This window comes from Lycium ferocissimum, chromosome 1, assembly GCF_029784015.1.
Source record: "Lycium ferocissimum isolate CSIRO_LF1 chromosome 1, AGI_CSIRO_Lferr_CH_V1, whole genome shotgun sequence".
Taxonomy (NCBI): Eukaryota; Viridiplantae; Streptophyta; class Magnoliopsida; order Solanales; family Solanaceae; genus Lycium; species Lycium ferocissimum.
The window spans coordinates 17,300,205-17,354,962 of record NC_081342.1 but is presented as its reverse complement, the minus strand read 5'-3'; the positions used below and the strand labels follow the sequence as shown (position 1 = coordinate 17,354,962).

The 54,758-nt window shown below is 35.1% G+C and overlaps 6 protein-coding genes and 1 long non-coding RNA gene across 8 annotated transcripts; 3 read left to right on the top strand and 4 right to left on the bottom strand.

The window, feature by feature from the left end:
• Window positions 1-7,542: 7,542 nt before the first annotated feature.
• On the top strand, window positions 7,543-10,244 carry LOC132050753 (11S globulin seed storage protein Jug r 4-like). The gene is given in 6 exon segments (XM_059442120.1): window positions 7,543-7,666; window positions 7,669-7,845; window positions 8,303-8,562; window positions 8,846-9,031; window positions 9,034-9,318; window positions 9,700-10,244. Coding segments are annotated over 6 exon segments (1,419 nt in total). The 5' UTR covers window positions 7,543-7,557; the 3' UTR covers window positions 10,102-10,244.
• Window positions 10,245-14,188: 3,944 nt separating this feature from the next.
• Window positions 14,189-17,000, top strand: LOC132050742 (11S globulin seed storage protein Jug r 4-like). The gene is made up of 4 exons (XM_059442110.1): window positions 14,189-14,556; window positions 15,035-15,294; window positions 15,578-16,048; window positions 16,412-17,000. Exons 1-4 carry the CDS (start codon window positions 14,268-14,270, stop codon window positions 16,811-16,813), a joined length of 1,422 nt encoding a protein of 473 aa, XP_059298093.1. The 5' UTR covers window positions 14,189-14,267; the 3' UTR covers window positions 16,814-17,000.
• Window positions 17,001-23,462: 6,462 nt separating this feature from the next.
• LOC132062709 (uncharacterized) lies at window positions 23,463-24,089 on the bottom strand. Its single transcript, XM_059455233.1, has one exon. The coding sequence runs from the start codon at window positions 24,087-24,089 to the stop codon at window positions 23,463-23,465; it is 627 nt and encodes a 208-aa protein (XP_059311216.1).
• Window positions 24,090-25,249: 1,160 nt separating this feature from the next.
• Window positions 25,250-27,419, bottom strand: LOC132050716 (11S globulin seed storage protein 2-like). Its single transcript, XM_059442090.1, has 3 exons — window positions 26,758-27,419; window positions 25,871-26,341; window positions 25,250-25,765 (listed from the first exon to the last, which is right to left on the bottom strand). The coding sequence occupies exons 1-3, from the start codon at window positions 27,364-27,366 to the stop codon at window positions 25,385-25,387; spliced, it is 1,461 nt and encodes a 486-aa protein (XP_059298073.1). The 5' UTR covers window positions 27,367-27,419; the 3' UTR covers window positions 25,250-25,384.
• Window positions 27,420-28,733: 1,314 nt separating this feature from the next.
• Window positions 28,734-31,949, bottom strand: LOC132050725 (patellin-4-like). 2 transcript variants are annotated; one of them, XM_059442098.1, is made up of 4 exons: window positions 30,959-31,947; window positions 30,181-30,305; window positions 29,951-30,092; window positions 28,734-29,153 (listed from the first exon to the last, which is right to left on the bottom strand). In XM_059442098.1, the coding sequence occupies exons 1-4, from the start codon at window positions 31,775-31,777 to the stop codon at window positions 28,890-28,892; spliced, it is 1,350 nt and encodes a 449-aa protein (XP_059298081.1). In that variant the 5' UTR covers window positions 31,778-31,947; the 3' UTR covers window positions 28,734-28,889. The 2 variants fall into 2 exon arrangements, with proteins under 2 accessions (XP_059298081.1, XP_059298084.1); XM_059442101.1 differs by lacking the exon at window positions 28,734-29,153 and adding an exon at window positions 29,189-29,800 and having other exon boundaries at window positions 29,929-30,092; window positions 30,959-31,949.
• A 1,652-nt stretch (window positions 31,950-33,601) lies between these two features.
• Window positions 33,602-41,629, bottom strand: LOC132050705 (TOM1-like protein 2). The gene is made up of 3 exons (XM_059442081.1): window positions 40,992-41,629; window positions 36,619-36,843; window positions 33,602-34,251 (listed from the first exon to the last, which is right to left on the bottom strand). The coding sequence occupies exons 1-3, from the start codon at window positions 41,493-41,495 to the stop codon at window positions 33,820-33,822; spliced, it is 1,161 nt and encodes a 386-aa protein (XP_059298064.1). The 5' UTR covers window positions 41,496-41,629; the 3' UTR covers window positions 33,602-33,819.
• A 6,848-nt stretch (window positions 41,630-48,477) lies between these two features.
• Window positions 48,478-51,505, top strand: LOC132050702 (uncharacterized). Its single transcript, XR_009413500.1, has 6 exons — window positions 48,478-48,716; window positions 48,784-48,888; window positions 49,041-49,237; window positions 49,346-49,440; window positions 50,557-50,650; window positions 51,453-51,505. It is a non-coding gene; the product is annotated as an uncharacterized LOC132050702 (long non-coding RNA).
• The last annotated feature ends 3,253 nt before the right edge of the window (window positions 51,506-54,758 follow it).

Genomic DNA, 54,758 nt, shown 5'->3' with positions numbered 1-54,758 from the left:
ACGAACAACGTGACTTGCTCGAGTTCTTCAACGGACTGGTGGCGTCAGAATCATTGGGCACCACAAAGGTTCTCGGTATTTCGAATTTTAACTTTTTGTCTAGCGTGTCTCCGTTCCGATCTTCCGAAGATTTCGGGATCTGCGATTGTTATTTGGCATTCTTCCTTTCACTCCAATCTGGCGCCTTTATAGTTTTAATAGATTCTTCAACCGTAAACATTTTTTTTGTGGCCTGCTGTTCACCACGGACGATTTTGATACTTTCTGGAGTCGGGAATTTCAATACCTGATGCATAGTCGAGGGAACCACTCTTACAAGGTGAATCCACGGTCTGCCCAAAGAATGCATTGTATCCCATATCTCCTTCTTTCACATAAAATTTCGTCTGCTGCATAGTTCCTGCCATACTGATCGGTATAGTGATCTCACCCTTAGTCGTTTCGCATGCCATGTTGAATCCATTGAGGACCCGTATGGCCAGCACGATCTGATCTAGTAGTCCCAGCTGTTCGATGACTCTCCATCGGATGATATTAGCCGAGCTACCCGGATCAATCAAAGACACATTTAATTCTAAAATTATTGACAAGGACAAATATTACCAACGGCGTCATTACGCGGCCGGGCGATGCCTTCCATGTCCTCGTCATCGAACGTGACGAGGCCATCGGTCATCGTTTTCGGATACGCTTTCCCTCGTTATGAAAATTTTCGTGCGCTTCATAACTGGTCTCATGGGAACGTCATTTCCTCCCATGATCATGTGCATCACCTGATGGGGCTCTTCCGGCCTATCCTGTTTGTTGGAATTCAGGTTTTTAAAATGGGTTTTTTGCTCGTTCACTTAGGAATTCTCGAAGATGCCCCAAATTGAACAGACGGGCGACCTCCTCTCTCAGCTATCGACAATCCTCGATTCGATGGCCGTGAGTATGATGATACTTACAAATAAGACTTTTGTCCCGTTTCTCCGGGTTGGCCTCGGATGCCTTATTTCTTTGTTTCGGATAACGGCTGCCGCTAAAGTTGCTACATCGACGCAAAAGTTGTATTCGGATAACCTTGGAGTTTCTCTGTTTTCCAGAGCTCTATCGACAACATTTCTGTTTACCAAACCACGGTTATTTTGACCTTGATCATTCCTTCGATCGTTTCTCCTATCATTCTTCCCCGATTCGCTGTTACGCCCATTCCCCCTTCGATCGAGCGGGTACAGCTGGTATCTGTCATATGACGATCTGGAATCTCGATCTATCACTCTCCTTAAGCGATCACCTCCTTTACCGGAATGCCATGACACTGAAGCGGCCCTCAGAATCTTATCGTCTTCGACCCTGATTTTCGACTGATATTTGTTGTGCACATCAGCCTAGGCAATTGCCGGGTATTCTATCAAGTTTTGTTGTAGTTCCATAGATGTGATCGAGCTCCTCGAGCCGAGCCCCGGATGAAAGCCTCGAACGGCCCAATCGCCAAGAATCGGGAGTAAGTCCATGCGCTCCATTTGAAATCGAGCCACAAACTCGCGATGGTCTCGTCATCTCGTTGCTTAACGTTGAATAAATTCGATTTTCGAGTTTCGACCTTGATGCCCCGCACGGGCCTTAACGAAAGCATCGCCGAGCATGGCAAATGAATCAATCGAGTGCTCCCGGGCAAGTTATGATACCAAATCATAGCTCCTTCAATAGAGTTTCCCGAATTTCTTAAGTAAGACCGATTCCCTTTCGTCATCGGCGAGGTCGTTGCTTTGATAGCGCACGTATACGCAGTCACATGCTCATTTGGGTCCGTTGTCCCATTGTACTTCGGGATATCGGGCATGGCAAATCTCTTGGGGATTTTCATCGGTGCCGCACTTGGCGGAAACGGCATTTGAACAAACTTTTTTGAATCCGGTCCCTTCAACACTGGCGGAGCCCCCGGGATTTAATTGACCCTCGAGTTGTAGTTCTCCACGTTCTTATCGTTCGCCTCTATCTTCTTTTCACCGGATTCGACCCGTTTGGTCAATTCTTCGAGCATTCTTATCAATTCGGTACTTTGTTCGGGGTATCCCTCGTTACCCCAAGAGGCATGTCTTTCCTCCGTATCTTGGGTCTGTTCCGATAGGGCAACGTCGGGTGCCTGACCCCGATTTTGCAATTGCGCTATGATCTCTTGTTGGGCCTGCAACTGAGCCATGGCCATGTCCAATCGGTTTGAGTCAGCTGCAAGATGGCCCCACTGTTTCACCGACCGGTACGTTGCCCACCGATGACCCGACTTGAGCAGATTAACGGGGCGCGTTGTTGTTTGGTACGTCCCCGTTGTCATTAGCGCTCATGATGGCTTGGTTCCACTCGAAGTCGATGTAACGGGAATCCGACATTTCCTGTATACCTGAAATCAAACCCTAAAGAACAAGTATAAAATATCGAGTGTGACCAGAATGTTGTATTGAACCGCCACTACTATCTAAGGCCCCACGGTGGGCGCCAAACTATTTAACCTTAAAACGTAAAATGCTTAAATTTGTTCGTGATGCCAAAGATATGTACTAAATTCAATTAAAGATTAAATAGCGAGATATGTCAAGAAAGTGGACAAAGAAGCGTATCTAACCAAATGCTAAATACGTATGGCTCCTGCATAGAAATCGAGGTCGATACACTTTTGTTACAAGCTCTCACGAGGTACAATAAAAATGAACTTAAGAATAGATTGGAACTGATTTAATAAGATTCTTATGATTATTGATGTAAACTATTTATCTCCTTGCTATTGCCAACCCCTTTCATGAATGATGACCTCCTCTTTATATAGTAGAGGAGTTTCAACCCTAGTACAATTCTAAATAAAGCAAGTAAATCCGGGGGACACCGTATTGAGCCGAGATCGATGCCGAAATATCCGAGTGAGGACGGATATTTCGGTCTCCCACTAATGGCGCAATCCCTTCCTTTATCGCCTCATCCCCGGCCCGGCTCGAAGCCCCGTCTGTGTGAGACGGTCGTATTGTGTCCGAGCATAACCATGACGACGGGAAACCGAGTGTGCCTGTGTCCTCGGTTTTACCCGTATACATCTATATTATGACTAAGCAAGATGGTTAGGCATATTCATGTCCTAAAGTACAACTTTCAACGAACTCCCATACCTTAGAACTAAAAAAAATTAGCCACTCGTTATTATAAAATTTACAAAGAAAAGAGAAGGGAAGAGAACCTCGATGAATCTTGCTCCTAAAATTCTCTCATTAAAAAATTAGGTTCAAAACATTTTATATGCGGTAGAAAATTCTTGGACAATAATGCTCTTGTCCCATAAAAATTGGAATTCAAAATTTGAGTGCCCGGGCCACTGAGACGCACCCCCTAACGCGATGAAGGATTAGCCTTTGGATGTAGGCATTGTCGCGCCTCTTGGCGTTGTGCCAAATATTTCTACGCTGTTTCCAACGCCATAGGCACAGCATAGCAGTAGTTTGGTCGGTAAATTTCGCTACTTCTCGATCTTCTTCATTTTTTGCTCTTTTTGCGCACTTTCGCTCCTTTTCACTTTTTACGGCTTCCTACACATATATGAACACAATTAAGCCCAAAATATCACAATAAATGTTATAATCAATGTAACATAGTGAAATGGGTTTCTACTAAAATATAGGCGATTGGCGATATGCATACGTTTAGTCGAATATCACCATCTCACACTTAAAACATGATCAACCCAAATGTACTCTAACGAGCATCCATATCCCAAGATTGCAAGCTTTAGCTGAACATTTATCAATTAAGCACAATAATACATGTGACTATAGTTGACAGAGGCAAATCTAAGATTTCATGAGGATGGGTTCACTATTGCTTTAAGATAAGATATAAAATTTTATAGTGACATCGACTTCTCGTTGTAGATTATCCCATGGAGTCTTTTTTTGATTTCTTTTTTTTTTTTTTTTTTTTTTTTTGCTTTTTGGGACTTGGTATAATTAGAAATAAAGGAAAGAAAAGTCATCTAATGCAATATAAAATAAAAACACGTTTTTTACTTGGTTAATAATATAAAAAGCAAGGTCAAAGGCAGCTTTAGAAAATAATAGCAAAAACATGCATGCAGGAGCTGGGGATTAAACCCGTGACCTTGAGGATGTAAACATAGCCATACGCCTGCTCCACTCAAATTTATATTTTGACCACGTGTCTTTTTAATATTAGATATATTTTCAGAATTATACACATAAAATATCAAGTTTAGTCGAGTGACCATGTGTTCACGTGACCCAAAATCTATGCATAAATTCGCCCCTGATGGTCGATAACAACAATTAACCTTTGGATATGCATTCTTTCACGCATTTCTCAATGTTCATTACGCAGAGCACAAATAAACAGTTCAGAATGTCCAAACATCCTGTTTATAATATGCTAAACCTCAAATACTGACTCTACAACTTAACTCGCCCCTCCAGTTTGTTTACATACTTTGTCAGAGAAGCAAATAACTTCACCTATCCACCCTGGAATCATGTGCCTCACCACACAGAGAGAAGATAGCCCGCACATTATACAAGCATTCGAATGCAATATAAGGACTCAAACATCAAAATAATTATTTATTGCTCATAAAAAAAAGTTCTCATGCATGCTGCATGCACATAGTACCACCAAGCTCACCCATTATGTAACTCTCGGCTACTTGTAAGCCTACTTAGTAGATCATTAAATATGATTTTATCAAGGTTGAATGTTGGGTGCAGAACAGGTAGGACAAATATAGATAAGAGTGACTACACTTCCCTAAACTCTTACAATTTGATGTTTCAACCTAATTCGCCCCAATTCTATGGTATATTAATTAGGTTAACTTCTTTTCTTTTCCATCAAGAAACAGATTTCCTAAGTCCTTATTTTTATTTGGTCACCACATGCACCACATAATTATAAAAGGAATTTCTATTACGGAAGTAATTCCTTTCAAACTGAATTTTTTTTCGCAATAAATTATGAATTATTTCACTAATTTCGTATTTGAACTCCTCCATAAATTTCGAATTTAATCATTAAATACATATTTAATTTTTCATGTGAAGGTGACAAATACCGATTAAATTAAACGGAACCGGCTCCCCTCTAATGCATTTCCCCTCCAGTTCCTCAAGTCCCCTCTTCAATTTGTAACATGTGTCAATTAATACATTTAATTTAATGGCTCAGATTCTTTCTCCCAAATTTTAATTCTAAGCACACCTTTCAGAGAAATAAATCATCCACTTGAATCACTCTTCCTCCATACACCTATAGTCCCACGCAATTCAAGTTTATGGTAAATTTACAATAAAATATGCCCAACACTAAAAGATCATGGATCATTTTTAAATTTGTCTTCTGCTTCTTGGTGTGATATTTAAAATTTTAGATATAACTCGCTGTAGTTTTTATTTAATTTATTATTGATGTGCCAAATCTTGGTGTAATACTTTAAACTTCAAACAAATTCGGTGTAGTTTTTATTTATTATTAATGTGTCAAATCTTGGTGTAATACTTTAAAGGCATAACACATAAATGTGCCCCTAAACTGTTGCCTCAGTGATAAGATATTTCCAACTTTAATAAAATAAATAAGCACCTCGACTTGTATAAAGTTGAACACGTAAACACAAATAATGACGTGTCATTGATGTGGCCCTCCAAAATTTATGTGCCATGTTAGCATTTGTGTTTACGTGTTTAACTTTATACAGGTTGAGGTGCCTACTTGTTCACATCCAAAGTTAGAGGGCATACTTACCAGCTAAGGGTAAGTTTAAGTGTCTGTTTATGTATTATGCCTACTTTAAACTTTAAATAAACATGCATGGTATAGTTTTTAACTATTTTTGATGTGTCAAATATTAATTACTAAGCCCTTAGCATTCAGAAACCATGGCAGTAGCTGAATGTCAGAACAAATACATATAGGAGTACTAATTTCACATGGAGTTGAACAGAATAGTTAGCACTCTACAAAAGCAGAACGAAAAAATGAAGGAAACTCGCAGAAGAAAAGAAATAGATTTTTTTGGTGTTGTGCGATATATTGTACACTGCAATGATTTGAGCCATTAAATGTATTAAATGACACATGTCACAAATCAAGGAGGGGATTGGAGGAACTCGAGGTGAAAGTGCACTGAAGGGGAGCCGGTTCCAAATTAAACTAATGATAATTTAATTAACCGATCAATATATGATCCTTTAGACTCAACTTATTTCATGTATCAGATTTAAAATTTACTTGCAGGTTTTACGGGATAAAATTTATGAGCTTCTCTAAAAGAGGTATCATTAATATCTAAACATTCCGTCAATAACTTACAATCTACAAATGCATATTGTTGTCATCCAATACATTAGACTTATTAATCCACAATGAAGCTCACCCATAATAAATTGAAACAATAAACAATATACATTTTTCATAACTATATCAGATTAAGAGTATATTTAATGACTAGAGAATTTATTTTATATAGTTAGGCTTAAAACACTTCTTTTCATTTGATCTTATTCAATATGTTATACTATTTTCATTATCAAGATAAATCATATTTAATTTTATGTTATAATACCGATAAAGTGCCCGACCTTCATGAATTCAAACTTTATAATTTATAAGAACTGATGATACAATTTTTTGTGTATAAATTAAACTCTACATATTAAATCGTCTTCTATATCCTGGGACATCCAAGACAAACAACAATGATCTATTTTTAATACAAAATTTTATTCCCCTATTTCAATTTATGTGAACCTATTATTATTTGGGGAGTCTATGAGGTGGTTCTTTGATCACGTTTTCCTTACATTTTTCTAATCTTTTGAATTATAAATTATCACGACTTATAATACTTTTTATGTAGTTTCTAAATATGTATAAATTTTATTTTTACAAACTTAGAAATTTTTTATGTCAAAGTTATAAAGCAGGATCCTCGTTTCAATTTATGAACCTTTTCGGAGTACTAGCAAACTTTATAACTTTAATCGTAAATTACTTTAGAATAGATTCTATATCTAAATTTATGGTTCAGGAACTGCATACATCCCAAAATTCAGTTCTATTCAATTTACAAAGGTTAAGTATTAGCTGGTTAAATCACTTCTATCCTTGTCCTATGAATAAAAGTCAAAAAATGAGAAACAGAAAAGAAAATCTAGCTGGAAACAATGTGCATGGTACACTATCAAACACAGAGGTCACAACTCATAGGTGAAAAAAATCAAGAATACCTCGTAAATGGAAAACTCTGATCAGATTAGAACAAAACCCCTTTTGTATTATTCTCAGAAGTATGAAGCCACCTAAACTCTCTATGCATGAGCAATAGTACTTATTAGGTGTAACTCAGCATGCTTTGGTAGCCATGCAAAGCGCAAGATGGCATAGCCTTTCTTGCTATGTGTCAATCTCTTGCTTACCTTTCCTTCCCATAAATTCCATCAATTCCTACTCGCCACTTCCCATCAGCTACAAGTTTAATTATATATCTCCTCTTTTTCTTCCTTGTTATAGCGAAAAATAATCAAAATCATGGGTTCTAGTTGGCTTTGTTTCTCTTTAAGTTTGCTTCTGGTTTTGCATGGTACCTTTGCTCAGCAAAGATACCAACAACAGCAAGGCGAGTGTCAACTCAATAGACTTAACCTCAAGAACCCAATGTTCGCATTCAAGCTGAAGCTGGTGTAACTGAGATATTCGACCCAAATAGCCAGCAGTTCCAATGTGCTGGCGTATCCCTTATTCGCCACGTCATCCAGTCTAGAGGCATGCTGTTGCCTTCTTACCTTAACACTCCTCTGCTTGCCTATGTTGAACGAGGTATATACATTTTTTTTTTCAATTTCTCATTCATTTAGCTATCGTTTGGCCATAGATTTTTTGAATTAGATTTTGATTCAAAATCTTCAAATATCTGTTTGATCATGAAATTTGATTAAATTTTAAAAATTTATCTTCAAAAATTTTAAAGTTCCAAAAACTGGTTGGAACTCGCTCAACCAGTTTCTTAGAGAAATTTCACTTTGAATCACATATTTTATTTCAAATTCTTTTCAAGTAAAATGAATGTACAGACACAGCTTTAAGTTCCAAAAACTCATTTCAAGTTTCAACTTTAAAATCTATGGCCAGAGCTCTTAGAAAAAACAACCTCTCTTGTAGGTAAAAGTAAGGTCTGCGTACATCCTATCCTCCCCGAACTTCACTTGTGAAATTACACTAGGTTATGTTAATTGTTGATTGTAACATTTTTGTGGGTGATTAATTGATGTTTCAGGTAGGGGATTTTATGGTATCTTGAATTCTGGATGCCCGGAAACATTCCAGTCATCACAGCAATTTCAGCAAGGTGAAAGGGGTGCAGGTTCAAGATTCCAAGATCGACACCAGAGGATTGGACAGTTCAGACAGGGTGACATTGTTGCCTTCCCTGCTGGAGCTGCTCACTGGGCTTATAATGAAGGAAATGAGGAGCTTGTTCTTGTTGTTTTCGAGGACAGCGGTAACAATGCCAACCAGCTCGATCAAACTTCAAGGGTACGTTACATAAAGTTCACAACATACAAAAAAAAAAATTCCTATTTTAGTGTTGGTTAATAAGCTAGAGTTTGGACATAGAAACTTGAAAAGCAAAATTGAAAATGGGATGAAAAATGATTTTTGGAAGTCGAAATTGTGTTTCGATATGCAAGAAAAAGATTTCTGAGTAGAAAAACTTAGAATAACTAGTCTAAACCACTTTTTGAAATTTGAAAAATATTTTTGAAAAGAAGTTATGGCCAAACGGGAGCTAAATATATTTGGTTTACATTATTTGCAGAGATTCTTCATAGCTGGAAACCCACAACAAGGAGAACAGCAACAGGGACAAGGAGGTGGTCGCAGCTTGCGCAGGCAACAATTCCAATCTGGAAATGTCTTCAGTGGCTTTGAAGATGAGTTGCTGGCTGAGGCATTCGGCGTAGACAGGGAAACAGCAAGGAAGCTTAAGGGACAGGATGACCAGAGAGAGGCCACATTGTTAACATTGAACAAGGTCTTAGAGTTGTGAGGCCACCATTCTCACAAGAACAAGAGGAGCGCGAGGAGAGACAAGAACAAGGACAGTATGGTCCTCGCATGAACGGAATTGAGGAAACCATCTGTTCCGCTAAAGTCAGGCAGAACATCGACAACCCTGCTCGTGCTGATATCTACAGCCCACAGGCTGGACGCTTCACCACTGCCAACAGCCTCACTCTTCCCATTCTCAACTTCCTCAGACTCAGCGCCGCTAGAGGAGTTCTCTACAGAGTAAGTCACAGATTGCTAGAGTTGATTTCTCATATGGTCACTCAACTAATAGGAGTAGCTATTATCTCAGAAAGTCACTTAAATTCGAATCATTTCTAATATAATAACTATAGTTGATTGACTGTGAAATCTAACCCCAAACTGCTACTAAGCACTTAACAAATCAATTATGAAAATTGGGGGTCCTCTCCTATGAGACAAAGTTATTGGGGGTCCTCTCCTATGAGACAAAGTTAACTTTTAAAATTAAATACTAATATAATACGCGATAGGTAAGTGGCATAGTGGCCCTGTTATCATGACTAACTTAGATACAGCCCTTTGTCACTCCAATTTAAATACTACGGCAGTATATATGACTGATTACTGTTTAATGGGCAGAACTCAATCATGGCACCACACTGGGTGACGAACGCACACAGCGTAATCTACATAACAAGGGGAGAAGCAAGGATCCAGATAGTTGATCACAGAGGACAAGCAGTGCTAGATGACAGAGTTCGACAGGGGCAGGTTGTGGTAGTACCACAGAACTACGCCGTGGTGAAACACGCCGAAAACGAAGGTGTTGAGTGGGTAGAATTCAACACCAACTCCAATGCCATGATCAACACATTGAGTGGACGCACTTCAGCTATTCGAGGATTGCCTGTCGATGTGATCGCTAATTCTTACCAGATTTCGAGGGACGAGGCAAGGAGGCTGAAGTTCAACAGGGAGGAAACTCTAATTTTCCGTGCTTCAGGAAGGTCTCGCTCATCAGAGAGAGTTGCTGTTGCTTAATTAGAATGTTTTGGTTTTTTTATGTATGTACTAAGCTAAGCTAAGCTAAGTGCATCTTTAATAAATCAGAGGACCTTATGGGGTCATCTTACTATGATGTAATGGCAACTGTTATGTAAATGTAAAAGCGGCAAGTTCTTGTACTTTGGGAAATAAAAGGAGAACTACGTAGCTTTAGCCTTTTTTGAACTAACTATGCTGCGATAATTTGGACTGCCTGTCTTTTTTCGAGTGCCTTACTTTGTTTTGCTTTAATAGGTTTGGGGCAGTATAATTAGTGGCGGAATCAGAAATTCAAATAAGGTGATTCAAGACAAAGATTGAGGAAATTAGATCTCTCGTCCTCTTACAATTTGAATAAAAGAAAATGATTTTTTCATATCTCTTATGTGTTTTTTTCAGATCTCTTATGTGTAAAAAATGAAGATCTCTTGTTAGAAAAAAATGTGAGCTTCACCAAATGACCGAGTATGACCCCATTCAACGTGTGTATGAAGTTAAGACAGGTTGTTACAACGGTAAGGGTGAAAACGTGCATACCGTTTATGAGGCAACAAGAACATGCACTTGTGGTAAGTGGCAAACATACCACATGTCGTGTTCTTATGCTGTAAAGTGCTTTGAGAGAATGAAAAAAACGGTAACAAATTATGTGGCGTGGGAATATAAGGTCCACAGTTACCTTAGAGCATATTTCGGCTAATTCCACCCACTTGGTAATGAAGCTTATTGGCCGAACGAGCCGTTTTCGATGGTTGCTAACAAGGATTACATCAGAAAATTGGGCATTAACTCACGGAGTCGTAGACCCAATCAAATGGATGTTAGTGAAAGAACTTACTCTCGCAAGTGCTCTACATGTAAGCAATATGGCCATAATATGTATTCGTGTGGGCAACAAAGCCGTGGTGGTACAAGCACGTCTCGAAGTAATCGTGCCTCTAGAACTTGAAGATTGTATTGTTACTGTAATTTAGTATTGTATTGCTTTGAATTAGTATTGTAATTTAATGGAATGAATTATTTTTGAATAAGTATAAACCTCTCGTATTGGATGAATTATTATTAAATAAAATATTTTTATTTGTACATTCGATTTGACTAAATAATAAAATACTTAGATCAAAACCCTATAAAATATGACACTTAAACTTAAGGAAGACAAGTTTCCAAACAAAAAAAACTTAATTCGGGGCACTTTAGAACCCTTAAAACGACGATCCAAACATTTAGTGATACTTGATGTAATGAGCCGACATTATTGTACGCAAAAAAAGTATAAAATATTGATATTTCGGGGCTTTGAAACATGACTAATCTTTGCCCAAAGTATGGAAAAAACGTGATTTTGATAGGTTTTAAAAAAAAAAAAAAAAAAAAAAAAAAAAGTAGTCTTTCACGCACAGAATTTGTGCGTGAAAGGACCAAAATAAAAAAGTTACAGTTTGGTCCTTTCACGCACGGATTCTGTGCGTGAAACCTAGTTATGTATTTTTTTTTTTTTTTTTGTTAGTTTGGTTTTTTTTTTTTTCAATACTAAAAAAGTCGCGGGTTCGAGATGTGCCTATCAGTGATTAAGCATCTACTACTAGACACGTGAGAGATAGTTTGGAAGGCTTCCGAACAAGTTTTGTAAATTAAAGTTGATGTTGCCACACTATGATTGAAACAAATATCTTATGATTTTTTTTTTTTAGCTATCCACTTTGCAGGTTGTGTCATGTAGTCGAAGTACAAAATGACTTGTAGGTAATATGAGCATTTAGAAATTGGAATGGAAACGGTAACTTGTCAATTGATATTAAGATTATATGTTTTTCTAACTGTTACATCCTTAGATGTCGAATAAATAATTTTAAAAATATGTCGTGATAATTATGTAGTACTGTAAATTTGAGGAACATGTGATTCTTTCTTTGGTGTTAAAATGATTTATGACTTATGAATGAATAGCCTATTTTCTAATGTTTTTTGCATTGATTGTTTGGACTTTACTATATTTCGTCTTCTTGAAATTATAAAGTATCATATAAACACAAAATACTATAGAAAGACATTATACATAATATAAAACTAGGCATTAAATGATGTGGCACATCTCATAGGCCAAGAAAGGTATTTATCTTTTTTTTCTCCTTTTTTTTGTTTTTTTTTTTTTTTCTTTTCTCATTCTCTTGCTTTCAACATATTATAAAACCTCTTAAAATCACTGTTAAATGAAAAAAATTGAACACCCATTTGTACTCCATTATTTTGTTTGCTTTCAAAATTGAACCCGTTATATTTTTAAAGTTATGGGTTCATATCTATTATTTATTATAATTTAATAATTTTGCACATAAATTTATGCTTCGCGTCGAAAGTTAGGGGTTCAATTACACCCCTACCGACATGACTAGATACGCTTCTGATTATGGTGAATACATAGCAACAATGATAATTAGATCAAATGACTCTTTAATTTTTTCCTCATAATAATTGTAAAAGATTAAAAATACTAAGGAAAAATTGAAAGAGCAATAGCAGGAAAGAAAAAGGAAAGAAACAAGAAAATTATAGAGGAACTATAAGGTATGTATATGAAGAAAAAGGAACGGAATATATAAGAGAGATTAGGGAATTGAAAAGGCAAGGAAAAGATGACAAGTAAAAGAAATAATTTTAAAGGAAAAATAACAGGAAAAAGTACGTAATTCAATGGTTGTTGTGCAGTTTCTTTGTTTTCACTCATAATTACTTATTTAAGAATTCGGAAAATTAAAAGTGTTGTTACTGTTTAGAGAAAGGATAAAAATCAAACGCATAATTAAAACTAAGAATCACATATTAAAATCACAAATGCACCCTCCACCACACAAAAGTACAAATTTCCTTAATTTTTTTTCTTCATACAACTATATTTTGGCAACGAACACAATTCATTGAGCTCAAATTCTAATAAAATTATATATTTATGAATTTGTGACTTGATTAAACATATTGAACTATTTCCTATATGTAATATTTTTCTATCTGGATAGATTTATAATAAGATTAAATTTAATATATTTATTAAACCGCGCGACGTGCGGGCAAGTTCTCTAGTTTATTTTATATGGTTAGGATTAAAACACTTCTCTCCCTTTGATCTTATTCAATCATTATACTATTTTCATAATCAAGATAAATCATATTTAATCTTGTGTTATAATCACACCGATAAAGTGCCCCGACCTTCACCATAGACTGTGAATTCAAACTTTATAATTTATAAGAACTAATGATATAATCTTTTGTGTATAAATTATACTCTATCTATTAAATCATCTACTATATAACGGGACATCCAAGACAAACAATAATGATCTATTTTTAATACAAAATCTTATTCCCTCTGTTTCAATTTATGTGAACCTATTACTATTTGGGGAGTCTACGAGGTGATTCTTTGACCATGTTTTCCTTATATTTTTCTAATCTTTTGAATTATAAATTATCATGACTTATAATACTTTATATTTAGTTTCTAAATATAGTATAAATTTTATTTTTACAAACTTGAAAATTATGTCAAAGTTATAAAGTAGGACCCTCGTTTCAATTTATGAACTCGGAGTACCAGCAAACTTTATCACTTTAACAGTAAATTATTTTAGAATAGATTCCATATCTAAACGTATGGTTTAGGAACTGTATACATCCCAAAATTCAGTTCTATTCAATGTACAAAGGTTAAGTATTAGCTGGTTAAATAACTTCTATCCTTGTCCTATGAATAAAAGTCAAAAAATGAGAAACAGAAAAGAAAATCCAGCTGGAAACAATGTGCATGGTACACTAGCAAACACAGAGGTCAAAACTCATAGGTGAAAAAAATCAAGAATACCTCGTAAATGGAAAACTCTGATCAGATTAGAACAAAACCCCTTTTGTATTATTCTCAAAAGTATGAAGCCACCTAAACTCTCTATGCATGAGCAATAGTACTTATTAGGTGTAACTCAGCTTGCTTTGGTAGCCATGCAAAGCGCAAGATGGCATAGCCTTTTTTGCTATGTGTCAATCTCTTGCTTACCTTTCCTTCCTATAAATACCATCAATTCCTACTCGCCACTTCCCATCAGCAACAAGTTTAATTATATATCTCCTCTTTTTCTTCCTTCTTATAGCAACAAATAATCAAAATCATGGGTTCTAGTTGGCTTTGTTTCTCTTTGAGTTTGCTTCTGGTTTTGCATGGTACCTTTGCTCAGCAAAGATACCAACAACAGCAAGGCGAGTGTCAACTCAATAGACTTAACCCTCAAGAACCCAATGTTCGCATTCAAGCTGAAGCTGGTGTAACTGAGATATTCGACCCAAATAGCCAGCAGTTCCAATGTGCTGGCGTATCCCTTATTCGCCACGTCATCCAGTCTAGAGGCATGTTGTTGCCTTCTTACCTTAACACTCCTCTGCTTGCCTATGTTGAACGAGGTATATACATTTTTATTTTATTTTTATTTTCAATTTCTCATTCATTTAGCTAGCATTTGGCCATAGATTTTTTGAATTAGATTTTGATTCAAAATCTTCAAATATCTGTTTGATCATGAAATTTGACTAGATTTTTAAAATTTATCTTCAAAAATTTTAAAGTTTCAAAAACTGGTTGGAACTCGCTCAACCAGTTTCTTAGAGAAATTTCACTTTGACTCACATATTTTATTTCAAATTCTTTTCAAGTAAAATGAATGTACAAACACAACTTTAAGTTCCAAAATCACAACTTCAAAAACTCATTTCAAGTTTCAACTTCAAATCTATGGCCAGAGCTTTCAGAAACAACCTCTCTTCTAGGTAAAGGTATGGTTTGCGTACATCCTACCCTCCCCCAAACCTCACTTGTGGGATGACACTGGGTATGTTAATTTTTTATTGTAACATTTTTGTGGGTGATTAATTGATGTTTCAGGTAGGGGATTTTATGGTATCTTGAATTCTGGATGCCCTGAAACATTCCAGTCATCACAGCAATTTCAGCAAGGTGAAAGGGGTGCAGGTTCAAGATTCCAAGATCGACACCAGAGGATTGGACAGTTCAGACAGGGTGACATTGTTGCCTTCCCTGCTGGAGCTGCTCACTGGGCTTATAATGAAGGAAATGAGGAGCTTGTTCTTGTTGTTTTCGAGGACAGCAGTAACAATGCCAACCAGCTCGATCAAACTTCAAGGGTACGTTACATAAAGTTCACAACATACAAAAAAAAAAATTCCTATTTTAGTGTTGGTTAATAAGCTAGAGTTTGGACATAGAAACTTGGAAAGCAAAATTGAAAATGGGATGAAAAATGATTTTTGGAAGTCGAAATTGTGTTTCGATATGCAAGAAAAAGATTTCTGAGTAGAAAAACTTAGAATAACTAGTCTAAACCACTTTTTGAAATTTGAAAAATATTTTTGAAAAGAAGTTATGGCCAAACAGGAGCTAAATATATTTGGTTTACATTATTTGCAGAGATTCTTCATAGCTGGAAACCCACAACAAGGAGAACAGCAACAGGGACAAGGAGGTGGTCGCAGCTTGCGCAGGCAACAATTCCAATCTGGAAATGTCTTCAGTGGCTTTGAAGATGAGTTGCTGGCTGAGGCATTCGGCGTAGACAGGGAAACAGCAAGGAAGCTTAAGGGACAGGATGACCAGAGAGGCCACATTGTTAACATTGAACAAGGTCTTAGAGTTGTGAGGCCACCATTCTCACAAGAACAAGAGGAGCGCGAGGAGAGACAAGAACAAGGACAGTATGGTCCTCGCATGAACGGAATTGAGGAAACCATCTGTTCCGCTAAAGTCAGGCAGAACATCGACAACCCCGCTCGTGCTGATATCTACAACCCACAGGCTGGACGCTTCACCACTGCCAACAGCCTCACTCTTCCCATTCTCAACTTCCTCAGACTCAGCGCCGCTAGAGGAGTTCTCTACAGAGTATGTCACAGATTGCTAGAGTTGATTTCTCATATGGTCACTCAACTAATAGGAGTAGCTATTATCTCAGAAAGTCACTTAAATTCGAATCACGAAACAATGTGACTTTCTAATATAATAACTATAGTTGATTGACTGTGAAATCTAACCACAAACTGCTACTAAGCACTTAACAAATCAATTTTGAAAATCGAGGGTCCTCTCCTATGAGGTTAACTTTTAAAATTAAATACTAATATAATACGCGATAGGTAAGTGGCATAGTGGCCTTGTTATCATGACTAACTTAGATGCAGCCCTTTGTTACTCCAATTTAGATACTACGGCAGTATATATGTAGACTGATTACTGTTTAATGGGCAGAACTCAATCATGGCACCACACTGGGTGACGAACGCACACAGCGTAATCTACATAACAAGGGGAGAAGCAAGGATCCAGATAGTTGATCACAGAGGACAAGCAGTGCTAGATGACAGAGTTCGACAGGGGCAGGTTGTGGTAGTACCACAGAACTACGCCGTGGTGAAGCACGCCGAAAACGAAGGTGTTGAGTGGGTAGAATTCAACACCAACTCCAATGCCATGATCAACACATTGAGTGGACGCACTTCAGCTATTCGAGGATTGCCTGTCGATGTGATCGCTAATTCTTACCAGATTTCGAGGGACGAGGCAAGGAGGCTGAAGTTCAACAGGGAGGAAACTCTAATTTTCCGCGCTTCAGGAAGGTCTCGCTCATCAGAGAGAATTGCTGCTGCTTAATTCGAATGTTTTGCTTTTATTATGTATGTACTAAGCTAAGCTAAAAAGCATCTTTAATAAAACAGAGGACCTTATGGGGTCATCTTACTATGATGTAATGGCAACTGTTATGTAAATGTAAAAGCGGCAAGTTCTTGTACTTTGGAAATAAAAGGAGAACTACGTAGCTTTTTCCTTTTTGAGCTAATTATGCTGCGATAATTTGGTCGGCCTTCATTTTTTCGAGTGCCTTAATTTTCCTTTAATAGGTTTGGGACCGTACAAGTATAACCCTTGGCTTTAATGCCAAGGGATTACACAAAACTTATACGTATATAAAAGTCTATTTTTACCCAATATACATGCTAATTTTTTAACGAAGGGAGACTAGTCTAAAAAATTTTCCCAAGAACTGCCAAGACTTGGTTTTTTTTGCGGGAAGGTCCTTCTAGAAATACGTTTAACGTCCCTTTACTACTTTCCCGATCGGCGCCTCGGGTCGCTAGCTCTGAACTTTTTGCTAGCTTTGAATGATGGGCCGAAGGAATGAGGAAGACCAAACAAAGTCACCCTTGCACCCTTTGTCTCCGCCCGAGTATATAACAATGCAAATGTGATCAATGTTCCATAAGTATTAACTTTTATTATCTTTGAAATTTGACATGAGAAAATATTTGGAGAAGTAGATTTTATCTAAACCTCACTCCGTATCTTTTAATCTCCAATACAATCTTACTTTTTGCTCAATTGACATTTATAAAATCAAATTGTTTTTTTGAAGCGTGTTCACAATTTCAAAGGGGCATCCGGATCAAAAGATAAATCCCAGTCACTTCTACTTCCCCTCTTCAGTCTTTAAATGCTAGAATTTATTTTTTGTTATTTTATAATTATTCTACAGTGTTACTAAGCTTTTAGCTATATCTAATTATGTACACATACAACCATCCCTTTATCTAGTTACCTAAGCTTAAGTTGATAGTAACACCAACAGTACTGATTACAATGTTATTCTTAAGTGATGATTATAGCCGTTGTTCTTTTATTCTGTTAAGGAGGTCAGATTTAATTTTATTATGTTATCTAGTGATCTGCTTTATTTTTCTTCTAATTTTAGGCATTTAATGTTATTGGAAAATAGCCGTTTTTTATACAATAATAAAATTTAGATAAAGATATTCCTAGCTAAATCACGGTAAAACTTCACCAATATTTGTGATGGAGTTTGAAAACCTTTACATGCGAAACTCCGACATACTGTGGTGGAGTTTCAAGTTCAAAAACAAAGAATTTTCAAATTCAAGAACGAAATCCTTGAGTTCTTAGTCATAGAGTGACTAACTCAGAACTCTGTTTTTTGAGTTCTTAGGTGTAGAATCACATATCCCATAACAGAACTCTTGAGTTCTGAGATGTAGAACCACGAACCCCAAAACTCTTTCGTTGAGCTCTCAGTTATAAAACCATGAACTCAAAGACTCTTTTCATGAATTCAAGGAAATACATTTTCTAGGCAATAAGGCCATCTCTATATTGTACATGTATACCCAGAAAATTTGATAAACCAATGTTAACACGCTCTTTAGATTTAATCAATACTAATGTCCAATCATATGAAAGATTCCAGCACAGTGTCTTAATACCAAAGTGAAACTCCATGAAAATCTTATAAAATTCAAACTTATACACGTCAATAGTCATGACACTTCCCTGGAATTCTAGAATGAGACAGTTCAAACTCCATGAATTTTTTTTTGGAGTTTGAATTGATAAAAGTTTAAACTCTGCTGATTTGCAGAAAATAAAGGATTCATCCACTTTATGAGAATTTCTGTCGACCAATAATTCAAGTTGTGGTCTTCAAACTAGTTCATTCATTGATTTATTTCATATCTAAACAAAAAAAATAATCATCTGTTCTTTTAGTGTGAGGTAACAGCTTATGTATGGGGGAAGCTACTGCACTGGCTCAGTATACATAGAAATCCAAAGTCATGGAGTGAAGAGTTAGTTTGGGCAGAAAAGATGGCTAGAGGAAGGAGTCAACAAGCTCAGATATACAGAATGACGTTAGCTGGAGCTGTTTATCACATTCGGAAATAGAGAAATATGAGGGTATCCAGGAGATTCACTTCAAAGCTAGTCCCAGAACAAGATTTGCAAAATGGCTGGAGAGTTAAATTTCTATCCTGTGTAAACAATTTATAGCATGTACCGGTAGTGTTTCTGTGGTTTTTAGCCGGAACTGACTAGTGGGACGGTGTCCAGTAGCATGTTTCACCCCAGTACTTAAACGTTCACTTTTGGTATAATACAATTATTTGCCCCAAAAAAAAAAAAAATTCCCTGTGTTATAAAACTATATAATTGGAAATAAACAAGAGAAGCAAACTAAAATAACTTTGTAGAGAGAAAGGAAATATTGTATTATCACTTGTTGATTGTATCCTAAATGAGAGGGCAAAGGTCTCTATTTATAGAAGAGTTTTGCCCCTCAATCTTCAACATACAACTTGTGCAAATTGATTTACAATTTGCTACAACTAAGATACAACTAATCTTCAACTAAAAAGTACAACTAAGATATAACTTGCTACAACTAAGATACATCTTGCTAGTGCAAGTTGTATTTTATCACTTAATGTGCAAGTGGTATAATTTACACTTAATAATACATTCAAATATCTTGTAACATAGTTCATAACACTCCCCCTTGGATGTTTTATTAATAGATAATGTGTCTCGTTAAAACCTTACTAAAAAAAACCCTATGGGAAAAATTCTAGTGAAGGAAAAAGAGTACACATATCTAGTAATACGCATTGCTAGCTGTCTCGTTAAAAACCTTACCAGGAAAACCCAATGGGATAAAACCTTGGTTAAGAAAAAAAGAGTACAGCACATATTTCACTCCCCCTGATGGAAACATCAAGTAATGTCTCGGAGATGACGCATTCCAATCTTGTATATCAACTTCTTAAATGTTCAAGTTGGCAATGCCTTAATGAACAAATCCGCTAAATTATCACTTGACCGAATCTGTTGTACGTTGATATCACCATTCTTCTGGAGATCATGTGTGAAGAATAACTTTGGTGAAATATGCTTCGTTCTATCTCCTTTTATGAATCCTCCCCTTAATTGGGCTATGCACGCTGCATTATCTTCATATAAGATCGTGGGTACTTTGTCACAAATTTAAATCACATTTTTCTCGAATGAGATGTATCATTGTCAGCCACACACATTCTCAGCTTGCTTCATGAATAGCTATTATTTCGGCATGATTTGATGAAGTAGCCACAATAGATTGTTTTGTAGATCGCCAAGATATGGCAGTGCTCCCACATGTGAACACATAGCCTGTTTGAGATCGAGCTTTGTGTGGGTCAGATAAATACCCTGCATCGGCATAACCAACAAGATCGGGACTGCAATTGTTGGAATAAAACAAGCCCATATCAGTAGTCCCTTTTAGATACCGCAGTATGTGTTTGATTCCCTTCCAGTGTCTCTTGGTTGGAGCAGAGCTATATCTTGCTAACAGATTGACTGAAAATGCTATGTCAGGCCTTGTAGTATTAGCAAGATACATTAGTGCACTAATCGCACTAAGATATGGTACTTCAGGACCAAGAATCTCTTCATTATTTTCTTGAGGTCGGAACGGATCCTTATTCACATCAAGTGATCGGACAACCATCGGAGTACTTAATGGATGTGCTTCATTCATGTAGAATCGTTTCAACACCTTTTAAATAAAGCTGATTGATGGACAAAGATACCGTTTGTCAAATGTTCAATTTGCAAACCAAGACATAATTTTGTCTTTCCAAGATCTTTCATCTCAAATTCTTTCTTTAAATAATCAATTGCCTTTTGAAGCTCTGCTGGAGTTCCAATAAGGTTTATGTCGTCAACATAAACAACAAGTACAACGAACCCCGATGTTGTTTTCTTTATAAAAACACATGGGCAAATGACATCATTTATATAATCTTCCTTCGATAAATACTCACTAAGGCGGTTATACCACATGCGTCCTGATTGCTTCAAACCATACAATGATCTTTGCAATCTGATTGAGTATATTTCCCGAGACTTTGAACTATATGCTTCAGGCATCTTAAATCCTTCAGGGATTTTCATATATATCTCACTATCAAGTGACCCATAAAGATAGGCTGTAACCACATCCATCAAATGCATCTCAACTTTCTCATAGACAGCGAAACTAATAAGATAACGTAATGTTATAGCATCCATAACCGGTGAGTATGTCTCTTCATAATCGACACCAGGTCTTTGTGAAAAAACTTATGCAACAAGGCGAACCTTGTGCAACAAGGCGTGCCTTGTATCTTTGTATTTCATTTTTCTCATTTCTTTTACGCACAAAAACCCATTTATAACCAACAGGTTTAATACCCTTAGGTGTTTGGACTACAGGTCCAAAAACTTCGCGTTTGGCAAGTGAATTCAACTCTGATTTAATTGCTTCTTGCCACTTTGGCCAATCGCATCTTTGTCGACATTCTCCAATAGATTGAGGTTCAAGATCCTCACTATCTTGCATAATTCTTGTTGCAACATTATATGCAAAGACATAATCCACCACTATTTCTGATCGATTCAAATTGTTTCCATCATCAATTGGATTTATTGATAGTTCCTCATTTTCTTGAGTCTCAGGCTCATTGATCTCTTCAAGGATCATAGAATTCCTTTATGAGATTCTTTCGTAGTGTCATCTTGTTCATTGGTTTTTCGTTTTCTGGGATTTCGATCCTTAGAACCCAATGGTTTACCACGCTTCAGGCGTGCTTTGGACTCATTAGCTACGACACTAGTAGATGATCCTACAGGGACATTAATCTGAACTGGGACATTTTCTGCAGGGATATGTGATTTGGTAATTCTTTTCAAATCTGTAAATGCGTCTGGCATTTGATTTGCTATTTTCTGCAAGTGAATAATCTTTTGAACCTCTTGCTCACAAATAGAAGCATGTGGATCAAGATGAGACAATGATGGATTATTCCACAAAATTTCTCTTCTGATTTCACTATTTTCTCCCCCTAATTTTGGGAAAAGTGTCTCATCAAATCGACAATCTGCAAATCGAGCAGTGAACAAATCTCCCGTCAATGGTTCAAGGTAGCGAATAATGGAGGTTGATTCAAACCCAACATATATTCCTAACCTTCTTTGGGGACCCATCTTAGTACGATGTGGTGGTGCTACAGGCACATATACAGCGCATCCAAAAATTCTTAGATGGGATATATTAGGTTCTTGACCCAAAACTAATTGCAATGGTGAGAATTTACGATAATTTGTCGGTCTGAGACGAACAAGTGTTGCTGCATGCAAAATTGCATGACCCCAAACAGAAGTGGGCAACCTTGTTTTCATAAGTAATGGTCTTGCTATCAACTGTAGACGTTTAATTAATGATTCTGCAAGACCATTTTGAGTGTGAACATGAGCTACAGGATGTTCAACTTTTATCCCAATTGATAAACAATAATCATTAAATGATTGGGATGAAAACTCAGCATCATTGTCAAAGCGAATAGGCTTGATCTAATTATCAGGAAACTGTGCCTGTAATCGAATTATTTGTGCCAATAATTTTGCAAACGCCAGGTTGCGAGATGACAGTAGGCACACATGGGACCATCTAGAAGAAGCATCTACTAAGACCATAAAATATCTAAACGACCCACTAGGTGGGTGAATAGGTCCACAAATATCCCCATGTATACGTTCCAAAAATGCTGGGGACTCAATCCCAACTTTTGTTTGTGATGGCCTAATAATCAACTTGCCTTGATAACAAGCAGTACAAGAAAATTCATCATTTGAAAGAATCTTCAGGTTCTTTAATGGATGCCCATTTGAATTTTCTATAATTCGTCTCATCATTATAGATCCGGGATGTCCTAGTCGATCATGCCAAAGTACGAAAGTATTGGAATTAGTAAACTTCTGGTTTACAATAGAATGTGCCTCAATTGCACTAATTTTTGTCCAATATAAGCCAGAAGATAAAGCAGGGAACTTTTCTATAACATATTTCTGGCCCGAGACATTCTTGGTGATACCAAGATATTCAAGATTCATCTCATCCATTGTCTTAATATGATATCCATTTTGGCGGATATCTTTAAAACTCAATAAATTCCTTTGAGACTTAGGAGAGAACATGGCATCGTTTATAATGAGTTTTGTTCCCTTAGGCAAATTTACGATGGCTCTTCCGGAGCCTTCAATCAAATTAGTACTACCAGAAATCGTAGTAACATTTATCTTGCCCATGAGTAAATGAGAAAAATATTTCTTGTCTTTGAATATCGTGTGCGTTGTAGCAGAATCAATCAAACAAATGCCTTCACAATTGAATTTTAATTCAAACTCATTTTGAGAGATATCCATATCTTCAAATGACATACATAAATAAAAGTAATAGTAAATATTACTACTATCATTTAAAAACCAAAATGTTTAACATATAAAAACGGGAATAGACTAGTACTTCGATCACATGATCTATTATTACTATGATAAAAACGGAAATAAGCATGAAAATGGAAATAGACTAGTACTACGATTACATGATCTTTGTTTGCTTACTACTATGAATTAGCAAAAACCAAAATTAAGCAAATCAATCATTCTTAACAATAAATCCATCACCAATCAAGTGATCTATTTTTCCTTCAGGGTGCTCAAAAAAATCGGCAACATCCAAGTGAGTAATATCAACTTGATCTTCAGAGATAAAATTAGCTTCAGGATTTTTCTCTTTCCTTTTCATTGATGCTTGATAAAGCTCAACCAAGTGCTTTGGCGTCCGACATGTATGTGACCAGTGTCCACTTCCACCACAACGATAGCATTTATTTTCTGAGTCACGTGCTTCTGGCACTCCATGCCCCTCATCCTTCTTTTTCCCCTTTTGGTAGTAATTTTTCTTCGAAGAATGATTAACGCCAGGGAAATTATTTCTTCCTTGACCATTATCACGACTACGACCACGACCACTATCACGACCACGACCTTTGCCACGCCTAGAGTAGTGGGCATACACTTCATTCACTTCAGGGAATGGTGCAGCGCCAGTAGGTCGATTCTCGTGATTTTTCATCAGCAAATCATTATTTTGTTCAGCCACAAGAAGATGAGCAATCAAATCACAATGCTTTGTGAAACCTTTCTCTCGATATTCTTCTTTAACGGAGCACATTCGAGGCATGAAAAGTGGAGAACGTCTTTTCCGACTTATCAGAATCATTAATCGTTTCTCCACATAGTGTCAATATAGAAGTAATTCTGAACATCTCAGAGTTATACTTCATAACTGATTTGAAATCTTGTAGCCTTAGATTGATCCATTCATGTCGTGCTTTTGGGAGGAAGACCATCTTCAGATGGTCATACCTTTCTTTCAAGTTTTTCCATAAAATGAGCGGATCCTTAATAGTAAGATATTCAATCTTTAGGTCCTCATCAAGGTGATGACGCAAGAACATCATAGCCTTGGCATTTTCTTGGTTGGATGCTTTATTTTTTTTCTTTAATGGTGTCTCCAAGACCCATAGCATCCAGATGGATTTCAGCATCTAGCACCCATGATAGATAATTCTTGCCCGAAATATCAAGGGCAACGAACTCAAGTTTTGTAAGGTTAGCCATAAAATAGAGAGAATAAAAATAATACCTTAGCTTTCAAAAAATTTCTTGAGGCAGCAGAGTCTCGTGCTGATAACGTGTTATAAAACTATATAATTGGAAATAAACAAGAGAAGCAAACTAAAATAACTTTGCAGAGAGAAGAAAGATATTGTGTTATCACTTGTTGATGGTGTCCTAAATGAGAGGGCAAAGGTCTTTATTTATAGAAGAGTTTTGCCCCTCAATCTTCAACATACAACTTGTGCAAATTGATTTATAATTTGCTACAACTAAGCTACAACTAAGATACAACTAATCTACAACTAAAAAGTACAACTAAGATATAACTTGCTATAACTAAGATACGTCTTGCAAGTGCAAGTTGTATTTTATCACTTAATGTGCAAGTGGTATAATTTACACTTAATAATACATCCAAATATCTTGTAACATAGTTCATAACACCCTGAAAGTTTAAAAATGTTGCATATATAACTACTCCTACCATTTAGTTGGTACTCTGTACGCCATTGTTAAGACCTCCCTTATAAAGAAGTTTTCTCAGGAAAACTATGTGAGAGCTTTTCAGACCTTTGCAAGTGAATAGAGCAAATTTATTTTGAAATCCTTTATTAAATGGAAAAAACCACGAATACCATCAGTCTGCCATTTCTTCTCACTTCCCACATGAGTTGATTGATTATTTCATGCTGTGTAAACTTTGATCGGACATTTTGCACACAGATTAGAGAAGTCTTGGACCTCAGTAACAAATAGGCATGCAGGAACTTTATTAATTTCATTATTATTTGCTCTTATCAAAGCTCTCGTACAAGTTGCTCAGGATTTTCCTTGCTTAGAAACAAAAACAAGAAACACTTGGTACTAATAGACATATAGACATTGAAGCCAATTTTAAGAGAACTTTCTCTGGGGAGATAGCAGCAAACTCTCTCCACCCCTGTTCGTCTTCAAACGCTGAGCTTGATTCGGAGAAATCTGGTAGGCGTGTGTAAGGACCTCAACAGGCATTGCTCTAATCACTGATGTGTAACCTGCAAGTTGGTTGTTCATTGGTTGACTGCTTGTCCTAAACACCACAAATTCAAATCCATTCTGCCCGGCTCTCAGAGTTGCGGGGAAGTACTGAGGAACTACAAACATCTCTCCTTGATTCACTCTGTCGTTCATCACTTGTTGCCCGCTGTGATCTACTACTTGCACTTGCGCATCTCCTCTTTGCACGTATAGCACGCTGTGGCCGGTCAGTGTCCAATGTGGGCTAAACAGTGCATTCTGCATCATCCAATTGAGTATAATTTTAATATATTTTAGTCGTAGTACTAGCAGAATTTTTTGTTTTTAATGAACATGGGAAGAACTATTTATTGATTTAATTACCGGATATAGGTTCACTTTTGAAGCACTCATGTCTATGTACTTAAGGACGGGAAGTTTTATGCGACCGACATGGTTAACTTTCCCGGCTTGCCTTGAGAAGACATCAGCTTGTCTTTGGGTTTCAATGTTGGTGTGGATTTTCATTGTGCAAATGTTTTCTTCCAATCCATTTCCAGTTACTTCCTCCCACCACTGTTGTCCTCGTCGTGGACGCTCTTCAAATTCTTCTTCTTCTTCTTCATCGGACCTAATCATGCTCATTCCTTCCCTGACATTGACAATTAATCCACGTTCGCTCTGTTCTTGCATCCTCCTCACAAGCTCTTGTGGAATGTTGAAAGCCTCAGCCATCAATTCTGTATCAAAAGCACGGAAAATGTTCTGGAACCTTTGCGTGCTTTGCTGTCGTCTTAGACCAGCTTGAGTTCTTAGCCTCCCACTTTCTGGTACTCCACCAGCCAAGTAAAATGCCTATAGTCCAAAACACAGCCAAACCAAAATATACACAAATTATGGAAGTGCTTAACTTATCATATATGCTAGTAATAAGGTAATCTTTCATAAGAAGTGAGATTGTTGCCAGTGGCGGAGCCACGCTATGCCGAGAGTGTTCATCCGAACCCCCTCGGAGGAAAAAAACACTGTTTTTACAAGGTTAAAATTATTTTTTATGTATATATAGTAGATGTTGAACCCCCTTAGGCTTCTTCATATGTTTACTTTTTTATATTTTGAACCCCCTCGGCGGAAATTCTGGCTCCGCCACTGATTGTTGCAATCAATAAAGGTGACTTGATAGTGTAGCGTGTATATAAGTTAAACTCATTATGAAGTTCCATGAACAAAAAAAATCATCTAATTGTAGAAATAAGAGGGATGAATTTTACCCTCATGTTCTGGTCGAGCTGGTTGGACCGATGGTTGAGGTCGTTAACCATGATGGCGACAAACTCTTCCTCACCATCGTTAAAGGCCCAATGAGCAGCGCCAGCTGGAATTGCCACGATATCACCTTGGCGAATGCGGTGGACTTTCTGGTGCCGGTCGCCTCTGCGGCCTTGGCCCCTCTCTCCCCTTGGCTCTCTGCCAGCCTGGAAGGTCTGTGGCTGAGACTGGAAAGTCTCAGCACAGCCCGGGTGGGTAATACTAAGTATTCCCTGGCCACGCTCGACGTAAACCAAGCGTGGCATGGGATGAAAGTTAGGCAGAGAAAGAGAATTACGGCGAACAACAAGCCTCATAGGAGCAACTCCAGCGCACTGGAATTGCTCCTCGTTCTCGTCCCACAACTCAGTGACGCCGCCCTCTGACTCTATGCGGTCAGTGGGATGGCTAGCAGTGAGCCTTTGTAAACGGCATTGTTGAGCTTGAGTCAGACGAGTGCCTCGCTGACCGTACTGACCTTTCTGACCCTGATAATCTCTAACTGCATTTGCTGCAGATAAGAGAAAAGCAGAGAGGAGTATAGCTAGCAAGAGCCTAGTAGTGACCACCATGGCTAAGGATTTTTAGTGTTAATTAAAATACAAAGATGGGATGAGATATGGAGAGAGAGAAGCATCATTCTTATAGTGTTGGAGTGGAAGAAGTAGGATGGCCGTGTGGCAATTAACATTGTTTTCTTTTGCATGGTGAAGTTATCTTCATTTCAGCTAGTGAAGGACACCTTGTAATGGTTGTTCGAAAAGACAGTCACTCCATGCAAATGGCCGAGTGGCAATTAACCTGTTTTTAAATGCTTCAATTTGCCTTCCTGAGGAAAAAGACAGATAAGGAAGACGTGATCCTTCACGATTTCAATTGCTTACTAGTAGTACAATTGTGAACTTTTCTCTTGTCTGTTTGTCTGTTTGTTATTGGACTGAAAATTTATTTAAATTATGCTAAACATAAAGTATATGAATTTTTATACAACAACAACATACCCAGTTAAATTTTTATAATACCATTTATTTTAATATAACTGGTTATAGCAAGTTAAATTTTTATATTTATTTTATTATTATATCAAATTTTCTATGAGAATTACATGTTGTTGTAGGTTAATTTAACCTGATAGTGTTCAAACTCCCAAAAAAAAAAAATTACAACAAAGATCCATTAAAGGTGCTATATTTATGTTCAAATCCAATTTAAAGGCGTCAGTTATGATCTCTAACTGTGCATTATTGTTACTTCTAAGGGGCCTATTTTTGCAACTATAAAGATTGAAGACCTAATGGCTAATTGTTCAAGAATATACTGCTCCACAATAACAAGGTATGGTATCCAACTCTGTGATGTATACAATAACATGTGAAAGAAAAATTGAGAACTTATAAGCATAAAGGATTTTCATGTATTTACCTAGGTCAGTTTACGGGCTAATGACAAAGGATTTTCATGTTATGTTAATTCAAGCTTACTTCATCTGTCTATTTTCTCTGAATGATTGTAACAGCACACTGCAATCTTTAGCAAATAGCAGTATAATAGTTCTTTGTGATCACTACATGGTTGTTTTAGGAAATTAGGATTGTGAAATGCCTTTTAATAGTTGTGAAATGTCTCAATAGTTAAACATTGTTCCACTGTATTGGATATGCATAGGCAATCAAAAGTTTATTAGATCCTAATCTACTGCACTCATTGTCTTAAGAATTTGAACTTTACACTTGTAAGTTTGTATTACTACTGTTCATGTAGAAAACTGCATTTAATTCATATGTAAGAAACAACTGAAATATCCACATAGCAAAATGCCCAAACATATAACTACCACACTAAATGTGTTTTAACATACCCAAAAAGGAGGAAAAACTATTAGTACTGCATTGACTAGTACACAAGACTTTGGAGAAAAAACACTGTACAAGATTAGATATATGTAAACAACTTTTTTCTTTGCTTCAAGTTTTTTTCTTCTTTCACTCTCTTATACAAATTGATTGAAATCCATATTAACATAAGAAAATCGCCATAGTATACAAAAGTTAAAACAAGGAAAATGAGAAGAAAGAAGTATAGGAAAAGAGTATAGTTACTTTAGGTACATATACATAGGTACACTAGGCTTAGTCTTGTATCGGTAGAAGGCTGTTTTCTTCTTGTAAGTAGGATTATCAATAGTGATCACAATCTTCCCTTCTTCTCTAATATGAAAGGAATTCCTTACACTTTCCACCATTTTCTTATCTTCTTGAAGCAACACTCTGTATGAGCAATCATCATCTGGTATGAATTCTTCTTTGTAAGTCACTTCATTGCCCACCACTATCAAATCCCAAGTTATGGTCACCTCAACCTACAATAATCATAAGACATAATGGAAACAGGGAACAAATAAGGTACGCTATTGCTTAGTCTAGCTTTTATGGAACCTTTAACAATTTATGGACTGGTTGATATCAGTCTTCAGTTTTTAAGACTGAGGATCCTGTAAGGGCTGTCATTTGGTTTGAAATATAAGAAATTTAATCCCTGTGTAAAATTCCGAATTACTTATACAACACCTAGTTTCAAGTATAGAATCCTTCATAACTAATACATCGTTGAAACCAGACATCAACTTACGCAGAGTTTAATACCCAAGATCAAATGTAAGCTTGCTAACTGGTATAACTTATGCGCGAATAAGAGTATCTAAAGACAAAAATGTCTTAATTAAACAATCCTTACATAAACATTCTTGTATAAGGATTCCTGCATTATAATTACTGAATAGACAATTTCTGTACCATAATCCACCATAACTAAACCATAAACCAGATGACCTCTAAGATTCTTAGCACTCAATTCATTGTATTTTTTAAATTATAGATTTCAAAATTCAGCATTTGTTGAAATTTTACTGATATATGTGTTTTCCATGCTCCATTATTAAGTTAAGTTGGATCCATCTGCCTCTACTTGACATGCACTTAAAATGAAATGGAATCACATAATGAAAACCTATGTTGCTCGGACTCTTCAAAACTGCCGACAGGTCGTGTCGGATCCTCCAAAAGTAGTGCATTTTTGAAGGATCCGACACGGGTTCGGCATCGATTTTGGAGAGTCCGAGCAACATAGATGAAAACTACGCATTGGAGCAAATGCTACCTCTTTGACAGGCATTTTTATGAAGCCAACTGAACATGGTTTGATGCTTATCTCTAGAACTTTGTCATCAGTTGAAAACTCAACATCCTTCTCTTTTTTAAGTCCGCCATATTCAGCCAATAAGTTTTCCGGGCTAATGTACCTACATACATTGCACAAGAAAATCAATCCAAGACAATGTATGAAAACACAAATCTTTGAGCAAATTAAAGGAAAATTTCACCAATTACTTGAGAAGAGTTTCTGTAACTTTCGATGGCTTCACAAATATAAAGGTGTTCTTGCTTCTTTGCGTAATCATTCGCAGGTTAAGTGCATGGACCGTCGAAAACCAAATAGGAACATTAATCAATATCTGCAACATCATCATAAAACATCCAGATTCACATTGTTTCAAAAATTTAAAGGCAAAACACACAAGACCCTCCTAAACTTGACGCGTTTTATTAAGATCCCCTTAAACTATATTTTGTTCTAATTACCCCTTGTACTTTGGTTTTTTTTGTAATCATTAGCCCTAAAACAATAACTGATCCTAATTACTCCTATACTTGGTTTTCTATAATCCAAGTGATTTCAAATGACGTTTGGCACATGAGATTGTAAATAACAATCACGTCATAATAATTTGATGTATAAAAAAAATCTAAAATACCATTTCTTTTTATACTTAGTCATCCCAACGGCTATTTCCTTATCTCCTTCCTATATCTTCTCTATTCCTCCATTAAAATACAGCTACCAATTTTTCCTTCTTTTCTCATTTTTCTTTTGAGGGGTAATGATTATAGAAAAGTCAAGTCCACGGGTAATCAGGACCAGTTATTGTTTGAGGGAGTAACAATTATAAAAAAGTCAAGTACAGGAGGTAATTGAGATCAAGTGTTCAAGTGTAATTTAAAGGGAACTAAATAAAACGCGTCAAATTTAGGGTGTCTTTAATCATTCTGCCAAATTTAAATCAAATTCATTCAAAGAAATAAAGAAGATGAAGAGAATTTCACTTACATTCTTGTAGATGAGTCCAGGATAAAGATCATGAACCAAGCTCATCATCTTTCTATTAATCCAACGAACCTCTCTCCAAGAATTTCCTGGTGAATTTCCCAAATCTGTAATCATCAAAACAGAATTAACCGCACCTTGTTTAAATTCAAGTTGTTGAATTGCCTTCTCAATAATATGTACCCTCCATCTAAGACACTCATGATGATGATTATGCCTACCCCAAATTTCCTCTTCCAATTCTTTATTCTTGATATTCCTAAACACATTATAACACAATATCCTTCCTTCCTTATCCTTACCATTATCTGTATACCACAAATTCTCAAGCTCAGGACTAAATTTCTCATCAACAATCTCATTAACTCTAAATTCCCTCCTCCATCTCAACGTTTTTCGCAACATTTTAAACGAATCATACACACCATAATCCTTAGCTTTCAAGAAATTCATCAAAACAATATCCGTGTTCGTGTTCTCATTCCCTTTAATAGGCAATAAAGGAACACCCCATAATGAAATACCTGTCAAATCCTCAGTAATACTCTTAACAGATAACAACTTGTTTTTATTTTTACCATAAATGTATCCACCAAGAATTGCATCTTCCACCCTACAACGTAATCTAAGCAAAGCATTTTTTCTTGAAGATTTCAGGTCAAGAATGTCAAGAGGAAAAGCTAATAATTGGCCAGGTTGATGATCATCAGAAATATTTTGTTCATTTTCGTCATGATCAAGATGATCATCTGAATCATTATCACTACTCATAATGTCATCAATTATATCTTCAGATACAGGGACAACTGCTTCCTCCCGCATTCTTCAGGATTATTTATTTATTAGTATTTTGGATTTTGATATACCTAAGAAACAAAAAGATCATGCCATAACCAAAAAACAAAAACAAAAAATCTTTTTGTTCCTCTGGTTTATGGAAATCAAAACCAGAGGATGTGATTATGTTAATTGTCGTGTTCAAAAGAGTTATCTCAAATAATATTATTTAAACCGTTGGTGTTATTGGGGCTGAGAGCACCATCCATCCACATATTAAATGTTCCGAAAATGCTCAAATATGTCATCAAATTATCGAAAATGACTCATTTATGTCACCCGTCAAACTGTTTATTTATGACATTGCCGTTACCAAAATGGCTCATTCATGCCATTTTTCATTAACGCGGGTTTTACAATACCAGATATGACACGTGACCTCGTCAATTAGAGGTCCACGCCGTTTAATTAAACCAAAGACAAATTAAATCCTACAGTAAATTAAAACTCGACCCATAAATTTGTGTTGGTTTAATTAATCTACGTGGACCTCTAATTGGAGGCCAAGTATCATATCTGCTATTATAAAACCGGTGTTAATGAAAAGTGGCATGAATGAGTCATTTTGGTAGAATTCAGGTGATGGCAAATGACATAAATGAGTCATTTCCAACAGTTTGATAAAGATATTTGAGCCTTTTTCGTTAAATGTTTGATGACCATCTTTTTTTTTTTTTTTTGGGGGGTGTTGTGGGGGGATGGGGAGGCAAGGGGAGTTTGGATTTTTTTTTTTTGTATGAGTGTACGTGTCTTTCTAAAGACTAGTCACTATATACGTGCAAGCACGTAAAGTAATAAATTATTTAGAATTATTAATGAACTTAGTATACAATAGAAATTAAACGATTGGGAAAGGTCATATCATATAATTTAAAAAAAATCCATTATGTTTCTTTTCACTATCAAATTAGCAAATACTCCCTCGGTCCCTCCGTCCCAATTTACATAGTACCTTTCGGATTTTGAAATTGAAACAAATTTTTCTTACCGCAATTTTTTTATATATCGTTTAAATATTTTAAATTGACAATTATTGTGACTTATTACTTTTTACATCGTTTCCAAATATGTAAATTTTATTTTTAAAAACTTAAAAGATTCTATGTCTGAATTTACGGTCAAACTAAACAGGTTTGAATCTCGAAATCCAAACTGTCACATAAATTGTAACGGAGTGATTCGTAACATTCTGGAAATTGGAGGAGTTTTAAATATATTTTGAAAATTTGCAATTGAAGAGAACCCCCTTTGCAATTGCTGTATTTTCTACTTCAATGCCCATATTTTTATGAACTTGTGTAAATTGATAAACCCCTATGCAATTGAATAATGTAAGTGTTAAAATTGTTTCTCTGCAAGGTGCGGTTGCTATAGCTCAAAAGGGTTCCATGCTGTGCAAAGGAATGTTACCTTAACAAACACCAATTCAGCAGAATGTGCTTAATAAGTAGTGGGCCGGGGGGGGAGCAAAAAAAAAAAAAAAAGCAGAATAGAGAACATTCGTATTGTTACAGTAAGTTGTTTCCTCTTCAAAGTTGAATTGCATTAGCTTGCTGGGTATTTAATACTGTATGTCTTTTTATTCGAAAAAAAAATTCATTAAGCATCAATCTATGAAACAAATGCAGCCCAAGAATTATGGGACCTCTAGATGTCTTGATTTACTGTATATGTTAGTCTCCGAGACTCCAAATGTTGTTTCCTGCCCAACATGTAACGTAGCATTTCTTGTCCTCCTGTATAATTTAAGGAGTATTTTAATTTTTTTGCGGACTAGGGTGCAAATCATTAAGAAAAATAGGAATAAGATATAATTTATAGAAGTGATCAACAAAATACCACTTCAGGAATGAAAACTTGAAATGCCATGAACTAGCAGTTATTACAAGCTGATGTTTGAAAGTATGCCCCAGTAATCATATACACAAAAGCATGTACTCGCTACTAAAACAAACTGCAAAAGTACATTAACTTACATATATTAGAAGGGGAAAACAAGAAAAAGTACCACACCTGGTTTGCATATTCTAATCAAGCCTCTCTTCCCCTGAGATACCTGGCTTTAAAACCTCGTGGTGTAACTGATCACTTTCTCCTTTTGTAGGAGATACAGCGTGACTTTCACTTGCATTTAAAGACAGCTTCTCTAAATTGACTTTGCTCGCATCAGCAGCATTAGGCAGGCCACTTCCATTTTCAGGTGTTTTAGGCAGTCTTTCTCCCGACTCTAGAGCTGTATTGGGCAGACCACTTACATTTTCAGGTGTTTTAGGCAGCCTTTCTCCCGAATCTAGAGCTGCTTCCATCTCCTCGTACCGGGAAATGACTTGTTGAAGCTCATCATGAAGATTTAAAGCTTCAAACATCAACCCCTCATCCCCTGAGGTTGATTCCACAATACTTTGTATAACTAACAAAGACTTCTTGCAGTTCTCTAACATGCTCACTGCCAGATCATCCTTCAATAACACAAATTTATCAGCTCATTCATGTCTCGAAAGGTCACCCGCCCCTCAGAAGGCCCCCCCAAAATTTTTTGATAAAGACAATACAGAGAGGGGGAGCAGAGGAATTTCAATTTCTTCAATGGAACATAAACTATGTCAAATCACATGCAAAATGAAAGTTTTAACAACAGAACTTCTGTGAAAATTTAGCAACATGGCTTGATCAACTTGATGTTGAGCATATATATCCTATTCGTTTAGTATCAATTGACCCTTACTTTTATCGTCCTTTGGGTGTTCTTAGTAGTAATATGCCCGACTAAGCCTAAGTATTTATTTTTGTTTGTTTAGAAAGCTAAAGAACTGAATAGGAGCATCACTGAAAAGAAGCAAAAATTGGAAAACCAAGAAGCTGTGCTATCCAAGAATAGTGGAGTGTGTAACTTTCCTGAGCCTGGAAGAGAAATGCAAGAGCACAGTTCAGCAGAAAAGCACAGAATATAGCACAAAGGTTAAATTTTGGGCAGAAATTCTGAGGAGTATTTTGATCCAAACGGAAATTTTACCCAACCTAAAAGCTTCCTAACCCATTTTTAATGAGCTTCTACCCTTGGAGGAACGCCAAAACGTAGGGAGGAGAAGAAGCAAGGAGACAAGTTGGAGCTTGGAATTGGTTATAGAATCCTCTCTATTTCCTTTCATCTCTTGATTTCTATGTTGTTTTGGATGATTTGTGAGACCATTATGGCCATGCTTGACTAATTTCCTTATTTCTACGGTTATGGTATCTTGGCATAAACACTGAAGTTGATATTGTTTTGATGAATTAGTTAATCTATTCGGGTTTTTCTTCAATCTTTAGCGTAATTATCTGATAGCTTGATCACCAACTAAACTCTATCTAAGAATCTTAATTTGAACTTGAAAAAGAGATTTTTGATTGCATACAGATTCAATATGACAAGTTCATAGCCCTAGGTATTAGGAAAGTGATCTGAAAATAAGGATAGAATATACCTATTTACCTCGCTCATCCATTTGTTACGCAAGATAATTGATGCATTATTTTTATCTCTACCCCATAGAAATATAGGATTTGGAATAACTTGAAAAGACATAGTAGAAAACGGAAGATTTCTATGGGTGAGTTTGGTATGGAGGAAAACATTTTCCTTGATAACCAAACCCACCCTATGAGTAAAATTAATCTTGTAGGCTAATAACCCAGAAACATTAAAGATTAATTTGAAGACTTTAGCAGGATTGGCAAGTGAATACCATAACTAGAAGCATTCATTCATTATAGTTATCAACCTTCAAGTATTCATTTATTTAATTCATCATTATTTAAAATTCTTAGTTTTGAAACAATCAACAAATTACATTCTAATTTTCTTGATTAGATAATAAGAATTAGGTAAATTTAGTAAAAAGTTAATTAAAAGTCATCATAGAAACGACACTTAATTCCTCCTTTATTACTTGTTGATCGCGTATACTTGCATGTGCATTTGAGGGCAACACGACTCAGTAGTGATGTTGATTAGAATCAAGTAGACCATATACACATCTTGTACTACTTTTCTACACTGACTTGGTTTTCAATAATGAAATCTGTTAACTTCTCACCCAAAAAGGAAAAAGATACCCCATTGGTTCCTATAGGAACCACCGAACCAGCAATGAATAAAGGTGTTGCTAATTGGAAGTTAACTTGCTTTAGAGTTGTAACTTCATTTTATTCAAAATTCACGCAGTAAATTCAAAAAGAGTCATATACATATCTACTACATACTTTTTTATTGTTTATTATTGAAAATTTGTTGACTTTATCAAGAAAAAAAAACCATTGGTTCTTTATTAAACCAGCGTTGAACAAACTTCTTGCTCATAGGAAGCTAACTTGATTTAAAGTTGTAACTTCAATAATGTCATCATTGTCAAAAAAAAAAAAAAAAGTTGTAACTTCAATTGTTTTAGAATAGCATGCAGCAAATTCAAGAACATGGTAGTTCAGAAGGTTAAGATGTAGCCCTAATTTATTTTTTTTATTTTTTTTTTTTGACAAGTAGATGTAGCCCTCATGTTAAGTTACTATGACAAGAGTTTCTTCAATTTTCAACTTGGTTCGGCAGGAATTTCATAGGTGGACGAGCTAAAACCTAAGAGACCTAACTCCTCCTACTATATAGTAAAAGATAAAAGATGATTGAAAATTTTAACAGCGGTAATCAAAGCAAGATTATTGTAATAAAACTAATAGTGTCAGAATAACTGAAATAGAAGAAGTGGAATAAACGAAGGGCAGAGGATGACACTGAAATGAATCTACAACTTAGTGAAGTATTGCCACCAAAATGAAGGAGATAAGAGAGTAACCTTGATGGGCTTTGGTTCAACTTCAGAATTCAATATGCTGGAAAGGATCTCGAGACTGTTCCGTGTTACTACAAGATATTCCTTCTTCCCTTCAATGGGTTCATCACCAATGTAAGTGGTATGCTCATGATTCCGTGACCCTGTATCAGGAATAGGGTAGCTTTCAGGTGGTGAGAGTAGCTGCTCATTCATATGCGAGTCCAGGGGATATTGCCTCTTCAAGTTCTATCAAAATCAAAATGAAAGAAAGTTAAGCGCCTTTATCCTTTAAATAAACAAAGCATGCAATATGCAAAATATAAATTAAAGCATGATCCATTCGTAGATCACTTGCTAGTTTACCATCAAGCATCAAAGTCCATCTAGTCTGGTGTTAGAAGTTAGCATACATTGACATAAGACGCACCTAAATGGTCTACCATGTGCAGCCCCACTGATACGATATCAAGGGGGGTCAATTGCTCAAACTTCTCCAAGGAATCGTACTAGAAGCCGAGACAAGGACTTTCAAGCTTTAGAAGCCATGGTCACGGAGAATGAAGCAATGGAAGCACTTGAAGATAGACATTGGAGAGCCTTCAAGCTATGGAAGAAGAGCTCAAGAGATCAAGAGCCCAAGGCCCAAAGCTTGCGTGTGGCTACAATTGCAAGCTTGGCTAGTTAAAGGCCGGAAGGCGGCTATTTATGACAAGAGGCTATTCTTTAAAGCCAAGCCATCATCCATGAAGAAGACCAAACAAGGCCCTTACGTCATTAAGGATATTTTTGTAATAACTAGTTTAGTCTTCTTCAGCTTGATAGTATAAATACCATACTTGGTCATTTTTATTACTTAGTTTATGATGAATTGAGAGTTGATATGATTATCATAGTTTGTTTGGCTTACTAGCCCTAGTTTTAGACTTAGTTGATGGAGTGTAATTACATTGTTATTAATGAACCCTTGTCCTTGAAATTCATGAAGAGTTGTTCATTTGTGGATGTCAATTAAATTTCTCTTGCCTTGATTTCAATTAGTATAGGTTCAAATTGTTAGAGTTGGAAAGGAGGATTTGGAAACTTATTTCCAAGTTTGTCTTTCTGTTCATTCTAATTTGGGTCTTGCTTTTATCTTCTCTTCTCATCCCCAATTTCTTCTATCTTTAATTCCGCGTTTCTACTTATGTTTGTGATTCCCTAGAATTTCCCCTTTAGGAATCCTATCATTGGGGCCCCCTCCTCCAAAGGTCCAATCCATTCCACCACACAGGACTGCTTTCATCAGGTGAACAGTAAAAGGGAAATGAGTAGGCCTCACTGCAAACACGTCAAAGAAAAAGGCAAATCTCAAAAACTGAATATTTTCTGACAAACTCCATTTAGCTTTCTTTCTTTGTTTTGGATAAGTTATTCCCTTTAGCATGATTAGTCAATCAGAAAGATAAATCCAAGAACATGCATATAAAGATATGTAAGCACCCCTTCCACCATTCAAAAGAATCAAGCAATAAACAAGACAATGTGATACGAGAATTTTGATAGCATCTACAATGAGCATAATCAACAATCACAACATTCATGCTCCTTAGCCTTTGCGGAGACGTCGTTACGACCATACGTTCTCCACTGTTAACTAACATGTCGTCCAGTCCCTGACATCTACATGAAATAGAGGAAACAGACTTTTCACCCTTTCGATCATTATCAACCTCACCCCATCCACAATAATAAAGATTAATGGAAGAGAGAGAATACTCCAGATTCACCTATCTTGCTGGAGTACGACAAAACATTTCCAAGGACTTGCTACCTATCTTGCTGGAGTACGACAAAACATTTCCAAGGACTTGCTATTTTTATCCCTAAACAACACCTTCTGTCCCGCGTCTTCCCCCTTCCCACCTCAGAAAAAAATTTAACCAAGGTAAATAAATGAAACAATAACAGAATTCTTTAGTTGCACAAGCAAAAAGCCAGCTTGAAATATTGCCTTCAGATGCCCATTTTCTAGTCCATTAATATTTGCACAGTCCTACCATATAAATTTCACCACTATCTCTTTTGCATCTGGTGCTAAACTCAGCCCAAATGAACCCCCCTATGTAAGGCCGATATAAACATATTAAGCAAATGTTTAAAACATGCCTACGTATTCTACGTATTTCATGTCCCTCTTGCAGGCCCCTGGCAAAGTGACAGTAAAATTGGGAAGTCTTCAGCGTAATTTTTTATGGGACTCAGCAGAAGGCATGAGGAAGCATCATCTTGTGAATCGGAAAGTTGTCACCTCTCCAAAGGAGTGGGGAGGACTTGGTGTGAAAGACCTCAAGGTGTTCAACAAAGATCTGTTAGGGAAATGGATATGGAGATTTGGGGTGGAGGAGAATGTTTTTGGAGGGGGTGGTAGCTGATAAGTATGGGGTTATGGAAGGGGGATGGAGGACTAGAAACATTACAACTCCGTTTGGGTGTGGTTTGTGGAGGAGTGTGATGAAGGGATGGGAAGATTTTTGTGGAAATATTTCCTTTAAGGTTGGCGACGGAAGCAGGATCAGTTTTTGGGCACATAAGTGGTGTGGGGAGAACGAGTTGAGGGGAGCCTTCCGTAACATATATCGGGTCTCCAGTCAGAGAGATGACAGTCCAACAAATGTGCGGGTCTCATGAGGGGAATATTTACTGGGATTTAAGATTAGAAGGAACCTGCAAGATTGGGAGATGAGAGAATATCACAATCTAATTGAGCTTTTGTAATATCACAATCTAATTGAGCTTTTGTATGGGCTAGCCTCGCCTAACATTCCTTCGGACGTGTGGAAATGGCAGGAGAGTGGAGATGGATTATTTTCAGTTAGTTCGTACTATAAGAGGTTACTAGTGAGAGAGGAGTGTATTTCCCCCATGACTCTATTTGGATCCCTAGAGCACCGAGGAAGGTGTGCTTCTTCGTATGGTTGGTAGCTAGAGGTGCGATTTTGACAGCGGAAAATCTGAGGAAGAGGAGGATTACTCATGTCAGTTGGTGCTTTATGGGTAAAAGTACAGCCGAAAATGTTGATCATTTTTTATTACATTGCAAGGTGGCTAGTCATTCATGGAGAGAGGACCTAAATTTGTTTAGGACGCAATGGGTGATGCCGGGCACAGTGAAAGAGGCTATGCATAGATGGAATCAGAGAAGGGGGCAGAGAAGAGCATAGAGTATCACCCATTAAGCAATCATGTGGGTCATTTGGAAAGAGAGAAATAGGAGGGCATTTGAATGGGTGGAGCAAGATTTTGTAAAGTTGCAAAGAAGTGTGTAGTTTCCTTTTGGTGTACTTATGAGGTCCCTATTTGTATCAAGGATTGGATATCTTTTGTTGAGAATCATATTTTGGTGTAGATTCTCTTCTTTTCGTATACGGCTTGTATATGGGGACTTCCCCGTTTGTTAATAAAATACTTACCTGATCAAAAAAAGCACATACCTGTACCTCTAGTTTTAAAAAATCCCTAATTTGCCTTAAAGGGGATTAATTATAGCAAACTAGTATTGAAATGATTTGGACCCAAACAGGGAGAAATGTTACAAAGAAATCATATAGCCAACTCTAACTTTGTTGGAACTGATGCTCAATTGATTTATTTGAATGTTCACAAGTGCTGCTACAAGACATTTCAAACATACTAAACAAGCATCATAAAATAAGAGGGAAAAAAACATGATCCACAAATAATACTTGCCCTTTCCACTGGCATGAAAACGATAGGGTACATACACAAAGGTACACAAAAGAAAGAAAGATAAAACTTATCCAAGTAATTTAACCTTTATGAGTCACAAATTATATTAATAGCACACATTAATCAACCACGGTTAAGAGAAAATTTTACTTAAGAAAACATTCTTGCATCTAAACAAGAGATAATGGTTAAAAAACACACAACTATCATTTTTTCGCAAGTTTCAGGTAGGAAAAGGGAGGTAGGAAAAGGGAACACAGGATAGTTGGCCCAATCACCTTCGAGGTGAGTTTTGACACACAAATGATGATAGTTCAGGTAGGAAAAGGAACCAGCTGGTAGTTGAGGTGTGAAACTCGCGAAAAAAGTGATAGTTCAGGTGTGTTTTTGACCATTAATTCTTTAAACAAAACAGGCAAGTAATTTTGGTCCTCAGACTCACCCCATGCAGTAATAAGACTAGAAGATGGAATAACTAATACATGAATAACTAAACCCTGCATAACTAATACTTGTATAAAACAATACACAGATTCTCTCATATCTAATCCATGTATTACTAATACCTGCATACCAAACGACCCCTTAATAGCACAAGTTTACTTAAAAAACATTCTTGCATTTAAAGAAAAACCCCATGTTCTCTGAAAAACAGACTAGAGTCTTACCATGTAAGTTTGACGAAACACAGGCAAGTAACTAAGTTCCTCAGATTCACCCCAAGCAGTAATAAGCTCCATAGCTTTAACTCTATTCCCACTATCACTTTTCGGGTCATCAATCATTTTAACCATATCATCCAACACTTTCTCAGAAGCAATTTCAGAAAACACTTTCTCACAATTAGAACTACATGTCTCAAGCAAATCAAGACTCAACCTTTGTGTCACAGCACTCTTGGATAAAACCAATTTCTTCTTAATTGCTTTAACAACTTCTGTACCATTAAACTCTTCACTGTTAATCATAGCACAAATTCGTAGGTTTAAACTCCAGTTTGGTTGTTCCATTGTTTCTAATGTTGCTTCATCCACCATTTTTGATTCAGGTGTTGGACCTTGCAAGATTTCTTTCATTTTTGCACTTACCATTCTGCTCATTTGGGCTGATCCTGTTTTTAATCGTTCACCTAGTGATGATGACGCCATTTTTAGCTTGTCTAATTTGTCCATGGTTTCTTGATTTAGCTGAGAAATTGGAGAAAGGTTGCTTGGTTTTTGTGTGATGATTGGGGGGTTTGACAATTTGGGGATTTTAAGGTTACCGACACATTCTTTTGTTACGACATTTGTATTTGTAGTCGTATAAAAGTACAGTATGTTTTTACTTTTCTCTAAACCCGTCAACCGGTTCGGGTTAACGGTTCAAACCCAGAACGGACGGTAAAAGTAAACGAAGCCGGTTGAGCAGGATTAATCGGTTCGATTGTCGTTTATTACATACTTGTCCGATTTAGATTTTTTGGAATGGAATAATCGATTAAACCGTAAAAGCGAAACCGGACAGTTCATAAGGTAAAACAGTCGATTTAAAAAAAAAAAATTAATTGTAGCTATTGGTTCTGCTAATTTGGACCGTTGGAGACAGCGGTCCATTTGCAAAAATGGCCCGTTGTTAAACGGTTCCAACCCATTTTTTGCCCCCCCCAACCCCCCCCCTAAACATTTTTTTTTTAACCCCCACCCTATATAAACCCCTCTCCATTTTCATTTTAATCCACACCAATTCACTCTTCTCTCTTTCTCTCAAATTTCAATCTCTCAATTATAGTTACTTTGCAACAATTAGCCACTTTAAATTTCTCTCAAATAAATATTATAAAGTCTTATTATAGTTTCAATTATTAATTTTAACAATTATAATATTGTTGGTGGAGTTGGTGATTTTACAACAATCCGAAGTAGCTTTGGTGGATTTGCAATTCTAGCCGCCTTCACTTTGTTGGAAAGTAGTCCGACAATTTGGTACCTTCGTTCCAACTCTATCTTTATTTTTCGCAATTTAATTTATGCAATTTAATTTGTTGCAATTTATTTTCTTGTGATTTATTTGAGTGTGATTTAAATTAATTCTATTTAATAATGGTGAAGAGATTTAGACGTGGTGTCGGTAGTAGTGGTATTGTTAGGGGTGGGCTTAATGAGAAAATATTTGTGGAAAAAAACGCCTAATTTAGGTATTGATGTTGGTGGAAATAATCCACTTTTAGGTCATGAGGTAATGCAACAATATTATACCGACACTTTTAATGAAATTGATGATGATGATGATGATGAAATACAAGCCCCCGAAAATCTCATAGGAGATACATGTCCTGCACAATTACATACACAAGACAAATCGCCTAGAACTCGTAAGTCAACCGTTAAAATTTAAAAATTTATGACTAAGGATAGGGAAAGCCAAACAGCTAAATGTACCCTATGTGGACAAGTATTTGCTTTTAGGCAAGAAACTAGTAAGGATGGTGGAACGGGTACACTAAATAGTCATATGAGAAAGAAACATATGGATGTTTGGGGAGAACGCAAACGGGTTCAAATGTGGGGGTATTCAAATGACGATAGACCCACGAACCGATAAAACTTTTAAGTATGACAAGAAAAAAGAGCGTGTAGAAATAGCTAAAATGGTAGCTTACGATTGTTTACGATTTTCCTTTCCTTTGGGTTTGGGGTTTGTTACTTACATTCAACGTTGTTATAATCTATTATTTGAGCGTATTCCTAAAAGTACTGTAGAGCAGGTGTTATAGATTTGTATAAAAAATATAGATTTTATTTGCGCCATGTATTTAATTCTTTAAATTGTAATGTTTCTCTTACCGCTGATTTGGGTCTTAGTCTTAACAAGTTAGATTTTTTTGCTATTGCATGTCATTGGGTTAATGACAATTGGGTTATGCAAAAAAGAATTATATCTTTTTTATATGATGAAGGAAAAGGTCGTCACAATGAAAAAATTTTAGCGGATTCAATGTCTACTATTATGAGATTTTTTAACATTTATAGAAAAACACTTTGTATTGCTTTAGATAATGCTTCTAATAATACAAAGGCGATTGGTCTTTTAAAAAGAGAATTAAACCCTCCGCTAAAAAATATTTTTCATGTGAGATGTAAGTTGTCACATTTTAAACTTAATTGTTAAAGATGATCTTGTGTGTTTTGACGATTCTATTCAAAAAGTTAGAGATGCGGTTGCGTTTCTTTTTTTGTAATGCTAATAGGGGAAGACTTAGAGATTTTAAGAATGCTTGTGTGGAAAATAACCTTAGACCTAGAAAAATTCAAGTAGAAATTGAGACTAGGTGAAACTACACTTACATTATGCTACAACAAGCATATGAGTATAGAATTCCAATATAACAAGTTCACAACAAATATAATATTAATAATGATGATTGGTTAAATTTTACGCATTGGGAAGATATTAAGGAATGTGTTGAACTCTTAAAAAAAATTTATAATGCAACTCTTGCTTTTTCTAAACAATTCTATCCCACGGTAACCGAAATTTTAGCCTACTTAGCGAAAATAGCTAGAATTTTACAAGAGTATAAATATAAACCTGGTTATCAAGCGGCTATTTTTGATATGACAACAAAATTTAAGAAGTATTTTTTTCCCATCCCAACTTGATTTATATTGGGTTATCTTTTAAATCCTTGTTTAAAAGTGTCTTATACTAAAGCATTGGTTGGTCAAATTTATACATTTTTAGAAATTGAAGCGGGAGTTCAATCATCTTTAGTTGAAGCCGAATTCGCTATTGATGACGAGTTTAGAAAAGTTTTTACTCATTATTCTAAATTGGAAGAACATGTTACACCCGCTTTTCCACGCCCTACTACTTCTCAAAGTAGCAAAAGGGCTTGTCGGGTTTGTCGCATTTAAAAGTTTTACATTTACAGCCAACTCCTTGTTGTAGTGCAAACTTTGATGAATATAACTTTTATTTGATGCAGCCAAATGTGGATATCAAGAGACTAAATGAGTTGGACGTCTTAGCATGGTGGAAGAAATACAAGGCAAGTCATCCAGTACTCTCAAGAATAGCTCGAGATATCCTTACAGTTCAAGTATCAACCGTGGCTTCGGAGAGTGCATTTAGCCAAGGAAGACAACAAATTGGAGACTATAGACACTCATTATCCGGCTTTAGCTTGCAAGTACTAGTGTGCATTCGCGATTGGATTAGATCGGAGCGACGCAACCAAAACTTAGAAGCGGAGGAAGGCGAAGAGGAAGAGATTGAAGATTTGATAGCAAGTGGACCGGACCAAATGGAAGACTTTTAATATCTCCATGGCCGAATATAACATGGGGGAAATTAACCAAATAATTGAGAATTGGTGATTTTATTATTCTATATTTTTTTTTAACTCATGTATTATTGCAAGTTAAAAAAAAATTACAACTTGCAAATAAATGTTATCCAAGAATGAATAAAATATATGGCTCATTAAGCTTTTCTTCTATTTACTTGTGTTCATATTTTTACTTATATTAAGTTAGGAATATACCTAAAATATACTAAGAATATACTTATAATATACATCTACTTAAATTAAAAACTAGAAAGTTATATACTTGAAAAATAACTAAAATATACTAAGAATATACTTATAATATATAGTATACATATAACTTAAACATATATATATATATATATGTGTGTGTGTGTGTGTGTGTGTGTGTGTGTGTGTGTGTGTGTGTGTTTATTATATATATATATATAGTTATAAGTTAAACATATATATATATGTAAGTTATATAACCTAAGTATATTGATATATATAAGTATATTCTTACTATATTTTAGGTATATGTAATATAACTTAAGCATATAACTTAATATATATATATATATATATATATATATATATATATATATATATATATACGTATATACGAATTTATAAACTATAAGCTATAAATAACTTAAGTTATAATATATAAGTTATAAGTATATGTATATATATATATATATATATATATATATATATATATATATATATATATATATATATATATATATATATATATATATATATATATATATATATATATATATATCATATTATTCTTTTTTCTTTGTTAATTGTTAGTCAGTAAATATATAAACTTTATTTATAAACTTATATAAGATATGTAAATATACCTATAATATACTAATAAATACTATAATATATATACTATACAAAAAAAAAAAAAAAAAAGAAGAGGGCTTGTCGGGTTTGTCGCATTTAAAAGTTTTACATTTACGAACTCCTTGTTGTAGCGCAAACTTTGATGAATATAACTTTTATTTGATGCGGCCAAATGTGATATCAAGAGACTAAATGAGTTGGACGTCTTAGCATGGTGGAAGAAATACAAGGCAAGTCATCCGGTACTCTCGTAGAATAGCTCGAGATATCCTTACGAGTTCAGTATCAACCGTGGCTTCGGAGAGTGCATTTAGCCAAGGAAGACAACAAATTGGAGACTATAGACACTTGTTATCAGAACTTTAATTTGCAAGTACTAGTGTGCATTCGCGATTGGATTAGATCGGAGGACGCAACCAAAACTTAGAAAGCGGAGGAAGGCGAAGAGGAAGAGATTGAAGATTTGATAGCAAGTGGACCGGACCAAATGGAAGACTTTTAAGATATCTCCATGGCCGAATATAACATGGGGGAAATTAACCAAATAATTGAGAATTGGTGATTTTATTATTCTACTATTTTTTTGCAACTCATGTATTATTTGCAAGTTAAAAAAAATTACAACTTGCAAATAAATGTTATCCAAGAATGAATAAAATATATGGCTCATTAAGCTTTCTTCTATTTACTTGTGTTCATATTTTTACTTATATTAAGTTAGGAATATACCTAAAATATACTAAGAATATACTTATAATATACATCTACTTAAATTAAAAACTAGAAAGTTATATACTTGAAAAATAACTAAAATATACTAAGAATATACTTATAATATATAGTATACATATAACTTAAACATATATATATATATATATATATATATATGTGTGTGTGTGTGTGTGTGTGTGTGTGTGTGTGTGTGTGTGTGTGTTTAAGTTATATGTATACTATATATAGTTATAAGTTAAACATATATATATATGTAAGTTATATAACCTAAGTATATTGATATATATAATATATTCTTACTATATTTTAGGTATATGTAATATATACTTAAGCATATATACTTAATATATATATATATATATATATATATATATATATATATGAATTTATAAACTTAGAAAAAAATTAAGCTATAAATAACTTAAGTTATAATATATAAGTTATAAGTATATGTATACATATATATATATATATATATATATATATATATATATATATATATATATATATATATATATATATATATATATATATATATATATATATATATATATACAAACACACGTATATCTTTATGTCTTTGGTTTCTTCGTGCTTTGTTAGTCGATAAATATATAAACTTTATTTATAAACTTATATAAGATATGTAAATATACCTATAATATACTAATAAATACTATAATATATATACTATACAAAAAACAAAAAAAAAGAAGAGGTTTTGGACGTGTTTGAACCGGACCGGTTCCGATTTCGATTTTTAACAGGTAAACCGGAACCCGTTACTAGCCGGTTTGTTAACCGGTTACCGGTCCGGTCAGGTCCGGTTCAAATCGGTTAACAGGTTTACTTTTTTCCATTGCGTAATTCGGAATAAGCACACAAAAATATAATTTGTTAAATCTATATCTATCCATATCTACTAGTTTCACGAGGCCCATGCTAAGCCCGGCCCAAACTCAAAATATAAAAATAGCTATTTTAATTAAAGAAATATAATAGTAATAGTTAAATTACAATAAGTATATTTTCAATATATAAAAACAAACTTTCATTTCACTCCTTTAATATTTTAATTTTTGTTTTGATGAAATTATTTACTTCAATCAGATGCGGAGCACAATTTGAAGTTTATGAGTTCTGAATTCTAATATTTAAAGTTATTTAGTTTAATAATCTATATATATTTGATGAAATGTTAAGACAAATATATAAATTGAACCAAAGCGCTACCGAATCTAACCAAACCCGTAACCGATAACTCCGCCTTGCTTCAAACTTATTTTGTGTTTATGAAGATTAATTATAGTTAACAAGAGATTTTAAAGATAATCTGATTTTGACTGATAACATTGTCTTCATTTTAAACACTATATGTCGTCATTTAATAATTTTTAAAACTATCTTAAAATTATTTTAGTAAAGACCTTTTTAAACGCATATGAGATCATTAAACTATAAATATAAAGTAAAAGAAATGCCTACATGTAAGTAACATAATTTTCAGAAATTTTCAAATGTCATAATATTAAGTAAATGAAACGCCTACATGTAAAAATGTATAGTAAGCAATAAATGAAAAAGGAGAAAACGGGAGAGCAACAAGAAGAAAGAATCTAGCGAAGAAATGACTGATTTTAGGTTAATAGATAGATCAATAGACGAAAGTAACATAGAAAATAAAGTGCAACGGATGAGGCTGTTTTACCCTTAACCAAGGTCTCGGGTTGAAGCATAAGTATGAAAAAATTCTTGGTAGGGAGCACTTCCCTCAAATGGGCCCTACGCGACTCGAATCCGAATTAATCGGGCTCCAATGCTGATACCGGACACAAAATAGGAAACCCAAAAAAAAAGAGAAAAATACGGTAGGAGGTTCGATAGCTTTTGAAAAGTAGATCATAAAAACAAAAAACAAAAAATTCTAAAAAAAATTCACTTAAAAAAATAAAATTAGGACCTAAAAGTAATTAATTAAAAAGTATGACATTTTATAAGAAATTTTTGTGAGAACTACCAAAGCTCTTTGATTGTCTCTTATATATAGTAGTAAAGTAATATAATAAACTATTAATAAGTGGAAGTTCAATGGTACGACGAATGGCACTTTCGAAATAATATCACTTTTTGTGGGCATTTTTGGCATTTAGTTTCAACCCTTTTATTCCTATTTTTTTTCATGACACGTGTTTTACCCATTTGTGGGATACACCGGATTTTAGTACAGTCCAGTATTTTGTTTTCCCTAATTTCTCACTCTCTTCTCTCTTCCTTCTCTCTCAGGTGAGTTCTTGTTCTTCTTTTTGAGTTTTCTTTTTGTTTTTTCTCTGCTTTCTCAATTATGCATGTATTTTGATCTTGTTTAAATCAAAATTTTAGGGTCTGTTTTTCATCGAGTTATTCTCTATGCTTGCATCTGTTAGCTAGGGCTTCAGATATTTTGTGGAAGTTAGGTATCGCTCCAATTCTATGTTATATATTTCGTACTGCAGATATTTACTAATAATCGGTGATCCGATTGCTACTCTTTTTTTTTTTTTTTCTTTCAAAGTTTCATTGTCAAATTCATCTTTGAGGGAAACTGTTGCGTTAATTCTTAACTGTACCAGCTTTTAATAGATTATAAATACAATGGGTTTTAATCTTTCAAGCAGAAGCTTCAGTTAGAACTTTTCGACAAGGTAACAATTGTCGGTTCTTCCTAAGCAATGTATTCACCCACTGGATTCCAAAAATTTATTAACTTTATTTTCAGTCGGAAAGATTGTGCCTCTACCTATTCCAGATCTACTATATTTAATGACTGAAAAGAGAATTTGCAATATTTTTTTAGGAGAAGAGTAATATTGGACAGGGGTGTATTGAAAGAGCTCAACCTGGGCGTTTTAATGAAGAAAGATGATAAAATGGAGCACCTAACAATGCATTTTCATAGACCAAGAACTACGAGATCGATGGTCAGTTATTCAGGGATTTCACAGAGAACTTGGTAAATGCATGTCTCCATCCATGTTTGGTAGAAGTATTCAGGTATTTTATATCGCTATTAGGGCCTGGTAATTTCAATTTGACTATCCCAGTATTCATTTTGGTTATAGGTCTAATGGAAATATTCTTTTGAATTTTCTGCAATTGCAGGTTTATTTCATCATATTTCCTCTTTAAGACTGCAAGATGCTTTAATTGTGTGCAAATGATCTCACATGTATAATGGTATACATATTTTCTGGGAGGTATGACTTATTGATGAGTGGGATAGTACTCTATGATGATTTTAACATGATTTTATGTTCAACCAGTGTGATGATTAGCATAGATCTTTCATCTTATTTCGCAATGTGTGCATTTGTAGTGCGGGTCATGGGCTATGGGAGCGAGGGGACTAGAACTTACATTGGATAAGATAAGGCTAATTGGTGGCATGACTCGAAGCTTTAAATGAAAACTCAAATGGACTGATTAACCTATGATTGAACTTCAAAGTACTATACACAGAGAAAGGGTGAAAAAGAACATAATTATAAGAGAATAAATTAATAGTGCTTCAGTGAAAACACCCTTTAACAAATTTTAACTTTGTTGGCATCATATACTCAAGAAGACATATTATTAGTGTCTTATGACTATGTTTCTTTCACCTAATAAGTAAAGATAGTGAACATATTGTTCCAATAGGTTGAAGTTGCAAATCCGTATAAGCATATGGTTTGAAATCTGAAATATGAAGCATTATCATTCAGTATATATATATATATATATATATTGTATTAATTAGTACTAATATTGTATATTCTGGGTATGTTGTTGTTGTTGCGACATGTTTCCAAAAAAGTCCCTACCAATTCAAGATGACAAAGTGTTCAGAATCCAACTGAAAAGATTGTTTGCATGCAATTCTCTAATATCATCAGAAAAATTGTTATTATGTCATGTGTTGAAAAAGAAAACACGCGTCGTTCTCTTCTGATTCCAAATATCAATAGTGGTTCCATTATCAGGAAAATTCCCTATTGCTGAAACGAGGAATTAGGTTGGTAATATGGGGTTGTACATAATGATATTAGAATAAATGATTCTGCTCATTTATCCATGGTATAATTTTTTGTGCAACACTACATTAAGGTGTTGCAGGTTTTTACATTATTGTGGAATAAAAATGGTGTCCTTGGTTGATTTGGTTTACTTTCTCGGGTTCTTTTATTAGGCCAACAATAAAGATTACAAGCTCTAAATGATTAGAACTGTTCACATTCATATTAGTCAAGCACTCTTATGTTTTTTGCCGTTTTTGTTGAATTCTAATAGTTAGTCATAATTTTTCCAACTTACCTTTATTATCTTATTTGTAGGAACATTTGCAGGTAAAAGAAGACCTGACAACTAGCTTCTTTTTGACTTCTACTTGCATGCTTCAATGGGCACTACATGAAAGATAGAACAAAAGTAACTCAAATTCCTTAACTTTTTTCAAGATGAGTCTCTGCATAAAAATGTTATAACAAATTATCTTAGTCATTTATTTATAGTAGTTTTTCCTGGTGCAACACTATTTATAAGGAGTTTGTCAGTGTCATATTTTTTGCATTACTTGGAAACAAACATGGTATCCTAACCAGATTTTCTTAACTTACTCATATTTTTTTATCTGGTTAACAATAAGGATTTATAAGTCCCAAATGGACTGGACATTCATAATCATATTGGCCAACTACTAACAAATTATCTACCATATCTGCTGAATGTTAAGAGTCAATCATAGAATTTCTACCAACTTAGCTTCATTATTTTGTTAGTTAACATATCTGTCACCATCTTCTTCATTTGCATGTTTATATTCATTATAAGGCTAACAGATTGATATACATCATCCATGAATAATAAAATGAATTATTCAATATCTTTGACTGTGTGTTAATTTCAAAAGAGACCAAGATTAATCCTCATTTGTCAAAATATTGCTTCGTGAGTTTCTCTTCTAAAGTGTGCCTAACTAATATGGAAACATGACCAAGGGATCCTTCTATTTTTCCTTGTAGTTGTGTTACTTCACAGGGCATTGGTTGTTTTCTAATAACGTAAACTTCTCATACGCATCTGTGTCATAGGAGCCTCTTATTGTTTGGATTACTTTATGCGTCATCTGCTATTAACCTGTGGCCTTCAAATATTTTCTTCATACTTTTTACTTTGACTCTAAAGCAAATTTTCTAAATGCTTGCTGATTTTTGTGTCTTTTCTTTGACAGTTAGAGCAACTAGACAACTACTACAGGCTCACTTATGTCAGCAAATTAGATGGGACTTCCCCTCTAATTTTATGCTGTGTTTCGTAGTGCAGATTTTGCTATTATTGAGCAGAGTAGTAATTTGTTGTTGTGATACTGTGCTGGAGTGAACGTTGTGGTGAGTCGATTGCTACTTTTTTCTTTTGATTGTTTTTACTTTCATTGCCAAATCTGTCTTTGAATGAAATTAAAGCATCAATTAAAAAAGGCTTCATTCCTACCTTTACCAATATTTTATATTTTAATAGGTTTTAAACAACAATGGAGTCTTAATCTTTTATTGTTAAAGCTTCAACTAGATATTTTTTGGCGAGGTAACAATCACCCGTTCTACTTAAGCAATGTATTCACTCATTGGATTCCTAATTTCAAAATTTTCTCTAACTTTGTTTTTAGTCGGAAAGATTGTGTATATTTCTGTTCCAGATCTACTAAGTTGAATAACTGAAAAGAGAATTTGCAATTTCTTGAGGGTAAGAATAGTTTTGGATAGGGGTGTACCAAAGAAAGCTCATCTTAGGTCTTCAATATTTATGAAGAAAGATGTATATAGGAGGGTCAGTTCTTTGAGGTTTCACGAAGAACTTCGTAGAGGCATGTTGCTACGCGTGTTTGGTAGAGCTATTCACATATTTTATATCACCATATGAGACAGAAGTTTGGATTTTCCCCCTTATTTTGGATTAAAGTTGAGGTGATAATTCTTTTCTATTTTTGTGAATTGATTGGAATTGCACTGAACTAGAGTTATTCCATTGATTTGTCTATATTTTCTGGATTCATGAGTTTCTGAAAATCATGTCCTTATAGTTGATTTTTATTGGACTTCGCAGGTGTGCATTTTTTATATGGGAAGTTGAGCACTTAACGCTGTTGGTAAGCTCAGTTACTTTTTAAATTTTGTTTATACCTTTGAAATTCTGAGGAGATATGAAGCTCAAAGAGAACATGACTAACCATAGTATTGGTTAACATGATAGACTAACAGTCAAATATAGTTATAGAATATAACGGATTTGGATCTTGTGTGTACAAATTATAGTCTGATTATTTTAGCACCGCAGTATTTAATTTCAAAGGGTAGGAAGGTTAAGTTGTTGACCTAACCAATCCTGCTAATCTTCTCCAGCTTCTCACTAGAGTAGAAAGAAGAGGAAAGAGGATAAATTTATGACACTATAACTTCAGTTGCTCACTAACTGAATAAAAGAAAGAAAAATTCATACCAATTATATTGGCAACTGATAATTTATTTCCATCATGTTAAGCTGCCTAGCTTTTGGTCAAATTCTTCTTGTTTACAAACAAGTTTATGTACACTAGCTTTTTATTACATAAATTAATTACTATGAGCTACCATACATCATTTGATTAATTTATATACACTTCTAGACATTCATAAGGCACTTTTACCTTATAATATTGATTTGATTAGGGGTTGTTGTCATAGTTTTGAGACACATTTATTGCTTCTTGTTCATATATTTAGTTGTTCTTAAGCAGAGTGAAATTTACCTGTTGCCAGAGATGAGGATATTTCAAAAGACGATTTGGACAAGTTGCAATGTTGGAGAGACTCATTTAGTGAAGTAGGCAAAATAATAAAAGGCAATTTACAAGTGTTATGACGTGTACAAGTCTCTCTGTCTTTTCCTCTTTAGTTTTCTTTGTTGACAAGTTCTTTGAAAAGTAAATGTATTGGTTACAATTAGGGTGAATTCAGGATTTGTGTGGGATCACGATATGACAAGTTTAATGATTGATTAGACGCACAAAGTTAACTACTTCCGTAGAATCTATCACAGTAGCATTTTTGGGTAAAAATTCCACCCATTAATTAATAAGTAGTTCTATTTTCAAAGCTTAATATGTGCAGGTTGACTGCTCTATATACATTCTGTCACAATTGCACTTAAAACAATGAGGTATGGAGCTTTGTTAATCTCATCCTAGGTTTGAGGAATCAGATAGTATCTGCGTGGTGGCTATTTTCATGCTTTCCAAGAAACTTTATAGAAGTATTTGCCAATTGACTTTCTTGATTTTTATTAACATATGGTTGATTCATGTAGAGTCCAACAGAATATGCCTGGAAATATTACCAGTCTATTTCAATAAAACCAACTGAAAGTTCTTCGATCTCATAAAGTCTCTGTGGGTTAAATGACAAGGTGGTTTTGTAGAGCAGTGATACATGGGAAATATGAATGTTTCCTTCTGCAGGTATTTGTGCCAAGCATTTCAGCATTTACCAAGGCTAAATCTGCTCTCTACTATTCCATCATACATCCCTGGAAAGGATTTGTCATGGCAGTTTAACCTTCAGAGAATTTGGAATTTTCCATGGAAAGGTAATTTCTACCCTGTTCCTTGGGGTAAATGGATTGTCTTACTTTATTGTCTCCTGCATGATTTGTGCCTGTTGAGCGATGTTAGGCGGTTTTTTTTTTTTTTTTTTTTTTTTTGGGAGAGCACGGTTATCCTCTGTCTTCAATAGCAGATTAATACAGAATGCATATGAAACATACTTAGTGATCATCTTTTAGAATCTATTAGCTCCCTCATCTTATGTTAGAGAGAACTTACGTAATGGAGTGAACTCTCTTTTTGTACTTATAATTATGTCTTGAATGTGTAACTGTTAAAGCCAAAATTGGACAAAGGGAGGGGGTACTTGGTGTTCGAGAAAATAGGGAGAATTTCATTTAACTTTGTTTCTACTTGAATGAGTGAACATCTAGCTGTTTATGCTCTAATAGTTAAGTCAACATTCCAGGTAAGCTACACTTCCTTTTCCTTAATTTAGTTTTGGAACTGAAGCGTAGTTGTAGTTTCAGAAATTTGATGACTTGCTAAGTTCCAAAAAGTGATTCAGTTTGGAGTAAGGGTCAAAATATTATAATCTTAGTTTCCATTTAGGAGACCCACATTTCATTGATTTTATGAATACAAATTTGTCTATTCAAAGGTTATGTAAGAATTTCTATGAAGTTGATGTTTAAAAAGTATTATATTCTTAGATATGGTCCGGAAATTCACAGTCAAATAAAAGTTCATTGTATTGCTGTTTGACAAAATCAATATAGTGTAATTTTTTGTTATATCTTCTAATTGAACTGAAATTACTCATGACACAGGTTTCTTCTGTTTGACTGATTTATGCAGCTTATTATTTATAGGAATACGTCCCTTGATTAGCTCTGAGAGATGGCATTATAGAGATAAAATCTTCCAAAAGTTATGTATGCTCTTTTAGCTATGATTGAG

Coding starts and splice junctions, on each gene's coding strand:
- LOC132050742 (XM_059442110.1), top strand. CDS start 14,268: ATGGGTTCTAGTTGGCTTTGTTTCTCTTTGAGTTTGCTTCTGGTTTTG. Junction 15,295..15,577: donor AGCTCGATCAAACTTCAAGG/GTACGTTACATA, acceptor CATTATTTGCAG/AGATTCTTCATAGCTGGAAA. Junction 16,049..16,411: donor CTAGAGGAGTTCTCTACAGA/GTATGTCACAGA, acceptor TTTAATGGGCAG/AACTCAATCATGGCACCACA.
- LOC132062709 (XM_059455233.1), bottom strand. CDS start 24,089: ATGATTCTGATAAGTCGGAAAAGACGTTCTCCACTTTTCATGCCTCGA.
- LOC132050716 (XM_059442090.1), bottom strand. CDS start 27,366: ATGGTGGTCACTACTAGGCTCTTGCTAGCTATACTCCTCTCTGCTTTT. Junction 26,342..26,757: donor AGCTCGACCAGAACATGAGG/GTAAAATTCATC, acceptor TTTGGACTATAG/GCATTTTACTTGGCTGGTGG. Junction 25,766..25,870: donor CAAAAGTGAACCTATATCCG/GTAATTAAATCA, acceptor TGGATGATGCAG/AATGCACTGTTTAGCCCACA.
- LOC132050725 (XM_059442098.1), bottom strand. CDS start 31,777: ATGCGGGAGGAAGCAGTTGTCCCTGTATCTGAAGATATAATTGATGAC. Junction 30,306..30,958: donor CTGGACTCATCTACAAGAAT/GTAAGTGAAATT, acceptor ATGATGTTGCAG/ATATTGATTAATGTTCCTAT. Junction 29,154..29,950: donor TAAAAATGCCTGTCAAAGAG/GTAGCATTTGCT, acceptor TGATTATTGTAG/GTTGAGGTGACCATAACTTG.
- LOC132050705 (XM_059442081.1), bottom strand. CDS start 41,495: ATGGACAAATTAGACAAGCTAAAAATGGCGTCATCATCACTAGGTGAA. Junction 36,844..40,991: donor TGTTTCGTCAAACTTACATG/GTAAGACTCTAG, acceptor TGATTTTGATAG/AACTTGAAGAGGCAATATCC. Junction 34,252..36,618: donor TTGAACCAAAGCCCATCAAG/GTTACTCTCTTA, acceptor GTGTTATTGAAG/GATGATCTGGCAGTGAGCAT.